General features: G+C 45.8%; 2 protein-coding genes across 3 annotated transcripts; one reads left to right on the top strand and one right to left on the bottom strand.

Annotated features, from left to right (window-relative positions):
• Positions 1-2,436: 2,436 nt before the first annotated feature.
• ankrd2 (ankyrin repeat domain 2 (stretch responsive muscle)) lies at positions 2,437-17,690 on the bottom strand. Its single transcript, XM_090211981.1, has 11 exons — positions 17,573-17,690; positions 14,466-14,484; positions 14,298-14,400; positions 12,740-12,859; positions 11,841-11,981; positions 11,558-11,663; positions 10,804-10,904; positions 10,418-10,516; positions 7,595-7,693; positions 5,087-5,185; positions 2,437-4,969 (listed from the first exon to the last, which is right to left on the bottom strand). The coding sequence occupies exons 1-11, from the start codon at positions 17,688-17,690 to the stop codon at positions 4,823-4,825; spliced, it is 1,152 nt and encodes a 383-aa protein (XP_090068107.1). The 3' UTR covers positions 2,437-4,822.
• A 3,378-nt stretch (positions 17,691-21,068) lies between these two features.
• On the top strand, positions 21,069-32,404 carry st3gal7 (ST3 beta-galactoside alpha-2,3-sialyltransferase 7). Of its 2 annotated transcripts, none has more exons than XM_036956207.2 (8): positions 21,069-21,368; positions 21,941-22,092; positions 22,270-22,390; positions 24,814-25,172; positions 27,119-27,305; positions 30,293-30,433; positions 31,665-31,814; positions 32,001-32,404. In XM_036956207.2, exons 2-8 carry the CDS (start codon positions 21,947-21,949, stop codon positions 32,085-32,087), a joined length of 1,191 nt encoding a protein of 396 aa, XP_036812102.1. In that variant the 5' UTR covers positions 21,069-21,368; positions 21,941-21,946; the 3' UTR covers positions 32,088-32,404. The 2 variants fall into 2 exon arrangements, 1 of the variants encoding a protein (XP_036812102.1); XR_016489501.1 differs by having other exon boundaries at positions 21,232-21,368; positions 27,119-28,829.
• The last annotated feature ends 28,544 nt before the right edge of the window (positions 32,405-60,948 follow it).

Here is a 60,948-nt window from a genome sequence, read left to right as displayed (position 1 = left end):
CTCTCCTGCATCTCAATAGTCTATAGTGGTCTCCTCTCCTGCATCTCAATAGTCTATAGTGGTCTCCTCTCCTGCATCTCAATAGTCTATAGTGGTCTCCTCTCCTTCATTTCAATAGTCTATAGTGGTCTCCTGTCCTGCATCTCAATAGTCTATAGTGGTCTCCTCTCCTGCATCTCAATAGTCTATAGTGGTCTCCTCTCCTGCATCTCAATAGTCTATAGTGGTCTCCTCTCCTGCATCTCAATAGTCTATAGTGGTCTCCTCTCCTGAATTTCAATAGTCTATAGTGGTCTCCTCTTCTGCATCTCAATAGTCTATAGTGGTCTCCTCTCCTGCATCTCAATAGTCTATAGTGGTCTCCTCTCCTGCATCTCAATAGTCTATAGTGGTCTCCTCTCCTGAATTTCAATAGTCTATAGTGGTCTCCTCCCCTGCATCTCAATAGTCTATAGTGGTCTCCTCTCCTGCATCTCAATAGTCTATAGTGGTCTCCTCTCCTGCATCTCAATAGTCTATAGTGGTCTCCTCTCCTGAATTTCAATAGTCTATAGTGGTCTCCTCTCCTGCATCTCAATAGTCTATAGTGGTTTCCTCTCCTACATCTCAATAGTCTATAGTGGTCTCCTCTCCTGCATCTCAATAGTCTATAGTGGTCTCCTCTCCTGCATCTCAATAGTCTATAGTGGTTTCCTCTCCTACATCTCAATAGTCTATAGTGGTCTCCTCTCCTGCATCTCAATAGTCTATAGTGGTCTCCTCTCCTGCATCTCAATAGTCTATAGTGGTCTCCTCTCCTGCATCTCAATAGTCTATAGTGGTCTCTTCTCCTCTCAAATTTCACTAACTGTAAATACAGTGTAGAAGAGAGAAATATGGTGGAGACCTAATTGGAAATAGTTTTGATCTGTGCCAATGCTGTTCTTTCATGTCAGAGCAGATGTGAGAAGAGAAGGCGACAGGAAACAACTGTGGATATGTAGTATCAAGTGTCATAGTTTTAGTGTGGGTTTTGTAAAGTTGATGTTTACTGATTGAGAACTATACAGGTTGAAAAATCCCTGTTAGGGGTATCATCTCATGCAAGACCAAGGGAGTAATCTATCTCATCACCTGTTCATGTGGAAAAGCCTACGTAGGACAAACGAAAATACAATTAAAACAACACATAGCTGAACACCGCAACTCAATCAGGTATACGATACGAACATTGACTATCCAGTAGCAGCTCACTTTGTTGAAGCTAACCATCCTATCTCCTCCCTCAAATACACAGGCATTGAGCATGTTGCTCTACCAAGGAGAGGAGGTAACATCGAGATCCCACTACGACAAAGGGAGGCTTACTGGATATCCTACTGAAATCTGCTGTTTATTTGATTTGGAATGAGCTTTATGTGTGGATGTCAGCAGGACACTACATGGTAAATTATATACAGAAATATGCAGTTGATTATAGGTTTTCTAAGCTAATATAAATAACATTGGCATACACATACATTCTCTGTTCAAAACCAACACGCTTGGATGCACCTTTTCTGTACAATACACAACATACTGTCACTATGGCAACAATGTCCCCCGATGACTCAGAAGTCAAAGTTGAACCAGTTTTATATATTTTTTATTTATTTTTGTTTACCTTTATTTAACTAGGCAGGAACATGTTCTGTAAAGTGAGGATTGCTACTAATATTAATAGCTTTATCTTTCAGGTGCTTTTTAGACATTGCACTCAAATCAATACCATTGTAGTGATTTATGGAGAACCTATGGAGTGGGGCTTGAACCAGCAACCCCACAGTTATCCAGACCTCTTGGCATAGGTACAGTGAACTCACATTCACAGGGCTTATACTATTGTTACTACTGCTTTAAGTCCTTCCACTATTCAGCGATATATTCAGCGATACAGTGTACATGTGTAGTCAAACCAAAATACATTCTGACAGGTTTATCCCTGAGCCAGAGATCATTTCCCCTCAGGCAGGACTGTACCTATGATGACAACAGGAAAATATTTCCACTGGACCCACGGAAGTATGTCCACACATTTCTAACCCAATCCGAGGTGTTTAACAAAGGAAAAACAGCCACCCCAACCATCCCATCCACCCCCGGGGCACCACAGAGACAATAGAGCCAGTTTTAACTAAACATTGTCTGTGACTCTAGCCTCTGTAAAATGAACAGTTTTCCAGTGACCTTTAAACGTGGAACAACTGCTGATGGACAGTCATTTGTTAATTACTGTAATAATGGTGGAGGATAAACCAAATGCAGTTTCAAATCAGAACCTAATGCTGATATAAAGCTATGGTGATGCAATCAACACATGGGCCTACTGCATTGGTCGTATTTTAAATCTGCTCACAAAGTACTGCTCTTAAAGACTTTTAACAACAAGAACAAAAATGCACTTCGACATACATTAGTAAATCATTTGTTGATTTAATATCACCATGGATGGTGTAATGTTGGAGAGCAACGCCAGCAGTGAATGTACTGGGAATCTTGGATTCTCATATGGATTATCTGCAATTTATATTGAATATATGGTGACAAGCCTACATGGCAAGATAGTGTCCCCACTAGGCACAGACTTCAACGTCTAATGATTCTAATGCAAGAACACAGCTTTTCAGGGGTTTTAAAGCTCTTCAGAAGAGAATCGCCAATGAGTTGCTTTAATAAGTCCAGTCACCAGCACCACACTGCTCAGCTGAAAGGACTTTTCTAAAAATGTATTTTCAGCAAAAGCAGATGACATGAAAGCAGCAGTCTCAACCTCACCGGTATAACGGCACACAGAACTAATCTTTGAACTTCAGCCTGTTGTGTCCTAGAAGGACACACTGCAGATAACACATGAATCAAATACCATGTACATGAGGGGTGTGAGTATGCAGGAAATATATAACAAATACAGTAAACGTGCTTATAACAAGTAAAAGTGCTTGGTTTATGTTCCTGAGAGCCATGCAGACACACACTAGGAGAGTAGAGCATATATTATCAGGCCACTACTGTAACAGTACGATCCTGTTACATCAAATATAACCAGAAAACAAGATGATGAGAGTTTGCCATGACTGTAGGTCTGCATTGAAATGACTTGATCAAATATGCAGTAGCCCACTGGGCACAAACCTCACTTCATCGTCTAGTTTTGATTTACACTTGTAGAAAAAAGGGTTACAAAATGTCCCCATTGGAGAACCGTTTTTGGTTCCAGATTGAAATCTTTTGGGTTCCATGTACAGCCCTCTGTGGAAAGGGTTCTACCTGGAACCAAATAGGATATGGGGACAGCCAAATAACCTTTTTAGGTTCAAGATAGCACTATTTTTTCTAAGAGGACTCAAAAGCCTGCACACGCTGTGCCTGTCCAGGATGGGAGTTGAAGTTAAGCCCTATGCACCCAGTCAGGGGCTGAAATGGTGGTGTCTGGTAAGGTATGTACCAGTGGGATAGGAGGTTTAGGGCTGATTTGGTAGTCTGGTTAGGTATGTACCAGTGGGATGTGGAGGTTTAGGGCTGATTTGGTGGTCTGGTTAGGTATGTACCAGTGGGATAGGAGGTTTAGGGCTGATTGGTGGTCTGGTTAGGTATGTACCAGTGGGATGTGGCGGTTTAGGGCTAATTTGGTGGTCTGGTTAGGTATGTACCAGTGGGATGTGGGGGTTTAGGGCTGATTTGGTGGTCTGGTTAGGTATGTACCAGTGGGATGTGGCGGTTTAGGGCTAATTTGGTGGTCTGGTTAGGTATGTACCAGTGGGATGTGGGGGTTTAGGGCTGATTTGGTGGTCTGGTTAGGTATGTACCAGTGGGATGTGGCGGTTTAGGGCTAATTTGGTGGTCTGGTTAGGTATGTACCAGTGGGATGTGGGATAGGAGGTTTAGGGCTGAAGGCTGATTTGGTGATCTGGTTAGGTATGTACCAGTGGGATGTGGAGGTGTAGGGCTGATTTGGTGGTCTGGTTAGGTATGTACCAGTGGGATGTGGAGGTTTAGGGCTGAAAGCTGATTTGGTGATCTGGTTACGTATGTACCAGTGGGATGTGGAGGTTTAGGGCTGATTTGGTGGTCTGGTTAGGTATGTACCAGTGGGATGTGGAGGTTTAGGGCTGAAGGCTGATTTGGTGGTCTGGTTAGGTATGTACCAGTGGGATGTGGAGGTTTAGGGCTGATTTGGTGGTCTGGTTAGGTATGTACCAGTGGGATGTGGAGGTTTAGGGCTGAAGGCTGATTTGGTTGTCTGGTTAGGTATGTACCAGTGGGATGTGGAGGTTTAGGGCTGAAGGCTGATTTGGTGATCTGGTTAGGTATGTACCAGTGGGATGTGGAGGTTTAGGGCTGAAGGCTGATTTGGTGGTCTGGTTAGGTATGTACCAGTGGGATGTGGATGTTTAGGGCTGAAGGCAGATTTGGTGATCTGGTTAGGTATGTACCAGTGGGATAGGAGGTTTAGAGCTGAAGGCTGATTTGGTGGTCTGGTAAGTTAGGTAACAGTGGGATGTGGAGGTTTAGGGCTGAAGGCTGATTTGGTGGTCTGGTAAGTTAGGTAAGAGTGGGATGTGGAGGTTTAGGACTGAAGGCTGATTTGGTGGTCTGGTTAGGTATGTACCAGTGGGATGTGGAGGTTTAGGACTGAAGGCTGATTTGGTGGTCTGGTAAGTTAGGTACCATTGGGATGTGGAGGTTTAGGGCTGAAGGCTGATTTGGTGACTCTGGTTAGGTATGTAGCAGTGGGATGTAGAGGTTTCGCGATGAAGGCTGATTTGGTGGTCTGGTTAGGTATGTACCAGTGGGATGTGTAGGTTTAGGGCTGAAGGCAGATTTGGTGGTCTGGTAAGTTAGGTAACAGTGGGGGTACCAGACCCACCTCCCTCAGCTGGTCCAGTTTCTCCAGAGTCTCCTTGGTGTCAAACTGCCACTCTTTCACCTGCTCCACTGCTGTAAAGCCCTCCTGAAACACACAGACACGTGATTGTACAAACAGTTACACACGGAAGCAAAAAGACACATTTGAATAGAAAATGTCTATGCCAACCTCAGGTTTTATTTGAGAAGATGTGATACTCACATGGTTTTTGAGCCTTGTATCAGCCCCTCCAACAATGAGCAGCTTGAGTATCTTATATCTGCCCAGACGCACAGCATCATGCAGAGGAGTGTCCCCCTCCTGGAATACAAAATTACAATACTACACTATGAAGACAACGAAGATAATGATGACAACGAGGACAACCAAGATAATGATGACAACGAGGACAACCAAGATAATGATGACAACAAAGACAACCAAGATAATGACAACAAAGACAACCAAGATAATGATGACAACGAGGACAACCAAGATAATGATGACAACGAGGACAACCAAGATAATGATGACAACAAAGACAACCAAGATAATGACAACAAAGACAACCAAGATAATGATGACAACTAGGACAACCAAGATAATGATGACAACGAGGACAACCAAGATAATGATGACAACGAGGACAACCAAGATAATGATGACAACGAGGACAACCAAGATAATGACACAAAGACAACCAAGATAATGATGACAACAAAGACAACCAAGATAATGACAACGAGGACAACCAAGATGATGAGCCACATTGTTACAATGATGATGTTTGTTTATTGTATTTCAAGAGGAAAGGAATGATAAAAGGCTTTTTAAGCACCAATACCACACAAAACTGGTAGAAAGAGGAGGAAGGGAAGCGCTACTAAGGTACACAATAGTACATTTTGGTAGACAGAAGGTGCTCTTTGGTAAAAGGGGTGAATTGGTCATCAAAAGAAAGGAGGACCAAGGCACTCTTCATATAATTAATTAAAATGCCTGTATTTGTATGACATGTTCAATAGAAACAACATTTTTAAAAATCAGAAGCGTTTTGGCTGCATGGCCTTTGTCAGGGAGGACAAAGAAATAATACAATGTCCTCTTTTGAACAGCTTTTTCAATTAGCCCTAATTTGAAGAGGGCATAGTTACAAAATTGATTGCACACACCTAGTAAGCAACACCATACACATTAAAAAGTGAAATACTGTAACTACTTTATAAAAAAAAATCAACTTCAAGCTAGACATATCAGAACGCCTAGAAAGGTAGTTCTAACCTTAAATATGACTGGGAGAAGTGTCAAGAATAAGAAAGCAATATATTCCCTAGTACACTAGAACACAGCAAAACATGAACAACAGTCTAAACATAGCTGAGGGCAATTGAGCAAAATGTCCACTAGATGACAGCAAATGGACCCATCACGACCCTACAGGAAGGGTGAGAAATCCATATCTTCATTTAAACCAGGGTACTTAGTGGCATGTAGTTTGTAAGTCCATATCTTCATTTAAACCAGGGTACTTAGTGGCCTGTAGTTTGTAAATCCATATCTTCATTTAAACCAGGGTACTTAGTGGCCTGTAGTTTGTAAATCCATATCTTCATTTAAACCAGGGTACTTAGTGGCCTGTAGTTTGTAAATCCATATCTTCATTTAAACTAGGGTACTTAGTGGCATGTAGTTGGTAAATCCATATCTTAATTTAAACCAGGGTACTTAGTGGCCTGTACTTTGTAAATCCATATCTTCATTTAAACCAGGGTACTTAGCGGTCTGTAGTTTGTAAATCCATATCTTCATTTAAACCAGGGTACTTAGTGGCATGTAGTTTGTAAATCCCAAAACTTTCCCTTTGGTTTAACTGTTTAAGACGGTCCACTTTTCTAATAGAGGCCGGAATATGATCAATACACATAGCTTGTAGGGAGGCAGGGTTGCCATGGTGTAGGGACTTGTAGTGCCTTGCCATGGTGTTAGGACTTGTAGTGCCTTGCCATGGTGTAAGGACTTGTAGTGCCTTGCCATGGTGTAGGGACTTGTAGTGCCTTGCCATGGTGTAGGGACTTGTAGTGCCTTGCCATGGTGTAGGGACTTGTAGTGCCTTGCCATGGGGTAGGGACTTGTAGTGCCTTGCCATGGTGTAGGGACTTGTAGTGCCTTGCCATGGGGTAGTCTCCATTGCCTACCCGTATGGCGTACTTGTGTTCCGCTAAGCGGTCTTGAAGGCGTCTCTTTGTCCGTCCAATGTAGAACACCTTGCACTGTGGACATTCCAATCTATAGATGACATGAGGGGTTTTGCAGTTAATGAAATGCTTGATGTACTACTCCATTTTAGATGCTGTGTCAACAAAATACTTCTTCTGGACAACCAAGATAATGATGACAACGAGGACAACCAAGATGATGATGACAACAAAGACAACCAAGATCATGATGACATCGAGGACAACCAAGATAATGATGACAACAAAGACAACCAAGATAATGATGACAACTAAGACAACCAAGATAATGATGACAACAAAGACAACCAAGATAATGATGACAATGAGGACAACCAAGATGATGAGCCACATTGCTACAATGATGATGTTTGTTTATTGTATTTCAAGAGGAAAGGAATGATAAAAGGCTTTTTAAGCACCAATACCACACAAAACTGGCTTACAAAATCATATTAGACCAGGTATGATGCAGTGAGAAAGCATGACGTCCTACCCTGTCTCTGGCGTTGATTTTGGCTCCACTGTTCAGCAGGTGTCCCACTACATCAGAATGGCCTGTCCTGGTGGCCACATGGAGAGGGCTGGCCATCAGCTAGGGATGGGAGAGAGAAAGAGAGAGAGAGAGCGCGAGAGAGAGAGAGAGAGAGAGAGAGAGAGAGAGAGAGAGAGAGAGAGAGAGAGTTACAGCCAACATGGGCGCATTTCTACTCATTTCCTCCTCTTCACCGGGATTGATGTGAAATACATTGTGAAAGATGCTGCAGATAACAATTCCTTGTAGCTGAAATCTTCCCAATTCTACATGTCAAAGGACAAAGAAACATGTATATTCTTAATATACACTGCTCAAAAAAATAAAGGGAACACTTAAACAACACAATGTAACTCCAAGTCAATCACACTTCTGTGAAATCAAACTGTCCACTTAGGAAGCAACACTGATTGACAATACATTTCACATGCTGTTGTGCAAATGGAATAGACAACAGGTGGAAATTATAGGCAATTAGCAAGGCAATAAAGGAGTGGTTCTGCAGGTGGGGACCACAGACCACTTCTCAGTTCCTATGCTTCCTGGCTGATGTGTTGGTCACTTTTGAATGCTGGCGGTGCTTTCACTCTAGTGATAGCATGAGACGGAGTCCACAACCTACACAAGTGGCTCAGGTAGTGCAGCTCATCCAGGATGGCACATCAATGCGAGCTGTGGCAAGAAGGTTTGCTGTGTCTGTCAGCGTAGTGTCCAGAGCACGGAGGCGCTACCAGGAGACAGGCCAGTACATCAGGAGACATGGAGGAGGCCGTAGGAGGGCAACAACCCAGCAGCAGGACCGCTACCTCCGCCTTTGTACAAGGAGGAGCAGGAGGAGCACTGCCAAAGCCCTGCAAAATGACCTCCAGTAGGCCACAAATGTGCATGTGTCTGCTCAAACGGTCAGAAACAGACTCCATGAGGGTGGTATGAGGGCCCGACATCCACAGGTGGGGGTTGTGCTTACAGCCCAACACCGTGCAGGACGTTTTTCATTTGCCAGAGAAAACCAAGATTGGCAAATTCGCCACTGGCGCCCTGTGCTCTTCACAGATGAAAGCAGGTTCACACTGAGCACGTGACAGACGTGACAGTCTGGAGATGCCGTGGAGAACGTTCTGCTGCCTGCAACATCCTCCAGCATAACTGGTTTGGCGGTGGATCAGTCATGGTGTGGGGTGGCATTTCTTTGGGGGGCTGCACAGCCCTCCATGTGCTCGCCAGAGGTAGCCTGACTGCTATTAGGTACCGAGATGAGATCCTCAGACCCCTTGTGAGACCATATGCTGGTGCGGTTGGCCCTGGGTTCCTCCTAATGCAAGACAATGCTAGACCTCATGTGGCGGAAGTGTGTCAGCAGTTCCTGCAAGAGGAAAGCATTGATGCTATGGACTGGCCTGCCCGTTCCCCAGACCTGAATCCAATTGAGCACATCTGGGACATCATGTCTCGCCCCATCCACCAACGCCACGTTTCACCACAGACTGTCCAGGAGTTGGCGGATGCTTTAGTCCAGGTCTGGGAGGAGATCCCTCAGGAGATCATCCGCTACCTCATCAGGAGCATGCCCAGGCATTGTAGGGAGGTCATACAGGCACGTGGAGGCCACACACACTACTGAGCCTAATTTTGACTTGTTTTAAGGACATTACATCAAAGTTGGATCAGCGTGTAGTGTGGTTTTCCACTTTAATTTAGAGTGTGACTCCAAATCCAGACCTCCATGGGTTGATAACTTTGATTTCCATTGATAATTTTTGTGTGACTTTGTTGTCAGCACATTCAACTCTGTAAAGAAAAAAGTATTTAATAAGAATTTCATTTCATTAATTCAGATCTAGGATGTGTTATTTTAGTGTTCCCTTTATTTTTTTGAGCAGTGTATCTTAACCCCACTGAGGACAAACCTGGACTGGTGAAATGATAAGGCCGTGGGTAGATGGCCATTCTGTTAGCTGGCTAACTCCATAATGAATGAAATGTCAGTAGCTATAGTCGCACAAAAGCATCATGACACACACACCCACGTCTCACCTTGTCCCTGATGTTGAGGTCTGCTCCATGTTTCTGGAGGACCTCGATCACAGCCAGGCTTCCTCCTCTACAGGCCCAGTGAACAGCTCTGGACTCCAGCTGGAACACACACACCCACGTCTCACCTTGTCCCTGATGTTGAGGTCTGCTCCATGTTTCTGGAGGACCTCGATCACAGCCAGGCTTCCTCCTCTACAGGCCCAGTGAACAGCTCTGGACTCCAGCTGGAACACACACACCCACGTCTCACCTTGTCCCTGATGTTGAGGTCTGCTCCATGTTTCTGGAGGACCTCGATCACAGCCAGGCTTCCTCCTCTACAGGCCCAGTGAACAGCTCTGGACTCCAGCTGGAACACACACACCCACGTCTCACCTTGTCCCTGATGTTGAGGTCTGCTCCATGTTTCTGGAGGACCTCGATCACAGCCAGGCTTCCTCCTCTACAGGCCCAGTGAACAGCTCTGGACTCCAGCTGGAACACACACACCCACGTCTCACCTTGTCCCTGATGTTGAGGTCTGCTCCATGTTTCTGGAGGACCTCGATCACAGCCAGGCTTCCTCCTCTACAGGCCCAGTGAACAGCTCTGGACTCCAGCTGGAACACACACACCCACGTCTCACCTTGTCCCTGATGTTGAGGTCTGCTCCATGTTTCTGGAGGACCTCGATCACAGCCAGGCTTCCTCCTCTACAGGCCCAGTGAACAGCTCTGGACTCCAGCTGGAACACACACACCCACGCCTCACCTTGTCCCTGATGTTGAGGTCTGCTCCATGTTTCTGGAGGACCTCGATCACAGCCAGGCTTCCTCCTCTACAGGCCCAGTGAACAGCTCTGGACTCCAGCTGGAACACACACATGGCCACCTTCACTGCACAATGTCTGAGACTTAACCACTGACTCATCACCAGCTTTCCATTCCACAGCCCTAACCTTATCAATTATCCAGTTATCAGCACAATACTTGAGGTTATATAGGTTACATACTGTATATATGATTAAAAGTTGTCCGTTTGTTCCCTAGTATTGGAGTTAAAAACACAATTATGTCAACTATGTAATTTCATAGCTTTTATCACAGCAACTTACATTGACTATAGAACATACTGTGTTAATGGCAAGAGTCTCTCACCCGGTCTTTAGAATTGATGTTAGCTCCTTTCTCTAGAAGCTTCTGGATGACGGTAGAGTGTCCCTCGATGGAGGCAAAGTGCAGTGCTGTCCTCCTTAACTGGAAAAATATTTAGTTATGTAAGATGTTGAACTGTTAAAATGATATCTGTCTCAGGTAAAAGGTACAATTGAGTTTTCAAAAAAATATTTTGTGCTATTGCTACAGTAGGGCCATTGCAGATCGCTGGGGCGGCAGGGTAGCCTAGTGGTTAGAGCGTTGGACTAGTAACCGGAAGGTTGCGAGTTCAAACCCCCGACCTGACAAGGTACAAATCTGTCGTTCTGCCCCTGAACAGGCAGTTAACCCACTGTTCCCAGGCCGTCATTGAAAATAAGAATTTGTTCTTAACTGACTTGCCTGGTTAAATAAAGGTAAAATAAATAAATAAATAAAATCGCTAGGCCACAATCATTTCAATTTACCTCTTGGACAATACAGTTGAACTTTGAACTATTGAGGCCAGATCTTTCAACAAGTAAATACGTATATTTTGTGAAGTGAAGTCACATGACTGTATTTTAACCTTTGTTTTAAGCCTTTTCCAGAAATGGGAATTTGACCAGAAATGAAAGCAATTGTCTGAGGAGGGTGCTGGACCTTCTGACATTAAAAGAAAAAGTGATCGTTCGGTGAAAGAAGCTTAATAAAGGTTGAAATTCAGATCATGTGACATGATAAGCTGACCATATACCATACAGACTACTACTTTCCTCATCACTGAAATTGGGGTCTCCTCCATCTTCCAGGTATTTCTCCACCACTTTGAGTTTACCCTGAGTCGCTGCCTTCATGAAGTCAAAAGTGTCTACAGGTCCTAACTGACAAACACAGAGACCCATAAAAAAACGTGTTTGTGTTACTCTCTGGGACTTGCAACTGATCCAGAATCAGCAAACCTTGGTCCCACTCTTCAAAATGACAAACAAGAGTATATCCTGCATTGTTCCAGTCATCAAAAATAAATATTGCTAAATGTGATATAAATGTTGCCTCACCACGGGTATGTCCATGGCCACCTTGGATGAGGACCCTGACTTCTTCAACTTCCTCCTCCGGCAGATCTCCTTTATGCTCTCTGGTCCTCCCTGATCAACTATCTTCCCCTCTGAAAATGAATTCCTCTCTCTCTCCTCTGGCTAGGGGAGACAAGATGGTGGTCAGAAGATTAGATTCTCCTCTCATACAGACTGACTCAGAATTGGTACCCCCCCCCCCCCCCCTCTCTCTCTACCTTAACATAATAACAACAATAAAGAATACGACTGCCAAAACACGACACGAGATAGATCACATTCATCGTGTAATTATATCTACTATTGTCTTAACTATTAAAAGTATTACTATAGGCTCATTCTTCATACACCAGCCCTGGTATGAGTGACTGGCCTCCCTTCCTTTGTTCTGTGTCTAGTGTAAACCAACAGCTGTCTGAACAGTAGCTAGCCTCCACCTGATTTACTACCGGGGATAGAAGGGGAGTTGGTGTGAGAGGGTCAGGTCAGTGCCTGTAAAAGCAGAGATGCCAGGGGCACATGTTGAAGTGGCTAATGGCCAGATACATTCATAGCATGGTAACCTCATAGCTTGTAAATGAGAACATGTTCTCAACAAAATATCTGGTAATAGAACAATGTTGTTGGCAGTAACCAACCTTGGGGAAATATAAACAGCCTCTTGAGGTAGATATAGGTGAATATAGATATAGGTGAATAGGTTGTGTGTTCTTCATAAAATACAGGTGAATAGAATCAAATATTGTCTCAATAACAAGCCTGGTAAAAGAGAGCTAAGTAGAATGTATTGACAGTAAACTGTTGCTGGATTTACAATGTGGGATTCACAGACTGTAATGTAACTGAGGGTGAATATATAACCAAATGTATCAGAAGTTTACTTCCTTTTCCTTTATCTGGATGCTTTCAACGTTGTGATTGGTGGGTTCACAGCCTGGTTCTTCCTGTTCAGGTGTGTCCCACTTCATACGTCCCAGCTTCACCGCTCGCGCTCTGCTACGCTGGTAAATAACAGAGAAATAATATTCAAATCATAACTCTATCTAAAGTGAAAAACACACCTTAATGTACTTTACAATTAACAGACATGCAAAAATAGAAAGACAAGCAAAACATTATTTTCCATTTGTAGAAAACCGGCGTAACCCTTCTGTGCCTGCAGTAAGAGTACTTATGTTTACAGTTTAAAAATAAAATAAAAGCTTTGGTACGTGATGAATTTTAAAAACTGTTAGTACAAAACTCCAAACTGACAACACTCGTTAAGCAGCCATTTTACAATCAAAACCGTTCATTACGCATTCATTTTGTTTGCAGACATCTTTCACCACACAACCATTGATCCAAAATCTAAGTTTACTGTGAAATATAATGAGTACATTGGTTTAATCACCAAAACACAACATAATGATATCTTCTCAATTTAGTTATTTGAACAACCAGCTAATCCAACAGTACTGTAAAGTGCAATACATTACACTCTGTTTTACATTAGGCAACACTTGCGCTACCCATTAAAATTGACTAAACATAAAATTTCCATCATTTCTATCCCATGTGTTATCAAAGGTGTGATCATTGGAAACATCTTTCACAATGTATTCAAATGAAAGAAATTAAGGAAACAATGTTTAGCAGCACTAGTATGCATCAAGCCTGTTTGAGCATTTCGCCCATAGAAAGAATTAACAGTAAATATGTTAATTGTTCATGCAGCTGGGGAAAAACCTTTTGGCATGGTGAATCCAAGCCTGACATAGGTCTGGCCTGATGCCATTGCATGCCTCATCCATGGCCCAAAGGAGGGTAGTGGAAATATACATCTTCCACCTGCATTGTAATCGTGTATTGTATTGTACAGCATTGTACTTATCTATTGTAGAGGTCCTGTACGTGACTCAGTTAGTAAGAGCATGGGCACCAGCAAGACCAGAGTTGTGGGTTTGATTCCCACTGGGTTCACATGCCAAAATATGTGGAATGTTGTCACTACGAATGCTACGTAAATGACATATATTACTGTATTACAGTGCTGTATTAGCCTGTATTAAAGTACTGTATTGGCCAATTATATTTTAGTAAAGCAGTATGAAATCTCCTGATCAAAAAGACCTCAGAAATGTCATTTTGCATACATGTTTACTGTATAGAGGATGTATTTCTTTCTTGTTTTGGAATTTCTGTATTATTTTCTTGTTGGTATTGTATTTATTTCTGCACTGCAGGAGCTAAAAAATACAAGCATTTCATTGCGCCTGCTGTAACATCTATTAATCGGTGTACGCGACTGTTAGGTGCCTCCTAAGAAGAGGTAGGTGCAGGAGAGCAAGGAATTGCCAGTGGCACAGTCGTTTATTATAAAGTCCCAGCCCAACAACAACAGGTGGGGAAACACACCCCAACGAAGTCGCCACACCTAGGGAAAATCACGAAACTCACCCCAACGAAGTCGCCACACCTAGGGAAAATCACGAAACACACCCCAACGAAGTCGCCACACCTAGACAAAATCACGAAACTCACCCCAACGAAGTCGCCACACCTAGGGAAAATCACGAAACACACCCCAACGAAGTCGCCACACTTAGAGAAAATCACGAAACTCACCCCAACGAAGTCGCCACACCTAGGGAAAATCACGAAACACACCCCAACGAAGTCGCCACACTTAGGGAAAATCACGAAACACACGAAGGAGAAACCTCTACTCCTAATACAGTACCAACGGTACAACGACCGTGAGAAACAAAAAATGAATAATCCCTCACAAAGACTAGCAGGCAGCGGAGGTTAATAAACCCACCGTAATGAACTAATATGACACTGGTGTAAACAAAACAGACAGACACAAACGAAAAGGAAAAATGGATCGGTGGCAGCTAGTATGCCGGCGCTGACGACTGCCGAGCCCCGCCCGAACAGGGAGAGGAGCCACCTTCTAGTAGGCCGGTGCTGACGACTGCCGAGAACCGCCCGAACAGGGAGAGGAACCACCTTCTAGTAGGCCGGCGCTGACGACTGCCGAGCACCGCCCGAACAGGGAGAGGAGCCACCTTCTAGTAGGCCGGCGACGACGACTGCCGAGCACCGCCCGAACAGGGAGAGGAGCCACCTTCTAGTAGGCCGGCGCTGACGACCCCCGAGCACCGCCCGAATAGGGAGAGGAGTCACCTTCTAGTAGGCCGGCGCTGACGACTGCCGAGCACCGCCCGAACAGGGAGAGGAGCCACCTTCTAGTAGGCCGGCGCTGATGACCCCCGAGCACCGCCCGAACAGGGAGAGGAGCCACCTTCTAGTAGGCCGGCGCTGACGACCCCCGAGCACCGCCCGAACAGGGAGAGGAGTCACCTTCTAGTAGGCCGGCGCTGACGACTGCCGAGCACCGCCTGAACAGGGAGAGGAGCCACCTTCTAGTAGGCCGGCGCTGACGACCCTCGAGCACCGCCCGAACAGGGAGAGGAGTCACCTTCTAGTAGGCCGGCGCTGACGACCTCCGAGCACCGCCCGAACAGGGAGAGGAGCCACCTTCTAGTAGGCCGGCGCTGACGACTGCTGAGCATCGCCCGAACAGGGAGAGGAGCCACCTTCTAGTAGGCCGGTGCTGACGACTGCCGAGCGCCGCCCGAACAGGGAGAGGAGCCACCTTCTAGTAGGCCGGTGCTGACGACTGCCGAGCGCCGCCCGAACAGGGAGAGGAGCCACCTTCTAGTAGGCTAGCGATGCCGACTGCCGAGCACCGCCCGAACAGGGAGAGGAACCACCTTCTAGTAGGCCGGCGCTGACGACTGCCGAGCACAGCCCGAACAGGGAGAGGAGCCACCTTCTAGTAGGCCGGCGCTGACGACTGCCGAGCACCGCCCGAACAGGGAGAGGAACCACCTTCTAGTAGGCCGGCGCTGACGACTGCCGAGCACCGCCCGAACAGGGAGAGGAACCACCTTCTAGTAGGCCGGCGCTGACGACTGCCGAGCACCGCCCGAACAGGGAGAGGAACCACCTTCGGTGGAAGTCGTGACAGTGACCAGTAAACTTTGATTCGTTACATACGGTATATATCTGATCTTGTCAATAACATATTTTTATTTTATTTACTGTGAAGTAAAATCATAATAGTCATCGTCATAGTAGTACATTCAAGAGTGGTGCAGCGGTCTAAGGCACTGCATCTCAGTGTTTGAGGCATCACTTCAGTGTCACTACAGACAGCCTGGTTCGATTCCACGCTGTATCACAACTGGCCATGATTGGGAGTCCCATACGGTAGGGCAGCGCACAATTTGCCCAGCGTCGTCCGGGTTTGGCAGGTGTAGGCTGTCATTGTAAATAATAATTTGTTCTTAACTGACTTGCCTAGTTAAATTTATGAAATTATAATAATTAAAATATATATAATACCTTTTATGTTTCTTATTTTCAGACATACATTTGAATGATGTAGTTCTCTAAATCTGTAGTAGACAAGCCAGTGTAAAATCTAGAGGTTTACCAGACAGTTAAGTGATTATCGATTAAGAGCAGTTGGATTAAGTAATAGTAAAATTTATTTTAGATTATGAGAAAATAATCATATCAAAAGTAATGTGAGCGTTGCATTATGAAAGGCAATTGCTTTATATGAACATGTATTGTCATGTGAAACATTTATTTCTAGATAAAACACTGATTACGGTTTGTGAAAAAGTGACTTAGGATTTTGTGTGTTGAATTGTCAATTGAAAATGTGCTTAAACTTTTGGAACAACTGCCTGTTTGATGATCTGTTTTCATTTTGTACTAAGAGTTGTGAAAATGAACCACATACTTGCACTAAATATTACACTAAAGAGATGAACAAAAGTGTAACATGAGATTAGTGGTAAATATAATGTATAACCAACACGCTAATTTCCCTCTAGTGCTGAACTGCGGGTGTAAGAAAGTATAAATGAAGTCATTCATTCAAATCTGTGAATCCCAAATCTGTCTGCTTGTAGAGGAAGGTGATATGGAACTCTGCTCTCTCCCTGGAGGCAGTATCAAACAATCTGTTGAGAGGCATGGATCATAGAGGAATCTACAAGAACACTTGTCCATGCAATATCATGTATTTTTGCACGGACTAGTCAAAGGAATCATTGCAAACTGAAATGATGATATTAGAAGGGTAAAAACATGAACAAATATAAACAAAAATCCTGAAGTAAAATCCTTGCAGACACCATGACATTCAAATGTCTATGAAAGTGTCTATGAAACAAAATAAATGTCTAATCAAGGACATTACTTTATTTATATTTCAGTAATTACTTGATTTCATGTATTAGTTGTAAAGATGTAGCAATGTATTATAGATAGCCTACTGTAGGTCAGAGGTCAGGCTGTTAAGTTAATAAGCTGTAAACTATTTCAGAAGCAGCAACGGGTCATGTGGTTACAGATACCTCAGATAACTATAGGTCACACCAGGGGGAGAACTGCCCCCTCTCATTGAAGCCATGAAGTTCATGGCCGACCAGAGAACTGCAGGCTGTTGTTTTCAGAAAGCAATATCCCCCTATGTACTGAATGGGAAAATGGCAATCTTCGTGGTCAATATTTGTGTGAATGAAATTAAAATCAGAAGACAGTCACAGTATCAATAATTGCTTCTATTACATCAGATGTACAGTATGTCCTTGAACGAATTATAAACAAATCTCACAAAGAACAAGTTAAAAGGATACATTTGTTTCTACCGGCAGCCTGCAGTCCCCGGTCGAACTTAAACTTGAAATACTCAATGAGAGTGGGCAGTCGTCCTCCCCACTTCCTGAAGTGGTCGCCATTCTCCCCACTTCCTGAAGTGGTCGCCATTCTCCCCACTTCCAAGAAACGGCATCTTAGCAAGCTAAAACCGACTTCCTGAGCTTTAAATGGTGTGATGTCATTGATGACTTTGTCCATTCTTATACAGTCAATGGGTCACACATAGTCACACAGTCACAGCAAAGGCTAGCTCAGGTCACTCAGCCTCACACACAGTTCACACCAGCTAATGCAAGTGCATGTACTGTATGTGTGGGTGTTTGTACACATGTTTGTGTCTATGTTAAAATGTACAGTAGGATACGTCATTGTTCTGAAGGCCCAGATATTTTCCTGTGTTTTATATAATTTCCACACTATGAGGTTGAAAAAATACTGTGAAATTGTGAAAATGATGACAATGCACTTTTAGTGTAAGAGCTGTTTGAAAAGATCTCCTGAAATTTCAGCCTGTTTTGGTGGGATGGAGTTTTGACCTTCCATGGTAACAGCACCAAGCTGTATATTAGTTAATAGACCAATTAGAAAGAGAGTTCCAAACCTCTCTGCCAATAACAGATCGTTTCCAGTTTTCCCCTCCTTACTCAGTTCTAACATAATTCTTTCTTGAGAAATTTGCTTCGAATTTGCTTTTTTGTTTATTTTTAACCATTTTAAATGAAAACAAACTGTTACCCAGAAATGATTTGATATTGAGATTTAAAAAAAGGCTGCATTGGACCTTTAAATACTCATCTGTGGCTAAATATGATGGCATTATTTGAGCTCTCAGGCAACTTTCCCAATGTAAAACATTTGTCTATTATGTCATGAATTGGATTCAGCCCTGATGCTCCCATCCATCTTCATTAGAGCCTTGGTGAGGAAAAGGTGTGAGGCACAGAAAGTATGCAGCCTCGCAGGTTAGTGTCCCACTAGCCATCTCAATAGAGTTCCCTTTCATTTATCTTCATGGATAGTCACCCGTTGAAGTGTTCTGGGGTAAGGAATGGGTTTTTTAATACACCGTTGTTGTTTATGATAACGCAATGACGTGTTACCTATTTACTACTAGAATGCATCTTGAGTTTAAAACGTGCTAAATAAGTGCTCATTTCCCCCTACCTCAGACTTCTTGAGGTCCTGTTCTGCTGTCACATTGGTAGCCCACTGCACATCCTCCTCCATACTGGGATGTCCGTTCAGGGTTGAAATGGAAACAAAACGACAGAAACACAACTTCACAATTCTCACTTCCAATTTACATATAACAGTTCTAACAGCTGAATAGCAAACAGATTGTCTGTCTAAACGTCAGTATAACCTGCTCAGGGGACCGGTTGGTTACCAGCTGGGATGTGGCAGTCCAGATGATCTTATACTTCCTGATTGGAATGTCAGGCTCACCAGGGGCATTGTGAAACCCTAGTAGACAGGTCTACTACTGTAGACCTGGAGCGTGTGTGTGTGTGCAAGTGTGTGACCCCCCCCCCCCCCTTACACACACACACACACACACACACACACACATACACACACACACACACTCTAGAGTCATGAGCACAGGGTGCATTCGTTCCACAAGTTCTTAGTTTTACCCTGCCCTGTGCCAGCCCTGTTAGCTGTCGTTTTACAAGGCCTCCAGACTCCAGGCCTGTAAACTCACAGTTTTGGACGATTACGTTATTTATAAGTGCGTCAAGTGATACCTTGTAAATATCGGCAAGGCTCATACCGTGAAGCAACCAATCAGAGACCGGCGTCGAGGACCGTCCTTTAAGGATACAGTTTGACACAATTATCAGTCGGTTTATCAGTCTGTAACAAAAGACCTTGTATGTTACAAATGTTGTTCACAGCCCACCCCCCTCCCACACGCACACACACACACACACACACACACACACACACACACACACACACACACACACACACACACACACACACACACACACACACACACACACACACACAACACACACACACACACACACACACACACACACACACACACACACACACACACACACACACACACACACACACACACACACACAGCACACCACCCTTTCACATGCACACGATTGAAAAGCAGTTGATAGCAAAGGTCAGGCTAACATACTGAGCAGCCCACCACCAGAGCATGCTACTTATCTGAGCTGTAATAAATGTGTGATCCAGCAGGATGAGTCATGGTGATTGATATAAATCTCAGGTTAAGAGGACATTAGAGAGCAGTAAATAAATATAGTTATTACTTAGGCTGTGTGTGTGTGAGACATCACCAGAACACTTGGACCGAGAGCAGTGCACAGAACAAGCCTCAATATGAGTGCTCAGACAGATCAATGTAAAAAGGCATACACTAAAGTTATTACATTTGTACAGATGGTCCCGTATTTCTCTGCATACACTACCATTCAAAAGTTTGGGGTCACTTACAAATGTCCTTGTTTTTTAAAGAAAAGCACAGCGCAAACGGGCCCTAACCAGAATAGAAAGAGGAGTGGGAGGTCCCGGTGCACAACTGAGCAAGAGGACAAGTACATTACACTGTCTAGTTTGAGAAACAGATGCCTCACAAATCCTCAACTGGCAGCTTCATTAAATAGTACCTGCAAAACACCAGTCTCAACGTCAACAGTGAAGAGGCGACTCCGGGATGCTGGCCTTCTAGGCAGAGTTGCAAAGAAAAAGCCATATCTCAGACTGGCCAAAAAAAGAGATGATTAAGATGGGCAGAAGAACACAGACACTGGACAGAGGAACTCTGCCTAGAAGGTCAGCATCCCGGAGTCGCCTCTTCACTGTTGACGTTGAGACTGGTGTTTTGTGGGTACTATTTAATGAAGCTAGATACTCAACTAGTCTAAAGAAGGCCAGTTTTATTGCTTCTTTATTTAGAACAACAGTTTTCAGCTGTGCTAACATTATTGCAAAAGTTTTTTCTAATGATCAATTTGTCTTTTAAAATGATAAGCTAACACAACGTGCCATTGGAACACAGGAGTGATGGTTGCTGATAATGGGCCTCTGTAGATATTCCATAAAAAATCAGCCGTTTCTAGATACACTAGTAATTTACAACATTAATAATGTCTACACTGTATTTCTGAGCAATTTTATGTTATTTTAACAGACAAAAAATGTGCTTTTCTTTAAAAAACAAGGACATTTCTAAGTGACCCCAAACGTTTGAACGGTAGTGTACGTTAGCATACACACACACACACAAACACACACACACACACACACACACACACACACACACACACACACACACACACACACACACACACACACACACACACACACACACACACACACACACACACACACACACACACACACACAGGTGCACATCCTCAATTTTCCAACACACACTGGCTGTTGTTCCTGTGAGCCTGACCGTCTTACTGTGTAACAGTAGGTCAATTATTAATTTTCAGTTAGGAAGGAGGAGGCAGAGTTCACTGGTGCATAAACAGCATTACACGCTCTCTGACACAGATGTAGAATCAGCTCACCCTCACCTTAATCTAAACGTTTACCACAAGTAGTACAAACGCAAAACTGACCTTAGATCAGCGGTTAGGGACATCTTCAGTTTAGTGTGGCAGCCATTTTAGCTGATTATAGTAATTTGCCTTCTTGTTCGTCCCCAGAGCATGGAGGACAGAAGAAGAACACCACAGACGACTGCTGTCTACAGACTTTCTCTAACATCTCTGAGCCCCTAGTCTTTAGGTAGGTATTTTTGCTTAGTTTTTCTTATATGAAATATTTTGAATTGTTCAACCTTAATTTAGACAAGTTTGTCACTGAGATATGTCGTTGTTGAGTTTACTAGTGGCTGTGTGGAGTTAGCTAGCAACAGCACCCTTCAGTAAATATTGTCAATGTCTTGGTGGGGACAGTTTTAATGGATTTCAGGACAAGCACAGAAAAATAGGATCTCATCCCTAACCTTTCCTGGTGTGACACTAACCCTATAATAATTTGAAGGGTGTTTATTTTTGCACTGTAATGGAAATGCATGTATTGAATAGCCCAACTCTCACTGAGACACCCGCTGGGAATGGGGACACAGACAGAAACATCATCGTCCAGCAGCCCTGGAGCAGTTGGTGACAAGAGCACAGCAACAGCTTTTTTCACAATGTCAGCACCAGGACTCGAACCAAAAACTTGCGGTTACTGGCCCAACGCTTTAACCTCAAGGCTACCTGCCTCCCCTGCTGAATGGCCACAATCTGGCTGAACCCTAACCCTAGCCACAACCACAATCGTGATCCTACCTTTCCCTGGTCTGACCCCAGGTTAGCATGGTGACTCTGAAACACCTTAGTGTGGAGGATCCAGATGACTACAGCTCTCCTCCGGTGCCTGATGCTGACTTCACTGAGATAACAGCTGTTACAGTTACACACAGGAGACCTACACCTGACACCAGGGAGATGCTACTCAGCAGGTATGGCTCTGTGTGTGTGTGTGTGTGTGTGTGTGTGTGTGTGTGTGTGTGTGTGTGTGTGTGTGTGTGTGTGTGTGTGTGTGTGTGTGTGTGTGTGTGTGTGTGTGTGTGTGTGTGTGTGTGTGTGTGTGTGTGTGTGTGTGTGTGTGTCATTCACGTATATCCTTTCTATTCCAGGACTAACAACCTAGCCTTGAGTCTAGTACTGCTGGTGGGATGCTACTCTGCTATCCTGGTCCCTGCTCTTATACCTTCAGACCCTCTGTCAGGGGCTAACGACAACCAACACACTGACATGGTACTGAACACACACAAAAGCACATGAATACATGAATACAGTTGAAGTTGGACGTTTACATACACCTTAGCCAAATTAATTTTAACTCAGTTTGTCACCATTCCTGACATTTAGTCCTAGTAAAAATTCCCTGTTTTAGGTCATTTAGGATCAACACTTTATTTTTAGAATGTGAAATGTCAGAATTATAGTAGAGAGAGTGATTTATTGCAGCTTTTATTTCTTTCATCACATTCCCAGTGGGTCAGAAGTTTACATACACTCAAATTAGTATTCGGTAGCATTGCCATTAAATTGCTTAATGTGGGACAAATGTTTGGGTAGCCTTCCACAAGCTTCCCACAATAAGTTGGGGAATTTTGGTCCATTTCTCCTCACAGAGCTGCTGTAACTGAGTCAGGTTTGTAGGCCTCCTTGCACGCACATGCTTTTTCAGTTCTGCCTATTTTCTATAGTATTGAGGTCAGGACTTTGTGATGGTCACTCCAATACCTTGACTTTGTTGTCCTTAAGTCCTTAAATTTTTTTGCCATAAATTTGGAAGTATGCTTGGGGTCATTGTCTATTTGGAAGACCCATTTGCAACCAAGCTTTATCTTCCTGACTGATGTCTTGAGATGTTGCTTCAATATGTCCACATAATTTTCCGTCCTCATGATGCCATCTATTTTGTGAAGTGCACCAGTTCCTCCTGCAGCACCCACACAACATGATGCTGCCACTCCCTTGCTTCCCGGATGGGATGGTGTTCTTCGGCTTGCATGCCTCCCCCTTTTTCCTCCAAACATAACGATGGCTATTATGGTCACACAGTTCTATTTTTGTTTCATCAGACCAGAGAACATTTCTCCAAAAAGTATGATCTTTGTCCCCATGTGCAGTTGCAAACCGTAGTCTGGCTTTTTTATGGCGGTTGTGGAGCAGTGGCTTCTTCCTTGCTGAGTGGCCTTTTAGGTTATGTCGATATAGGACTTGTTTTACTGTGGATATAGATACTTTTGTACCTGTTTCCTCCAGCATCTTCACAAGGTCCTTTGCTGTTGTTCTGGGATTGATTTTCACTTTTTGCACCAAAGTACGTTCATCTCTAAGAGACAAAATGCGTCTCCTTCCTGAGCTGTATGACGGCTGTGTGTTTCCATGCTGTTTATACTTGTGTACTATTGTTTGTACAGATTAACGTGGTACCTTCAGGCATTTGGAAATTGTTCCCAAGGATAAACCAGACTTGTGGAGGTCTACAGTTGTTTTGGCTGATTTCTTTTGATTTTCCCATGATGTCAAAGAGGCACTGAGTTTGAAGGTAGGCCTTGAAATACAGGTACACCTCCAATTGACTCAAATGATGTCAATTAGCCTATCAGAAGCTTCTAATGCCATGACATAATTTTCTGGAATTTTCCAAGCTGTTTAAAGGCACAGTCACTTAGTGTATGTAAACTTCTGACCCACTGGAATTGGGATTAAGTGAATTATAAGTGAAATAATCTTTCTCTAAACAATTGTTGGAAGAATTACTTGTGTCATGCATAAAGTAGATGTCCTAACCGACTTGCCAAAACTATAGTTTGTTAACAAGAAATTTGTGGAGTGGTTGAAAAACGAGTTTTAATGACTCCAACCTAAGTGTATGTAAACTTCCGACTTCAACTATATATTTGGGTGCGTGTTATGTGTATTAAACTTCTTTCTTGTGATGAACTGATTTCTCTTACTCTAGTCTGTGCTGTAGGACTTATTGAACTCCCACTCCCTCTCCCCTCTCCTCTCTCCTACACGTCTTACTAAATTCCCTGACTCTCTCCCCTCTCCCCTCTCTTTCAGGTCATACTAAACTCCCTGTCCCTCTCCCTTCTCCCCTCTCCCCTCTCCTCCAGGTCATACTAAACTCCCGGACCCTCTCCCCTCTCCCCTCTCACCTCTCCTCTCTCCTCCAGGTCATACTAAACTCACCGTCCCTCTCCCCTCTTCCCTCTCACCTCTCCTCTCTCCTCCAGGTCATACTAAACTCACCGTCCCTCTCCCCTCTCCCCTCTTCCCTCTCACCTCTCCTCTCTCCTCCAGGTCATACTAAACTCACCGTCCCTCTCCCCTCTCCCCTCTCCCCTCTCCTCTCTCCTCCAGGTCATACTAAACTCACCGTCCCTCTCCCCTCTTCCCTCTCACCTCTCCTCTCTCCTCCAGGTCATACTAAACTCACCGTCCCTCTCCCCTCTTCCCTCTCACCTCTCCTCTCTCCTCCAGGTCATACTAAACTCACCGTCCCTCTCCCCTCTCCCCTCTCCCCTCTCCCCTCTCCTCCAGGTCATACTAAACTCACCGTCCCTCTCCCCTCTCCCCTCTCCCCTCTCACCTCTCCTCTCTCCTCCAGGTCTTACTAAACTCCCGTCCCTCTCCCCTCTCACCTCTCCTCTCTCCTCCAGGTATTACTAAACCGCTCTGCCTCCCTGCTTGTGCAGCCCTGCCATCCGGGCTGGTGTGTGTCTCGTCTCCTCTCCCTGGACTCCTCCTCAGACCTTCAGAACATCCCTGTGTTCCTCCAGTCGGGGATTGCAGCAGACAGGCCTATTCCCTGGGACTTGGCTCCTCCCCTGGGCCTCCAGGGCTGTGACGAGAGGGTGGCTAGGGCCCTGGCCTCTCTAACTCATCCAGGCCTGCCCCCATCCCTGGGGGGGAGAGGTAGGGGTGGGGGCTGTAGGAGGTGTGTGGTGGTGGGCAGTGGAGGGGTGCTACATGGCAGCCACCTGGGATCCCATATTGACCAGTATGATGTCATCATCAGGTGAATGACCAATCAAACATACAATCAATGTACAGTGCCTTGCGAAAGTATTCGGCCCCCTTGAACTTTGCGACCTTTTGCCACATTTCAGGCTTCAAACATAAAGATATAAAACTGTATTTTTTTGTGAAGAATCAACAACAAGTGGGACACAATCATGAAGTGGAACGACATTTATTGGATATTTCAAACTTTTTTAACAAATCAAAAACTGAAAAATTGGGCGTGCAAAATTATTCAGCCCCTTTACTTTCAGTGCAGCAAACTCTCTCCAGAAGTTCAGTGAGGATCTCTGAATATTCCAATGTTGACCTAAATGACTAATGATGATAAATACAATCCACCTGTGTGTAATCAAGTCTCCGTATAAATGCACCTGCACTGTGATAGTCTCAGAGGTCCGTTAAAAGCGCAGAGAGCATCATGAAGAACAAGGAACACACCAGGCAGGTCCGAAATACTGTTGTGAAGAAGTTTAAAGCCGGATTCGGATACAAAAATATTTCCCAAGCTTTAAACATCCCAAGGAGCACTGTGCAAGCGATAATATTGAAATGGAAGGAGTATCAGACCACTGCAAATCTACCAAGACCTGGCCGTCCCTCTAAACTTTCAGCTCATACAAGGAGAAGACTGATCAGAGATGCAGCCAAGAGGCCCATGATCACTGGATGAACTGCAGAGATCTACAGCTGAGGTGGGAGACTCTGTCCATAGGACAACAATCAGTCGTATATTGCACAAATCTGGCCTTTATGGAAGAGTGGCAAGAAGAAAGCCATTTCTTAAAGATATCCATAAAAAGTGTTGTTTAAAGTTTGCCACAAGCCACCTGGGAGACACACCAAACATGTGGAAGAAGGTGCTCTGGTCAGATGAAACCAAAATTGAACTTTTTGGCAACAATGCAAAACGTTATGTTTGGCGTAAAAGCAACACAGCTGAACACACCATCCCCACTGTCAAACATGGGGGTGGCAGCATCATGGTTTGGGTCTGCTTTTCTTCAGCAGGGACAGGGAAGATGGTTAAAATTGATGGGAAGATGGATGGAGCCAAATACAGGACCATTCTGGAAGAAAACCTGATGGAGTCTGCAAAAGACCTGAGACTGGGACGGAGATTTGTCTTCCAACAAGACAATGATCCAAAACATAAAGCAAAATCTACAATGGAATGGTTCAAAAATAAACATATCCTGGTGTTAGAATGGCCAAGTCAAAGTCCAGACCTGAATCCAATCGAGAATCTGTGGAAAGAACTGAAAACTGCTGTTCACAAATGCTCTCCATCCAACCTCACTGAGCTCGAGCTGTTTTGCAAGGAGGAATGGGAAAAAATTTCAGTCTCTCGATGTGCAAAACTGATAGACACATACCCCAAGCGACTTACAGCTGTAATCACAGCAAAAGGTGGTGCTACAAAGTATTAACTTAAGGGGGCTGAATAATTTTGCACGCCCAATTTTTCAGTTTTTGATTTGTTAAAAAAGTTTGAAATATCCAATAAATGTCGTTCAACTTCATGATTGTGTCCCACTTGTTGTTGATTCTTCACAAAAAAATACAGTTTTATATCTTTATGTTTGAAGCCTGAAATGTGGCAAAAGGTCGCAAAGTTCAAGGGGGCCGAATACTTTCGCAAGGCACTGTAATTGTAAAAGAAGCACAATCTTTTAAAATCAGATAATATTTTCCATGCCCCCTTACTGTACCTCCTAAGTGACAATCTGTTTCTGATATTATAACCAATCCCGTCTTTAGTTTTCCAGACTGCTAAAATAAATACATCTCAGGAACCAAACTAACCTCTACCACTCCTGGTCACTAAGGGGATATACTGGATTAGATTTGTATTTTCTGAAGCTGTGGTATCCATCTTCTCCTCTCTCGCCTCCTTCCCCTCCTCTTTCTCCTTCCCCTTCACACTCTTCTTTGTCCTCTCAGGATGAACAATGCCCCAGTGTCAGGGTTTGAGAGGGACGCAGGCTCCAGGACCACTGTCCGTTTGATGTACCCAGAGGGAGCTCCCCTTTCCCCCAGCGAGTACAGACACACCTCCCTGGTTACCCTGGTGGTCTACAAGTGCCTGGACCTGGACTGGCTCACCTCTGTCATCACCAAGCAGCCTCTGGTGGGAAAGTGTTTACTACCTGTTTGTTTCCCTGTTTACCTGTTTGTTTCCCTGTTTACCTGTTTGTTTCCCTGTTTACCTGTTTGTTTCCCTGTTTACCTGTTTGTTTCCCTGTCAGAGACACAGTGGCTTGAGGAATTTTAGTGCAGATTTGCAGACAGAAAAGGACTTCTAAAGTAGCTTCTATACGTTCTGCTGTCCATGGACAGGCTTGGGTAGCTTACTTTACGTTACATTACTACTTACCTGTCCAAGATTTCTATCAGTCACGTAACTTTTGGATTACCCTAACATAATCTGCACTTTCAGTTACTGCATTTGGTATGCTGTCATAGTGGTCTCTGACTTGTTGTCAGATTCACTCAGGTGGAATAAACTTAAAGGTCAATTGCACTTCCTGATTTGGCCTTGTTTTTCATCAATGTCCATTAAGAAATGCTAGCGGCCATGAGCGAAGGCAAACGAGAGTTGTGTTGGGGGTGTGGTTTGATGTGGGTGTTTCATGGGTCTGTCTTTGCCATTCAATCAAAACCTACAAGGACAGTAGCTAGCCAGTTTGAGTTTAAACATTATTGAAAGAAAGCTGGCGAAATGCATCAAACATGTCAGGTTTGCTTGATTATGAGCTAGCTAGCTAACGTTAGCTAACGTTAGCTAGCAGGGATCAAATCTTCCTCTCCCGTTATTTGTTTTCTTTATTTTCCGCCAACTAGGTTACCACCAGGGCAAAGCGAACTAGCCCAGTCTTTTCCCAGAAAACACGGTGCCTCCACGTGTTAATAGGCAAACGGGGGTATGAATTTTTGACATAATTGTAAACTAACCTTCATTTTCTCGTTGTGACACATTCAGACTCTAAACTCCGTTTTAGACGAGACTGACTTTATGACCAAAATTATCCTATTTGCACTTTGCACTCAATTTTCATAAACATCCTTTCTGAATTTAAAAGTAATCCAAGAAGTAATAACCTAGTTTTTCAAAAGTATCTGTAATCAGATTACAATATTTGTAATGCCCTGACCATAGTAAGCTGTTTATTCTCTGTGTTGGTTGGGGCGTGATAGTGACTTGCGTGGGTCATCTAGGGGAATTTGTAATTCTATGGTGGCCTGATATGGTTCCCAATCAGAGGCAGCTGTTTATCGTTGTCTCTGATTGGGGATCATATTTAGGTAGCCATTTCCTCATATGGTATTTGTGGGATCTTGTCTACAGTTAGTTGCCTTTGTGCAATCCAGTAGCTTCATGTTTCGTTTGGTAGTTTGTTGTTTTTGTTCGGTGTTAATTTATTAAAGGAATATGTACGCCTACCACACTGTACCTTGGTCCAATCATTATAACGATCGTGACAGAAGATCCCACCAAAAAAGGACCAAGCAGCGTGGCCAGGAGGAGTGGACATGGGAGGACATCCTGATGGAGAAGGACCCTGGACGAAGGCCGGAGAGTATCGCCGTCCAAGGGAGCAGATGGAGGCAGCGAGAGAGGAACGGCGACGATACGAGGAGTTAAGTCGGGGAGGTAGGCCACAAATTTGGGGGGGGGGGGGGTGAACCAGAGCCAGTCTGGGAGAAGAAGGAGTATTCGGAGGAGAGAGAAATGGGAGAGTTGTTGAGTTGGTGGCGGATGCACAGATTTGGAATAAAGGAACGTGTTGTCAGTTTGGTGCCACCTGAGTCAGCTCCCCGTACTTGTCCTGCAACATGTGTTAAAGTTCCGAAACAATTGATGCCGGCTATACACACCAGGTCTCCAGTGTACCTTTCTAACACAGTGCGTCCCGTGCCAACTCCTCGCACTCTCCCTCAAGTGCGCTTTCCCAGTCAGGTGTGTCCTGTTCCTGCTCCTCGCACTCGCCCTGAGGTGCGTGTCACCAGCCCGGTGCCACCTGTACCGGTCCTGTGCATCAGGCCTCCAGTGCGCCTCCACAGTCCAGTACGTCCTGTGCTTCCTCCCGACACTTGCCCTGAGGTACGTGTCACCAGCCCGGTACCTCTTGTGCCGGCACCACGCATCAGGCCTCCAGTGCGCCTCCACAGTCCAGAGCTTCCGGCGACAGTTTCCAGTCCAGAACTTCCGGCGACAGTTTCCAGTCCAGAGCTTCCGGCGACAGTTTCCAGTCCGGAACCTCCAACGACGGTCCACAGTCCGGAACCTCCAACGACGGTCCACAGTCCGGAACCACCAGCGAAGGTTGGCGGTCCAGAGCCTAAAGCGACGGTCGGCGGTGCAGAGCCTTCAGCAGGGGTTCTCAGTCCAGAGCCTTCAGCAGGGGTTCTCAGTCCAGAGCCTCCTACGACGATCTACGGTCCGGAGCCTCGGGCGATGATCTCTGCACCAGAGCCGCCATGGTGGAAGACGTATCTGCGAGCGGAGTGGGTACTTTGCCCCGCACCGGAGCCGCCGCCGACGCCCTGTGTCATTCATCATAGATGCCCACCCGGACCCTCCCCTATTGAGTCAGGTTTTGCAGTCAGAGTCTGCACCTTTGGGGGGGGGGGGGGGGGGGGGGGTACTGTAACGCCCTGATCATAGTAAGCTGTTTATTCTCTCTGTTGGTTGGGGCGTGATAGTAGTGACTTGGACGTGTCATCTAGTTGAATTTGTATTTCTATGGTGGCCTGATATGGTTCCCAATCAGAGGCAGCTGTTTATCGTTGTCTCTGATTGGGTAGCCATTTCCTCATTTGGTATTTGTGGGATCTTACAGTTAGTTGCCTGTGTGCACAGCAGTAGCTTCAAGTTTCGTTTGGTAGTTGTTTTTGTTTGGTCTTCATTTATTAAATGAATATGTAGACGTACCACGCTGCAACTTGGTCCAATCATTATAACGATTGTGACAATATTTTTGCATATAACGTAACTAATTACAGTTAGTTTTTTTCTAATCAGATTACATGCAACTGATTACTCCCCAAACCTGTCTGTTTGTGTTCTAGAGCTGTTTCTGAACTGGTTCTGCTTCCTGTGGTTGTGTTGTCTAGAGCTGGTGGTCCAAGCTGTGGTTCTGGAGAGACATAGTGGAGAACATTCCTCTGAAGCCGGAGAACATCCAGATACTCAACCCAGAGATCATGCACAAGACAGGCATAGCACTGCAGAGATACACACAGCAACAGAGGAAGGTTAGTACTGATACACACAGCAACAGAGGAAGGTTACTACTACTGATAAACACAGCAACAGAGGAAGGTTAGTACTGATACACACAGCAACAGAGGAAGGTTACTACTACTGATACACACAGCAACAGAGGAAGGTTACTACTACTGATACACACAGCAACAGAGGAAGGTTACTACTACTGATAAACACAGCAACAGAGGAAGGTTAGTACTGATACACACAGCAACAGAGGAAGGTTACTACTACTGATACACACAGCAACAGAGGAAGGTTACTACTACTGATACACACAGCAACAGAGAAGGTTACTACTACTGATACACACAGCAACAGAGGAAGGTTACTACTACTGATACACACAGCAACAGAGGAAGGTTACTACTACTGATACACACAGCAACAGAGGAAGGTTACTACTACTGATACACACAGCAACAGAGGAAGGTTACTACTACTGATACACACAGCAACAGAGGAAGGTTACTACTACTGATACACACAGCAACAGAGGAAGGTTACTACTACTGATACACACAGCAACAGAATCATTTTAAAGGACATACAGGTAACTGCCAAAATAATGGAAACACCTGAGTAAATGAGGGATACAAAGTATATTGAAAGCAGGTGCTTCCACACAGGTGTGGTTCCTGAGTTAAATAAGCAATTAGCATCCCATCATGCTTAGGGTCATGTATAAAAACGCTGTGCAGGCCATTGTTTTTTTCCATTATTTTGGCTACCATGGCTATGCCCCTATAAGATGACAATGAATGGTTTGATGAGCATGAAAACGATGTAAACCATATGCCATGGCCATCTTAGTCATCAGATCTCAACCCAACTGAACACTTATGGGAGATTCTGCAGCGGCACCATAGACAGTGTTTTCCACCACCATCAACAAATGAACGAATTTCTGTGTCTTATCCCTCCAAAAGAGTTCCAGACACTTGTAGAATGTATGCCCAGGTGCATTGAAGCTGTTATGGCTTGTGGTGGCACAATGCCCTACTAAGACACTATGTTGGTGTTTCCTTTATTTTGTCAGTTTCATGTACATGTACAGTATAAATGCATACCCAATGGATGAATGTTGCAATCATTGAATGGCTCTCTCCACATGGTTTGCTTTAACATTTGGGTGGAAGTGTTTCTTGTTAGATTGATGTAGTCTGAACACGAGTTAGCCTTAATAAACACTTAATTACCATCCTCTCTTCTCTCCAGTTAGTTCCTACGTTAGGTGCCAGTGCGGTGGTGATGGCCCTACAGCTGTGTGATGAGGTGAGCCTGGCAGGGTTTGGTTATGACCTGCAGCATCCCGGTGCCAGACTACACTACTATGAGAGTCTAAGTATGGACGCCATCAAGGCCCAGGTACACTACAGTATATAAGAGCAGTGGAGAGAGAATGACAAACACTGATTGTTTGCTGCTCCCATCAAAACATTTGTTAGCTTGTGCTACTCGTAAGGTCCAGGTCAGAGAAGCACTTTTGAATTATAAATATTTTTCAAATGAAAGTCTCTTAAGTATCTTCCTGTATTGATTGTCTTTGTCCAGGTAGTACATGATGTGAACGCTGAGAAGCTCTTCCTCAGAGAGCTAGTGGCTGCAGGAGTCTTGACTGACCTCACAGGGGCGCTGTGACAAAGAGACAGTACCAGGGATGGACCCTGTTCTACCAGTTGTGGTTGGAGGTTAACTGCCTTGCTCAAGGACAGAACGGCAGATTTTTCCACCTTGCCGGCTCGGGGATTCGAACCAGCGACCTTTCTTAACAACCCCTGGTTCCTTTTCCTAGCATGATGATTCAACCAATCAAGGCTTAGTTGAAATATGTACTATTATTATATACTATATTATGCACTATAAAAATGTATGCACCCATTACTGTAAGTCGCTTTGGATAAAGGTGTCTGCTAAATGTCATATGTAATTATTATATATTAAATGCCCAAAGCAGCCGTTTGTATATCGATATCAAATCATTTCTGGGTAACAGTTAAGTACCTTACTGTGATAGATTTAAATACAAATGTGCCAAAAAATATTTCTCAAGTAAGAATTTAGCTAGGACTGTCTGGGAGTGGTCTGAGTGGGGAGGGAAAACTGAAAACTATCTGTTATTGGAAGAGGTTTGGAACTCTCTTTGTTATTGGTCTATTAAATAATTTACTGCATGGGGACGCCACCATGGAAAGCAGAAACACCCTCCCGTGCAAACCTGCTCATTAGAAGGTCATGTATAGATTGTATTTTCAACCAACAACTATCAGGAAATAACAATGAACTCATTTGTACACTTTTACAGTGTTAGATTAATCAGCAAAATGATACAAAACCCTGGGAAAACAGAATTTTGACTACACTGGGCCTTTAAGAACAAAAGATTGACCACCTCTGCACGACTTACCACAACCTGCCCCAACCTCAACACGTTGTAGTACCTTCCACAACCTGCCCCAACCTCAACACGTTGTAGTACCTTACACAACCTGCCCCAACCTCAACACGTTGTAGTACCTTACACAACCTGCCCCTACCTCAACACGTTGTAGTACCTTCCACAACCTGCCCCAACCTCAACACGTTGTAGTACAGTACCTTCCACAACCTGCCCCTACCTCAACACGTTGTAGTACCTTCCACAACCTGCCCCAACCTCAACACGTTGTAGTACAGTACCTTCCACAACCTGCCCCTACCTCAACACGTTGTAGTACCTTCCACAACCTGCCCCTACCTCAACACGTTGTAGTACCTTCCACAACCTGCCCCTACCTCAACACGTTGTAGTACAGTACCTTCCACAACCTGCCCCTACCTCAACACGTTGTAGTACATTACACAACCTGCCCCAACCTCAACACGTTGTAGTACCTTCCACAACCTGCCCCTACCTCAACACGTTGTAGTACCTTACACAACCTGCCCCAACCTCAACACGTTGTAGTACCTTACACAACCTGCCCCAACCTCAACACGTTGTAGTACCTTCCACAACCTGCCCCTACCTCAACACGTTGTAGTACCTTACACAACCTGCCCCAACCTCAACACGTTGTAGTACCTTCCACAACCTGCCCCAACCTCAACACGTTGTAGTACAGTACCTTACACAACCTGCCCCTACCTCAACACGTTGTAGTACCTTACACAACCTGCCCCAACCTCAACACGTTGTAGTACCTTACACAACCTGCCCCTACCTCAACACGTTGTAGTACCTTCCACAACCTGCCCCTACCTCAACACGTTGTAGTACCTTCCACAACCTGCCCCTACCTCAACACGTTGTAGTACCTTCCACAACCTGCCCCAACCTCAACACGTTGTAGTACCTTCCACAACCTGCCCCAACCTCAACACGTTGTAGTACCTTACACAACCTGCCCCAACCTCAACACGTTGTAGTACCTTACACAACCTGCCCCTACCTCAACACGTTGTAGTACCTTCCACAACCTGCCCCAACCTCAACACATTGTAGTACCTTACACAACCTGCCCCAACCTCAACACGTTGTAGTACCTTCCACAACCTGCCCCAACCTCAACACGTTGTAGTACCTTACACAACCTGCCCCTACCTCAACACGTTGTAGTACCTTCCACAACCTGCCCCTACCTCAACACGTTGTAGTACCTTCCACAACCTGCCCCTACCTCAACACGTTGTAGTACCTTACACAACCTGCCCCAACCTCAACACGTTGTAGTACCTTCCACAACCTGCCCCAACCTCAACACGTTGTAGTACAGTACCTTCCACAACCTGCCCCTACCTCAACATGTTGTAGTACCTTACACAACCTGCCCCAACCTCAACACGTTGTAGTACCTTGCACAACCTGCACCTACCTCAACACGTTGTAGTACCTTACACAACCTGCCCCAACCTCAACACGTTGTAGTACAGTACCTTACACAACCTGCCCCTACCTCAACATGTTGTAGTACCTTACACAACCTGCCCCAACCTCAACACGTTGTAGTACCTTCCACAACCTGCCCCTACCTCAACACGTTGTAGTACCTTACACAACCTGCCCCAACCTCAACACGTTGTAGTACCTTACACAACCTGCCCCTACCTCAACACGTTGTAGTACCTTACACAACCTGCCCCTACCTCAACACGTTGTAGTACCTTACACAACCTGCCCCTACCTCAACACGTTGTAGTACCTTACACAACCTGCCCCTACCACAACACGTTGTAGTACCTTACACAACCTGCCCCTACCTCAACACGTTGTAGTACCTTCCACAACCTGCCCCAACCTCAACACGTTGTAGTACAGTACCTTCCACAACCTGCCCCTACCTCAACACGTTGTAGTACCTTCCACAACCTGCCCCAACCTCAACACGTTGTAGTACAGTACCTTCCACAACCTGCCCCTACCTCAACACGTTGTAGTACCTTCCACAACCTGCCCCTACCTCAACACGTTGTAGTACCTTCCACAACCTGCCCCTACCTCAACACGTTGTAGTACAGTACCTTCCACAACCTGCCCCTACCTCAACACGTTGTAGTACATTACACAACCTGCCCCAACCTCAACACGTTGTAGTACCTTCCACAACCTGCCCCTACCTCAACACGTTGTAGTACCTTCCACAACCTGCCCCAACCTCAACACGTTGTAGTACCTTACACAACCTGCCCCAACCTCAACACGTTGTAGTACCTTCCACAACCTGCCCCTACCTCAACACGTTGTAGTACCTTACACAACCTGCCCCAACCTCAACACGTTGTAGTACCTTCCACAACCTGCCCCAACCTCAACACGTTGTAGTACAGTACCTTACACAACCTGCCCCTACCTCAACACGTTGTAGTACAGTACCTTACACAACCTGCCCCAACCTCAACACGTTGTAGTACCTTCCACAACCTGCCCCTACCTCAACACGTTGTAGTACCTTACACAACCTGCCCCAACCTCAACACGTTGTAGTACCTTACACAACCTGCCCCTACCTCAACACGTTGTAGTACCTTCCACAACCTGCCCCTACCTCAACACGTTGTAGTACCTTCCACAACCTGCCCCTACCTCAACACGTTGTAGTACCTTCCACAACCTGCCCCAACCTCAACACGTTGTAGTACCTTCCACAACCTGCCCCAACCTCAACACGTTGTAGTACCTTACACAACCTGCCCCAACCTCAACACGTTGTAGTACCTTACACAACCTGCCCCTACCTCAACACGTTGTAGTACCTTCCACAACCTGCCCCAACCTCAACACATTGTAGTACCTTACACAACCTGCCCCAACCTCAACACGTTGTAGTACCTTCCACAACCTGCCCCAACCTCAACACGTTGTAGTACCTTACACAACCTGCCCCTACCTCAACACGTTGTAGTACCTTCCACAACCTGCCCCTACCTCAACACGTTGTAGTACCTTACACAACCTGCCCCTACCTCAACACGTTGTAGTACCTTACACAACCTGCCCCAACCTCAACACGTTGTAGTACCTTCCACAACCTGCCCCAACCTCAACACGTTGTAGTACAGTACCTTCCACAACCTGCCCCTACCTCAACATGTTGTAGTACCTTACACAACCTGCCCCAACCTCAACACGTTGTAGTACCTTGCACAACCTGCACCTACCTCAACACGTTGTAGTACCTTACACAACCTGCCCCAACCTCAACACGTTGTAGTACAGTACCTTACACAACCTGCCCCTACCTCAACATGTTGTAGTACCTTACACAACCTGCCCCAACCTCAACACGTTGTAGTACCTTCCACAACCTGCCCCTACCTCAACACGTTGTAGTACCTTACACAACCTGCCCCAACCTCAACACGTTGTAGTACCTTACACAACCTGCCCCTACCTCAACACGTTGTAGTACCTTACACAACCTGCCCCTACCTCAACACGTTGTAGTACCTTACACAACCTGCCCCTACCTCAACACGTTGTAGTACCTTACACAACCTGCCCCTACCACAACACGTTGTAGTACCTTACACAACCTGCCCCTACCTCAACACGTTGTAGTACCTTACACAACCTGCCCCTACCTCAACACGTTGTAGTACCTTACACAACCTGCCCCTACCTCAACACGTTGTAGTACCTTACACAACCTGCCCCTACCTCAACACGTTGTAGTACCTTACACAACCTGCCCCTACCTCAACACGTTGTAGTACCTTACACAACATGCCCCAACCTCAACACGTTGTAGTACCTTCCACAACCTGCCCCAACCTCAACACGTTGTAGTACCTTACACAACCTGCCCCTACCTCAACACGTTGTAGTACCTTACACAACCTGCCCCAACCTCAACACGTGGTAGTACCTTACACAACCTGCCCCAACCTCAACACGTTGTAGTACCTTCCACAACCTGCCCCTACCTCAACACGTTGTAGTACCTTACACAACCTGCCCCAACCTCAACACGTTGTAGTACCTTCCACAACCTGCCCCTACCTCAACACGTTGTAGTACCTTCCACAACCTGCCCCAACCTCAACACGTTGTAGTACCTTCCACAACCTGCCCCTACCTCAACATGTTGTAGTACCTTACACAACCTGCCCCTACCTCAACACGTTGTAGTACCTTACACAACCTGCCCCAACCTCAACACGTTGTAGTACCTTCCACAACCTGCCCCTACCTCAACATGTTGTAGTACCTTCCACAACCTGCCCCAACCTCAACACGTTGTAGTACCTTACACAACCTGCCCCTACCTCAACACGTTGTAGTACCTTCCACAACCTGCCCCATCCTCAACACGTTGTAGTACCTTCCACAACCTGCCCCTACCTCAACACGTTGTAGTACCTTACACAACCTGCCCCAACCTCAACACGTTGTAGTACCTTCCACAACCTGCCCCTACCTCAACACGTTGTAGTACCTTACACAACCTGCCCCAACCTCAACACGTTGTAGTACCTTCCACAACCTGCCCCTACCTCAACACGTTGTAGTACCTTCCACAACCTGCCCCAACCTCAACACGTTGTAGTACCTTCCACAACCTGCCCCTACCTCAACATGTTGTAGTACCTTACACAACCTGCCCCTACCTCAACACGTTGTAGTACCTTACACAACCTGCCCCAACCTCAACACGTTGTAGTACCTTCCACAACCTGCCCCTACCTCAACATGTTGTAGTACCTTCCACAACCTGCCCCAACCTCAACACGTTGTAGTACCTTACACAACCTGCCCCTACCTCAACACGTTGTAGTACCTTCCACAACCTGCCCCAACCTCAACACGTTGTAGTACAGTACCTTCCACAACCTGCCCCTACCTCAACACGTTGTAGTACCTTCCACAACCTGCCCCAACCTCAACACGTTGTAGTACAGTACCTTCCACAACCTGCCCCTACCTCAACACGTTGTAGTACCTTCCACAACCTGCCCCTACCTCAACACGTTGTAGTACCTTCCACAACCTGCCCCTACCTCAACACGTTGTAGTACAGTACCTTCCACAACCTGCCCCTACCTCAACACGTTGTAGTACATTACACAACCTGCCCCAACCTCAACACGTTGTAGTACCTTCCACAACCTGCCCCTACCTCAACACGTTGTAGTACCTTACACAACCTGCCCCAACCTCAACACGTTGTAGTACCTTACACAACCTGCCCCAACCTCAACACGTTGTAGTACCTTCCACAACCTGCCCCTACCTCAACACGTTGTAGTACCTTACACAACCTGCCCCAACCTCAACACGTTGTAGTACCTTCCACAACCTGCCCCAACCTCAACACGTTGTAGTACAGTACCTTACACAACCTGCCCCTACCTCAACACGTTGTAGTACCTTACACAACCTGCCCCAACCTCAACACGTTGTAGTACCTTCCACAACCTGCCCCTACCTCAACACGTTGTAGTACCTTACACAACCTGCCCCAACCTCAACACGTTGTAGTACCTTCCACAACCTGCCCCTACCTCAACACGTTGTAGTACCTTCCACAACCTGCCCCAACCTCAACACGTTGTAGTACCTTCCACAACCTGCCCCTACCTCAACATGTTGTAGTACCTTACACAACCTGCCCCTACCTCAACACGTTGTAGTACCTTACACAACCTGCCCCAACCTCAACACGTTGTAGTACCTTCCACAACCTGCCCCTACCTCAACATGTTGTAGTACCTTCCACAACCTGCCCCAACCTCAACACGTTGTAGTACCTTACACAACCTGCCCCTACCTCAACACGTTGTAGTACCTTCCACAACCTGCCCCAACCTCAACACGTTGTAGTACAGTACCTTCCACAACCTGCCCCTACCTCAACACGTTGTAGTACCTTCCACAACCTGCCCCAACCTCAACACGTTGTAGTACAGTACCTTCCACAACCTGCCCCTACCTCAACACGTTGTAGTACCTTCCACAACCTGCCCCTACCTCAACACGTTGTAGTACCTTCCACAACCTGCCCCTACCTCAACACGTTGTAGTACAGTACCTTCCACAACCTGCCCCTACCTCAACACGTTGTAGTACATTACACAACCTGCCCCAACCTCAACACGTTGTAGTACCTTCCACAACCTGCCCCTACCTCAACACGTTGTAGTACCTTACACAACCTGCCCCAACCTCAACACGTTGTAGTACCTTACACAACCTGCCCCAACATCAACACGTTGTAGTACCTTCCACAACCTGCCCCTACCTCAACACGTTGTAGTACCTTACACAACCTGCCCCAACCTCAACACGTTGTAGTACCTTCCACAACCTGCCCCAACCTCAACACGTTGTAGTACAGTACCTTACACAACCTGCCCCTACCTCAACACGTTGTAGTACCTTACACAACCTGCCCCAACCTCAACACGTTGTAGTACCTTACACAACCTGCCCCTACCTCAACACGTTGTAGTACCTTCCACAACCTGCCCCAACCTCAACACGTTGTAGTACAGTACCTTCCACAACCTGCCCCTACCTCAACACGTTGTAGTACCTTCCACAACCTGCCCCAACCTCAACACGTTGTAGTACAGTACCTTCCACAACCTGCCCCTACCTCAACACGTTGTAGTACCTTCCACAACCTGCCCCTACCTCAACACGTTGTAGTACCTTCCACAACCTGCCCCTACCTCAACACGTTGTAGTACAGTACCTTCCACAACCTGCCCCTACCTCAACACGTTGTAGTACATTACACAACCTGCCCCAACCTCAACACGTTGTAGTACCTTCCACAACCTGCCCCTACCTCAACACGTTGTAGTACCTTACACAACCTGCCCCAACCTCAACACGTTGTAGTACCTTACACAACCTGCCCCAACCTCAACACGTTGTAGTACCTTCCACAACCTGCCCCTACCTCAACACGTTGTAGTACCTTACACAACCTGCCCCAACCTCAACACGTTGTAGTACCTTCCACAACCTGCCCCAACCTCAACACGTTGTAGTACAGTACCTTACACAACCTGCCCCTACCTCAACACGTTGTAGTACCTTACACAACCTGCCCCAACCTCAACACGTTGTAGTACCTTACACAACCTGCCCCTACCTCAACACGTTGTAGTACCTTCCACAACCTGCCCCTACCTCAACACGTTGTAGTACCTTCCACAACCTGCCCCTACCTCAACACGTTGTAGTACCTTCCACAACCTGCCCCAACCTCAACACGTTGTAGTACCTTCCACAACCTGCCCCAACCTCAACACGTTGTAGTACCTTACACAACCTGCCCCAACCTCAACACGTTGTAGTACCTTACACAACCTGCCCCTACCTCAACACGTTGTAGTACCTTCCACAACCTGCCCCAACCTCAACACATTGTAGTACCTTACACAACCTGCCCCAACCTCAACACGTTGTAGTACCTTCCACAACCTGCCCCAACCTCAACACGTTGTAGTACCTTACACAACCTGCCCCTACCTCAACACGTTGTAGTACCTTCCACAACCTGCCCCTACCTCAACACGTTGTAGTACCTTCCACAACCTGCCCCTACCTCAACACGTTGTAGTACCTTACACAACCTGCCCCAACCTCAACACGTTGTAGTACCTTCCACAACCTGCCCCAACCTCAACACGTTGTAGTACAGTACCTTCCACAACCTGCCCCTACCTCAACATGTTGTAGTACCTTACACAACCTGCCCCAACCTCAACACGTTGTAGTACCTTGCACAACCTGCACCTACCTCAACACGTTGTAGTACCTTACACAACCTGCCCCAACCTCAACACGTTGTAGTACAGTACCTTACACAACCTGCCCCTACCTCAACATGTTGTAGTACCTTACACAACCTGCCCCAACCTCAACACGTTGTAGTACCTTCCACAACCTGCCCCTACCTCAACATGTTGTAGTACCTTACACAACCTGCCCCAATCTCAACACGTTGTAGTACCTTACACAACCTGCCCCTACCTCAACACGTTGTAGTACCTTACACAACCTGCCCCTACCTCAACACGTTGTAGTACCTTACACAACCTGCCCCTACCTCAACACGTTGTAGTACCTTACACAACCTGCCCCTACCACAACACGTTGTAGTACCTTACACAACCTGCCCCTACCTCAACACGTTGTAGTACCTTCCACAACCTGCCCCAACCTCAACACGTTGTAGTACAGTACCTTCCACAACCTGCCCCTACCTCAACACGTTGTAGTACCTTCCACAACCTGCCCCAACCTCAACACGTTGTAGTACAGTACCTTCCACAACCTGCCCCTACCTCAACACGTTGTAGTACCTTCCACAACCTGCCCCTACCTCAACACGTTGTAGTACCTTCCACAACCTGCCCCTACCTCAACACGTTGTAGTACAGTACCTTCCACAACCTGCCCCTACCTCAACACGTTGTAGTACATTACACAACCTGCCCCAACCTCAACACGTTGTAGTACCTTCCACAACCTGCCCCTACCTCAACACGTTGTAGTACCTTCCACAACCTGCCCCAACCTCAACACGTTGTAGTACCTTACACAACCTGCCCCAACCTCAACACGTTGTAGTACCTTCCACAACCTGCCCCTACCTCAACACGTTGTAGTACCTTACACAACCTGCCCCAACCTCAACACATTGTAGTACCTTCCACAACCTGCCCCAACCTCAACACGTTGTAGTACAGTACCTTACACAACCTGCCCCTACCTCAACACGTTGTAGTACAGTACCTTACACAACCTGCCCCAACCTCAACACGTTGTAGTACCTTCCACAACCTGCCCCTACCTCAACACGTTGTAGTACCTTACACAACCTGCCCCAACCTCAACACGTTGTAGTACCTTACACAACCTGCCCCTACCTCAACACGTTGTAGTACCTTCCACAACCTGCCCCTACCTCAACACGTTGTAGTACCTTCCACAACCTGCCCCTACCTCAACACGTTGTAGTACCTTCCACAACCTGCCCCTACCTCAACACGTTGTAGTACCTTCCACAACCTGCCCCAACCTCAACACGTTGTAGTACCTTACACAACCTGCCCCAACCTCAACACGTTGTAGTACCTTACACAACCTGCCCCTACCTCAACACGTTGTAGTACCTTCCACAACCTGCCCCAACCTCAACACATTGTAGTACCTTACACAACCTGCCCCAACCTCAACACGTTGTAGTACATTCCACAACCTGCCCCAACCTCAACACGTTGTAGTACCTTACACAACCTGCCCCTACCTCAACACGTTGTAGTACCTTCCACAACCTGCCCCTACCTCAACACGTTGTAGTACCTTACACAACCTGCCCCTACCTCAACACGTTGTAGTACCTTACACAACCTGCCCCAACCTCAACACGTTGTAGTACCTTCCACAACCTGCCCCAACCTCAACACGTTGTAGTACAGTACCTTCCACAACCTGCCCCTACCTCAACATGTTGTAGTACCTTACACAACCTGCCCCAACCTCAACACGTTGTAGTACCTTGCACAACCTGCACCTACCTCAACACGTTGTAGTACCTTACACAACCTGCCCCAACCTCAACACGTTGTAGTACAGTACCTTACACAACCTGCCCCTACCTCAACATGTTGTAGTACCTTACACAACCTGCCCCAACCTCAACACGTTGTAGTACCTTCCACAACCTGCCCCTACCTCAACACGTTGTAGTACCTTACACAACCTGCCCCAACCTCAACACGTTGTAGTACCTTACACAACCTGCCCCTACCTCAACACGTTGTAGTACCTTACACAACCTGCCCCTACCTCAACACGTTGTAGTACCTTACACAACCTGCCCCTACCTCAACACGTTGTAGTACCTTACACAACCTGCCCCTACCACAACACGTTGTAGTACCTTACACAACCTGCCCCTACCTCAACACGTTGTAGTACCTTACACAACCTGCCCCTACCTCAACACGTTGTAGTACCTTACACAACCTGCCCCTACCTCAACACGTTGTAGTACTTTACACAACCTGCCCCTACCTCAACACGTTGTAGTACCTTACACAACCTGCCCCTACCTCAACACGTTGTAGTACCTTACACAACATGCCCCAACCTCAACACGTTGTAGTACCTTCCACAACCTGCCCCAACCTCAACACGTTGTAGTACCTTACACAACCTGCCCCTACCTCAACACGTTGTAGTACCTTACACAACCTGCCCCAACCTCAACACGTGGTAGTACCTTACACAACCTGCCCCAACCTCAACACGTTGTAGTACCTTCCACAACCTGCCCCTACCTCAACACGTTGTAGTACCTTACACAACCTGCCCCAACCTCAACACGTTGTAGTACCTTCCACAACCTGCCCCTACCTCAACACGTTGTAGTACCTTCCACAACCTGCCCCAACCTCAACACGTTGTAGTACCTTCCACAACCTGCCCCTACCTCAACATGTTGTAGTACCTTACACAACCTGCCCCTACCTCAACACGTTGTAGTACCTTACACAACCTGCCCCAACCTCAACACGTTGTAGTACCTTCCACAACCTGCCCCTACCTCAACATGTTGTAGTACCTTCCACAACCTGCCCCAACCTCAACACGTTGTAGTACCTTACACAACCTGCCCCTACCTCAACACGTTGTAGTACCTTCCACAACCTGCCCCATCCTCAACACGTTGTAGTACCTTCCACAACCTGCCCCTACCTCAACACGTTGTAGTACCTTACACAACCTGCCCCAACCTCAACACGTTGTAGTACCTTCCACAACCTGCCCCTACCTCAACACGTTGTAGTACCTTACACAACCTGCCCCAACCTCAACACGTTGTAGTACCTTCCACAACCTGCCCCTACCTCAACACGTTGTAGTACCTTCCACAACCTGCCCCAACCTCAACACGTTGTAGTACCTTCCACAACCTGCCCCTACCTCAACATGTTGTAGTACCTTACACAACCTGCCCCTACCTCAACACGTTGTAGTACCTTACACAACCTGCCCCAACCTCAACACGTTGTAGTACCTTCCACAACCTGCCCCTACCTCAACATGTTGTAGTACCTTCCACAACCTGCCCCAACCTCAACACGTTGTAGTACCTTACACAACCTGCCCCTACCTCAACACGTTGTAGTACCTTCCACAACCTGCCCCATCCTCAACACGTTGTAGTACCTTCCACAACCTGCCCCTACCTCAACACGTTGTAGTACCTTACACAACCTGCCCCAACCTCAACACGTTGTAGTACAGTACCTTCCACAACCTGCCCCTACCTCAACACGTTGTAGTACCTTCCACAACCTGCCCCTACCTCAACACGTTGTAGTACCTTCCACAACCTGCCCCAACCTCAACACGTTGTAGTACCTTCCACAACCTGCCCCTACCTCAACACGTTGTAGTACCTTACACAACCTGCCCCAACCTCAACACGTTGTAGTACCTTCCACAACCTGCCCCTACCTCAACATGTTGTAGTACCTTACACAACCTGCCCCAACCTCAACACGTTGTAGTACAGTACCTTACACAACCTGCCCCTACCTCAACATGTTGTAGTACCTTACACAACCTGCCCCAACCTCAACACGTTGTAGTACCTTCCACAACCTGCCCCTACCTCAACACGTTGTAGTACCTTACACAACCTGCCCCAACCTCAACACGTTGTAGTACCTTACACAACCTGCCCCTACCTCAACACGTTGTAGTACCTTACACAACCTGCCCCTACCTCAACACGTTGTAGTACCTTACACAACCTGCCCCTACCTCAACACGTTGTAGTACCTTACACAACCTGCCCCTACCACAACACGTTGTAGTACCTTACACAACCTGCCCCTACCTCAACACGTTGTAGTACCTTACACAACCTGCCCCTACCTCAACACGTTGTAGTACCTTACACAACCTGCCCCTACCTCAACACGTTGTAGTACTTTACACAACCTGCCCCTACCTCAACACGTTGTAGTACCTTACACAACCTGCCCCTACCTCAACACGTTGTAGTACCTTACACAACATGCCCCAACCTCAACACGTTGTAGTACCTTCCACAACCTGCCCCAACCTCAACACGTTGTAGTACCTTACACAACCTGCCCCTACCTCAACACGTTGTAGTACCTTACACAACCTGCCCCAACCTCAACACGTGGTAGTACCTTACACAACCTGCCCCAACCTCAACACGTTGTAGTACCTTCCACAACCTGCCCCTACCTCAACACGTTGTAGTACCTTACACAACCTGCCCCAACCTCAACACGTTGTAGTACCTTCCACAACCTGCCCCTACCTCAACACGTTGTAGTACCTTCCACAACCTGCCCCAACCTCAACACGTTGTAGTACCTTCCACAACCTGCCCCTACCTCAACATGTTGTAGTACCTTACACAACCTGCCCCTACCTCAACACGTTGTAGTACCTTACACAACCTGCCCCAACCTCAACACGTTGTAGTACCTTCCACAACCTGCCCCTACCTCAACATGTTGTAGTACCTTCCACAACCTGCCCCAACCTCAACACGTTGTAGTACCTTACACAACCTGCCCCTACCTCAACACGTTGTAGTACCTTCCACAACCTGCCCCATCCTCAACACGTTGTAGTACCTTCCACAACCTGCCCCTACCTCAACACGTTGTAGTACCTTACACAACCTGCCCCAACCTCAACACGTTGTAGTACCTTCCACAACCTGCCCCTACCTCAACACGTTGTAGTACCTTACACAACCTGCCCCAACCTCAACACGTTGTAGTACCTTCCACAACCTGCCCCTACCTCAACACGTTGTAGTACCTTCCACAACCTGCCCCAACCTCAACACGTTGTAGTACCTTCCACAACCTGCCCCTACCTCAACATGTTGTAGTACCTTACACAACCTGCCCCTACCTCAACACGTTGTAGTACCTTACACAACCTGCCCCAACCTCAACACGTTGTAGTACCTTCCACAACCTGCCCCTACCTCAACATGTTGTAGTACCTTCCACAACCTGCCCCAACCTCAACACGTTGTAGTACCTTACACAACCTGCCCCTACCTCAACACGTTGTTCTACCTTCCACAACCTGCCCCATCCTCAACACGTTGTAGTACCTTCCACAACCTGCCCCTACCTCAACACGTTGTAGTACCTTACACAACCTGCCCCAACCTCAACACGTTGTAGTACAGTACCTTCCACAACCTGCCCCTACCTCAACACGTTGTAGTACCTTCCACAACCTGCCCCTACCTCAACACGTTGTAGTACCTTCCACAACCTGCCCCAACCTCAACACGTTGTAGTACCTTCCACAACCTGCCCCTACCTCAACACGTTGTAGTACCTTACACAACCTGCCCCAACCTCAACACGTTGTAGTACCTTCCACAACCTGCCCCTACCTCAACATGTTGTAGTACCTTACACAACCTGCCCCTACCTCAACACGTTGTAGTACCTTACACAACCTGCCCCTACCTCAACATGTTGTAGTACATTGTAGTACATTACACAACCTGCCCCTACCTCAACATGTTGTAGTACATTGTAGTACCTTACACAACCTGCCCCTACCTCAACATGTTGTAGTACATTGTAGTACCTTCCACAACCTGCCCCTACCTCAACATGTTGTAGTACATTGTAGTACCTTACACAACCTGCCCCTACCTCAACACATTATAGTACATTGTAGTACCTTACACAACCTGCCCCTACCTCAACATGTTGTAGTACATTGTAGTACATTACACAACCTGCCCCTACCTCAACATGTTGTAGTACATTGTAGTACCTTACACAACCTGCCCCTACCTCAACATGTTGTAGTACATTGTAGTACCTTACACAACCTGCCCCTACCTCAACACGTTGTAGTACCTTACACAACCTGCCCCTACCTCAACACGTTGTAGTACCTTCCACAACCTGCCCCTACCTCAACACGTTGTAGTACAGTACCTTCCACAACCTGCCCCTACCTCAACACATTGTAGTACCTTACACAACCTGCCCCTACCTCAACACGTTGTAGTACCTTACACAACCTGCCCCTACCTCAACATGTTGTAGTACCTTACACAACCTGCCCCTACCTCAACACATTATAGTACATTGTAGTACATTACACAACCTGCCCCTACCTCAACACATTATAGTACATTGTAGTACATTACACAACCTGCCCCTACCTCAACACGTTGTAGTACCTTACACAACCTGCCCCTACCTCAACACGTTGTAGTACCTTACACAACCTGCCCCTACCTCAACATGTTGTAGTACATTGTAGTACATTACACAACCTGCCCCTACCTCAACATGTTGTAGTACATTGTAGTACCTTACACAACCTGCCCCTACCTCAACATGTTGTAGTACATTGTAGTACCTTCCACAACCTGCCCCTACCTCAACACATTATAGTACATTGTAGTACATTACACAACCTGCCCCTACCTCAACACATTATAGTACATTGTAGTACCTTCCACAACATGCCCCTATCTCAACACATTATAATACATTGTAGTACATTACACAACCTGCCCCTACCACAACACGTTGTAGTACCTTACACAACCTGCCCCTACCTCAACACATTATAGTACCTTACACAACCTGCCCCTACCTCAACACATTATAGTACATTGTAGTACCTTACACAACCTGCCCCTACCTCAACATGTAGTACATTACACAACCTGCCCCTATATCAACACATATACCCCTACTGACACATACATGCTGACATTTTCCCACTCCTCTACACAAGTTACATTTAACCTGCCTACATATTACAAGGTTATGTACTCTACAGTGCCTATGATTTTTCTGCGTTACAAAGTGGCATTGAAATGTATTTAATTTAGTGAGTTCTTTTGTCACTGATCTACAGAAAAGTGAAAAGAAATTCCCCAAACAATGACAGATAACAATGACAGCTAAATCAGGGACAATCAAGGTGGAACAACATGGTTGTGGACGGAATTGCAGAATCTCCACATGAGACGTAGACGGAGTCTGAGGACAAAGTGAGGGAAATTATCTCTGAGAAATTGAAGATGGACCACAGGAAGTTAGAGGTGGAGCGCTCCCACAGGACTGGAAAACCCACCACCGGCCCGGGTGACAGGCCCAGGCCGATAGTGGTCAAGTTCCTGATGTTCAAGGACAAGGTAGCTTGAGAGGAACATATATCTTCCTCAACGAGGACTATCTTGAAGCTGTGCGCCAGAAGAGGAAAGAACTGATCCCAGCCATGAAAGCTGCCAGAGCGCATGGGGGCATTGCTTACATCCGCTATGACAGGCTCATTGTCCACCCTCCCTCCCAGAAGCCTGGAAGGGATGAGAGAGCCAAGCCTATGGGTTCGTAGCTTCAACCCCACAGCACACACACACACACACACACACACACACCAATTGATTAATGGACTGTTGAATCTATATATTTTTATCTTGCTTTGTTTGCTCTTTTCAGTATTATGTCTTTCTCTGATAAGCTACCCAGGAAAGGGCTGAAAATAACCCATATTATTATATGTAGACTTAGAAATAAGGTTCATGAAATCAATAACTTGCAACATCAGATAACATTAATATATTAGCCATTTCTGAGACTCACTTAGATAATTAATTTGATGATACAGCAGTAGCAATACAAGGATATAACATCTATAGAAGAGACATACATGCTTATGGGGGAGGTGTTGCTTTATATATTCAGAGCCGTATCCCTGTAATGCTTAGAGAAGATCTTATGTCAAGTGTTATTGAAGTGTTATTGAAGTGTTGTGGTTGCAGGTTCACTTGGCACATCTAAATTATTTTATTTTGGGGTGTTGCTATAGGCCACTAAGTGCTAACAGTCTATCTAAATAATATGTGTGAAATGCTTGATAGTGTATGTGATGTAAACAGAGGTATACTTTCTTGGGGACCTGAATATTGACAGGTTTTCATCAAGCTGTCAGCTCAAGAGGAAGCTTCTTACTGTAACCAGTGCCCGTTTTTATGTATTTATTTCACCTTTATTTAACCAGGTAGGCTAGTTGAGAACACCTTTATTTAACCAGGTAGGCTAGTTGAGAACACCTTTATTTAACCAGGTAGGCTAGTTGAGAACAAGCTCTCATTTACAACTGTGACCTGGCCAAGATAAAGCAAAGCAGTGTGACACAGACAACACAAAGTTACACATGGAGTAAACAATAAACAAGCCAATAACACAATAAACAAATCAATGACACAGTAGAAAAAATAAAGTCTAAAGGCATGAGGAGGTAGGCAATAAATAGGCCATAGGAGCGAATAGTTACAATTGAGCAGATTAACACTGGAGTGATAAATGAGCAGATGATGATGTGCAAGTAGAGATACTGGTGTGCAAAAGAGCAGAAAAATAAATAAAATAAAAACAGTATGGGAATGAGGTAGGTAGATTGGATGGGCTATTTACAGATGGACTATGTACAGCTGCAGCGATCGGTTAGCTGCTCAGATAGTTGATGTTTAGAGTTGGTGAGGGAAATAAAAGTGTCCAACTTCAGCGATTTTTGCAATTCGTTCCAGTCACTGGCAGCAGAGAACTGGAAGGAAAGGCGGCCAAATGTGGTGTTGGCTTTGGGGATGATCAGTGAGATATACCTGCTGGAACGTGTGCTACGGGTGGGTGTTGTTATCGTGACCAGTGAACTGAGATAAAGCGGAGCTTTGCCTAGTATAGACTTATGGATGACCTGGAGCCAGTGGGTCTGGCGACGAATATGTAGCGAGGGCCAGCCGACTAGAGCGTATAGGTCGCAGTGGTGGGTGGTATAAGGTGATTTGGTAACAAAACGGATCATGGGCTGGTGCCACCAACTGAAAAATGTTTGTCTGGAGCCCCGTATAGCTTAAGCCTATCTAATCCTTTCAGGTATACACTAGAACATGGGGAGCAGGGACTAGGGGCCTCATATCTACTGTAGAACATAGGGAGCAGGGGCTAGGGGCCTCATATCTACTATAGAACATAGGGAGCAGGGGCTAGGGGCCTCATATCTACTGTAAAACATAGGGAGCAGGGGCCAGGGGCCTCATATCTACTGTAGAACATAGGGAGCAGGGGCTCGGGGCCTCACATCTACTGTAGAACATAGGGAGCAGGGGCTAGGGGCCTCATATCTACTGTAAAACATAGGGAGCAGGGGCCAGGGGCCTCATATCTACTGTAGAACATAGGGGGCAGGGGCTAGGGGCCTCATATCTACTGTAGAACATAGGGAGCAGGGGCTAGGGGCCTCATATCTACTGTAGAACATAGGGGGCAGGGGCTAGGGGCCTCATATCTACTGTAGAACATAGGGAGCAGGGGCTAGGGGCCTCATATCTACTGTAGAACATAGGGAGCAGGGGCTAGGGGCCTCATATCTACTGTAGAACATAGGGAGCAGGGGCCAGGGGCCTCATATCTACTGTAGAACATAGGGAGCAGGGGCTCGGGGCCTCACATCTACTGTAGAACATAGGGAGCAGGGGCTAGGGGTCTCATATTTACTGTAGAACATAGGGAGCAGGGGCTAGGGGCCTCATATCTACTGTAGAACATAGGGGGCAGGGGCTAGGGGCCTCATATCTACTGTAGAACATAGGGAGCAGGGGCTAGGGGCCTCATATCTACTGTAGAACATTGGGAGCAGGGTATAGGGGCCTCATATCTACTGTAGAACATAGGGAGCAGGGGCTAGGGGCCTCATATCTACTGTAGAACATAGGGAGCAGGGACTAGGGGCCTCATATGTACTGTAGAACATAGGGAGCAGGGACTAGGGGCCTCATATCTACTGTAGAACATAGGGAGCAGGGACTAGGGGCCTCATATCTACTGTAGAACATAGGGAGCAGGGGTTAGAGGCCTCATATCTACTGTAGAACATAGGGAGCAGGGACTAGGGGCCTCATATTTACTGCAGAACATAGGGAGCAGGGACTAGGGGCCTCATATCTACTGTAGAACATAGGGAGCAGGGACTAGGGGCCTCATATCTACTGTAGAACATAGGGAGCAGGGACTAGGGGCCTCATATTTACTGTAGAACATAGGGAGCAGGGACTAGGGGCCTCATATCTACTGTAGAACATAGGGAGCAGGGGCTAGGGGCCTCATATCTACTGTAGAACATAGGGAGCAGGGGTTAGAGGCCTCATATCTACTGTAGAACATAGGGAGCAGGGGTTAGAGGCCTCATATCATACATGAACATAAAACACTGGTGTAGGGGCGGGTCTAGATGGAAAAGCACCATTAGACAAGACACTCACTCCCTGCTGAAGCCAGGTCCTCCTCTGGTGAACGCCTGGCCCTTAAACTCTGTCCACACACTCTGTAGATGGGATGACTGAGGGTGAGGAGACAGAAATGCTTTATAAATACTTTATCAATGTTTTGAATATTTTAAACCTGGTACTCGGAGGATATGTTTTTTTTTTTAAGTAAATGGCATGAAGCTTCTCTATACAGCTAGGACTTTATACACTACACCTGTATGAACTTCTCCAGTTTGTTGCAGAGGTCCTGCATGGGGGTCTGGCCTCGGGCTGCTGAGCCCACCAGACCTTCACTCAGATGCTTCTCTAACATAACAAATGCCTCCAGGAACACATAGACCAATGGCCAGTTTACTGTTAGAGAGAGAGAGAGAGAGAGGAGAGAGTGAGAGAGAAGTTCTCATAGTGACACATCACTGCCCTCTTCTGGCTTGATCTAAAAAAAACATCCCATGTTGTGAGATCAATGCACTGTTTGTAATTTTTATTTATTTAAATTGAACCTTTATTTAACTAGGCAAGTCAGTTAAGAACAAATAGTTTTTTGCAATGACGGCCTACTCCGGCCATACCCGGACAACGCTTGGCCAATTGTGCGCCGTCCTATGGGACTCCCAATCACAGCCTGGATTCAAACCAGGGACTGTAGTGGCACCTCTTGTATGGAGATGCAGTGCCTTAGATTGCTGCACCACTCGGGAGACCACACCACTTTCTAACCCATGTGTGTGTGTGTTTATACAGTCCTTAGTGAGCAGCACCAGAGTGATTCCAGGCCAGAGTGGCAGACATTTTAAATAGAGTGAGGCATCATGGGATGGCAGCCAATATTCAGTGTGACCTATAGGAAAAAAGCTAGATACCTAGTCAGTTGTCCAACTGAATATATTTAACTGAAATGTGTCTTCCACATTTAACCCTGAATCAGAGAGGTGAAGGGGGCTGACATAATCAACATCTACGTATTCGGCACCCAGGGAACAGTAGGTTAACTGCCTTGATTTGATTTGAGTCAGCTCGGGGATTCGATCTAGCAACCTTCCGGTTATTGGCCCAAAGCTCTAATCACTAGGCTAACTGCCGCCCTCTGCTAGGGGTTGAGAGGTCAGGGGGAGGAGCTTCCAGGGTTCGGACACTGTCCTCTGCCATCTGAAGACAGAATGGCATTTATATGCATTTAATCTCATGAGAAGTTATACAGAATCCAAATAACATGCAGATCCTTTAGCTTTGAGCAGGTGCTAAAGATCAAAATAAATGCAAACATAGACATCGATGACAGAGCATGACACAGACTGCTACTGCACCTGTACTAACAACGTCTCTGTCACTCCCTGAGTCCCTATTAGCAAGGGAAGGCTCTGGAGTTTAAAAACATTAGAGGCTGAGACTTTCTCCACATCCTAAACGCACACAACGTTGCTATTCAAGTTCAGAAGCATTCAGACAGAGTAGAATGATCTTCTTCTTTCACTCAGTGTTCCTACCGTGGAAACTGTATCCTACAGGTTGATGTTGCTAAGATACCTGTTCTGCACCATGACGGTCAGACGAGGTGAGGGTACTGGCATTACGACTGTGGGGGAGAGGAGAGGTGGATAGCAGGTCAGACGAGGTGAGGGTACTGGCATTACGACTGTGGGGGAGAGGAGAGGTGGATAGCAGGTCAGACGAGGTGAGGGTACTGGCATTACGACTGTGGGGGAGAGGAGATGTGGATAGCAGGTCAGACGAGGTGAGGGTACTGGCATTACGACTGTGGGGGAGAGGAGAGGTGGATAGAAAGGTATTCAGAGCAGGGTTGAGGTCAATTAGAATTGAAGTTACTAATTTCAGGAAGTGATTTTAAATGTAAATAGAAACATGTAAAAACAGTTGAAATAAATAGCTTCTCCTTATCAGTTCATTCAGAAAGGGTTGAAAATGTATGTATTTTTTTCTGAAAATTAATTGGGTTCGGTTTATTTCCTGAATTGACCAAATTAAATTTCAATTGATACCAACCCTGATTCAGAGTAACCTTCCTCTATATGTGATTTGCTGTATGTGCAACGGCGTACTGTATTGTGTCAAACTGTCCCTTATTGTGTGAAAAAGGGAAGATACAGGGGCCAGTGTATCTGGAGTAGAAAGCTATTAGTTTGGTGTTAATATAGTAACGTGTAGTTTACCTGGAGTAGAAAGCTAGTAGTTTGGTGTTAATATAGTAACGTGTAGTTTACCTGGAGTAGAAATCTATTAGTTTGGTGTTAATATAGTAACGTGTAGTTTACCTGGAGTAGAAAGCTAGTAGTTTGGTGTTAATATAGTAACGTGTAGTTTACCTGGAGTAGAAAGCTATTCGTTTGGTGTTAATATAGTAACGTGTAGTTTACCTGGAGTAGAAAGCTAGTAGTTTGGTGTTAATATAGTAACGTGTAGTTTACCTGGAGTAGAAAGCTATTAGTTTGGTGTTAATATAGTAACGTGTAGTTTACCTGGAGTAGAAAGCTAGTAGTTTGGTGTTAATATAGTAATGTGTAGTTTACCTGGAGTAGAAAGCTAGTAGTTTGGTGTTAATATAGTAACGTGTAGTTTACCTGGAGTAGAAAGCTAGTAGTTTGGTGTTAATATAGTAATGTGTAGTTTACCTGGAGTAGAAAGCTAATAGTTTGGTGTTAATATAGTAACGTGTAGTTTACCTGGAGTAGAAAGCTAGTAGTTTGGTGTTAATATAGTAATGTGTAGTTTACCTGGAGTAGAAAGCTAATAGTTTGGTGTTAATATAGTAATGTGTAGTTTACCTGGAGTAGAAAGCTAATAGTTTGGTGTTAATATAGTAACGTGTAGTTTACCTGGAGTAGGAGGCTAGTATTTTGGCTCCTTGTCTGAAAACCATGCTATATCAGACTGCATACCATGGGCATGACAAATCATGTATTTTCACTCTTCTAATTATGTTGGTAACCAGTTTATAGTTGCAATAAGGCACCTCATGGGTTTGTGGTACATGTTTTACTATTCATAAAATACATACAGTAGGACATCACTACACATATATATTTCTCTGATGAAGCATAAAATAACAAAATCACTACACATTGAGTTTCAAAGGTTAAAGTACCTAAAATGAAATAAATAAAACTGTGTTGATGTAGTTTGCCAGACGCTGAAGGGTCATCCTTTCATTAGGGTAGTAATTGAGGCGAGTTAAAGTCATGTGCTGAAGACTAGACGGACAAGATTCTGACAGTTTTACAATGATCTGCTATTCCTGGAATACATTATGCTAGTGTGTGTGTGTGTGTGTGTGTGTGTGTGTGTGTGTGTGTGTGTGTGTGTGTGTGTGTGTGTGTGTGTGTGTGTGTGTGTGTGTGTGTGTGTGTGTGTGTGTGTGTTAGTGTGTGTTAGTGTGTGTTAGTGTGTGTGTGTGTGTGGAGAGATTCCATGTGTTATTAATTTACTTCCTTGTGCAAGTATTAGGCCTACGGTACTAAATCACATGAGATGCAGCCTAGCCAACACATGGAGCAGAATCATTAGTTTCATTGTCAAGAGACAATGAAAGGATGTTCAGAGTTATACAAATGTAACCTTGATTATGCAACTATCCTTGAGCAAAGTCAAAAGAAATGCAAATTAAGGCTGTGTAGAATATCAGAATGTTCCTTGTTTCTTAGAACAAATCGCTGGGGACATTCTATAATAATCAGAGTTTGGAATCTGGCACACCATTCATATCTCTGGGTCTACCAACCAGAGAGAAGGAAAGCATTTAGTGATTCTAGCTGCATTTTAACATGAATATTTATGCTTTATCTGCCTTGCATTGGTCACACTGTCCACGCCAGCCAGGGGTTCCAACGTTGTTAGTGCACAGCCTAATCTGTACCATCAATTTCCAGCGGCTGGACATTCATGGAAGTATTATTTAAGCTGACAACTGTTTAGACAGAGTAAACACAGCAAAGTCCTGCATGTTGGCTTGCAGAAGAAAGACAGCCTCGCATGTTTCCAAATGGATCACAGAGTATAAACAGAGTTAGCCAGGGTTTGGTTACAGCTACCTCTGCTAAAGAGCCTCTGTCACGCAAAAGTATTCAGGACTCCGGTGCAGTGTACTAAACCATGTCACCATTAGATTGGGTCAAAGGGCGCAAAGGTTATGATCACAACGTACTGGTTTAGAAGAAGTTGAGATTTCCAAACAGAGTTTCCCACAATGGCCCGATAAGAGCGGGTTAGAGGGACCATCTCTGGATAGTGGAAACACAATGAGCTATAGGTTGAGTGTTCACTTCAGCATAATACAGGTAATCTGACTCTGTGAAATACTCTGTTTCCTTATTTATCCAACTAATTCAGCCATGACACATACAAGTTGTAGTACTTTGAAAAGTCCTGTTCTCGTCAGAAATAGTTTGTGTCAGTTCATCTGTGTATGTACGTCTTGGGAGTTGTAATCAAATGAACCGTGGCATCCCTCTGATGTTGGTTTCCTGACAAATGCCAGTCCAGTTTACACTTTGAACATGTGTCCTGAGATCAGTGTACCTTGGCTATTTTTCTCTTGTTTGTGTGTGTTTGCATGTCTCTCTCTCTCTCTCTCTCTCTCTCTCTCTCTCTCTCTCTGTTTAAAAAATATATATATTTTTAAATTGCACCTTTATTTAACCAGGTAGACTAGTTGAGAACAAGTTCTCATTTGCAACTGCGACCTGGCCAAGATAAAGCGTAGCAATTCGACACACAACAACACAGAGTTACACATGGAATAAGCAAAACATACATTCAATAATACAGTAGAACAAAAGAAAACAAAAAGTCTATATACAGTGAGTGCAAATGAGGTAAGTTAAGGGAGTTAAGGCAATAAATATGCCATGGTGACGAAGTAATTACAATATAGAAATTAAACACTGGAATGGTAGATCGGTAGAATATGAATGTGCAGGTAGAGATACTGCAAAGGAGCAAAATAAATGAATACCAGTATGGGGATGAGGTAGGTAGATAGATGGGCTGTTTACAGATAGGCTATGTACAGGTGCAGTGATCTGTAAACTGCTCTGACAGCTGGTGCTTAAAGCTAGTGAGGGAGATGTGAGTCTCCAGCTTCAGAGATTTTTGGAATTAGTTCCAGTCATGGGCAGCAGAGAACTGGAAGGAATGACGACCAAAGGAGGAATTGGCTTTGGGGGTGACCAGTGAGATATACTGTACCTGCTGGAGCGCGTGCTACGAGTGGGTGCCGCTATGGTGACCAGTGAGCTGAGATAAGGCGGGGCTTTACCTAGCAGAGACTTGTAGATAACCTGTAGCCAGTGGGTTTGGCGACGAGTATGAAGCGAGGACCAACCAACGAGATCATACAGGTCGCAATGGTGGGTAGTGTATGGGGGGTGACAAAACGGATGGCACTGTGATGGACTGCATCCAGTTTGTTGAGTAGAGTGTTGGAGGCTATTTTATAGATGACATCGCCAAAGTCGAGGATCGGTAGGATGGTCAGTTTTACGAGGGTATGCTTGGCAGCATGAGTGAAGGATGCTTTGTTGCGAAATAGGAAGCCGATTCTAGATGTAATTTTTGATTGGAGATGTTTAATATGAGTCTGGAAGGAGAGTTTACAGTCTAACCAGACACCCAGGTATTTGTAGTTGTCCACGTATTCTAAGTCAGAGCCGTCCAGAGTAGTGATGCTGGACAGGGGAGCAGGTGCGGGCAGTGATCGATTGAAAAGCATGCATTTAGTTTTACTTGCGTTTAAGAGCAGTTGGAGGCCACAGAAGGAGAGTTGTATGGCATTGAAGCTCGTCTGAAGGTTAGTTAACACAGTGTCCAAGGAGGGGCCAGAAGTATACAGAATGGTGTCGTCTGCGTTGAGGTGGATCAGAGAATCACCAGCAGCAAGAGCAACATCATTGATGTATACAAAAAAGAGAGTCGGCCCGAGAATTTAACCCTGTGGCACACCCATAGAGACTGTCAGAGGTACGGACAACAGTCCCTCCGATTTGACACACTGAACTCTATCAGAGAAGTAGTTGGTAAACCAGGCGAGGCAATCATTTGAGAAACCAAGGCTGTCGAGTCTGCCAATAAGAATGTTGTGATTGACAGAGTCGAAAGCCTTGGCCAGGTCAATGAATACAGCTGCACAGTAATGTCTCTTATCGATGGCGGTTATGATGTCGTTTAGAACCTTGAGCGTGGCTGAGGTGCACCCATGACCAGCTCTGAAACCAGATTGCATAGCGGAGAAGGTATGGTGGGATTCGAAATGGTCAGTAATCTGTTTGTTAACTAGGCTTTCGAAGACCTTAGAAAGACAGGGTAGGATATATATAGGTCTGTAGCAGTTTGGGTCTAGAGTGTCACCCCCATTGAAGAGGGGGATGACCGCGGCAGCTTTCCAATCTTTGGGAATCTCAGACGATATGAAAGAGAGGTTGAACAGGCTAGTAATAGAGGTTGCAACAATTTCGGCAGATAATTTTAGAAAGAGAGGGTCCAGATTATCTAGCCCGGCTGATTTGTAGGGGTCCAGATTTTGCAGCTCTTTCAGAACATCAGCTATCTGGATTTGGGTAAAGGAGAAATGGTGTGGGCTTTGGCGGGTTGCTATGGAGGGTGCCGGGCAGTTGACCGGGGTAGGGGTGCCATGTGGAAAGCATGGCCAGCCGTAGAGAAATGCTTATTGAAATTCTCAATTATAGTGGATTTATCGGTGGTGACAGTGTTTCCTAGCCTCAGAGCAGTGGGCAGCTGGGAGGAGGTGCTCTTATTCTCCATGGACTTTACAGTGTCCCAGAACTTTTTTGAGTTAGTACTACAGGATGCAAAGCTTGCCTTAGCTTTTCTAACTGCCTGTGTATATTTGTTCCTAACTTCCCTGAAAAGTTGCATATCACGGGGGCTATTCGATGCTAATGCAGAACGCCACAGGATGTTTTTGTGCTGGTGAAGGGAAGACAGGTCTGGCATGAACCAAGGACTATATCTATTCCTAGATATAAGCATGAGAGGGGCATGCTTATTTAAGATGGTGAGGAAGGCACTTTTAAAGAATAGCCAGGCATCATCTACTGATGGGATGAGGTCAATGTCATTCCAGGATACCCCGGCCAGGTTGATTAGAAAGGCCTGCTCGCAGAAGTGTTTCAGGGAGCGTTTGACAGTGATGAGGGATGGTCGTTTGGTCGCAGACCCATTATGGAGGCAGGCAATGAAGCAGTGATCGCTGAGATCTTGATTGAAAACAGCTGTATTTGGAGGGCGAATTAGTTAGGATGAGATCTATGAGGGTCCCCGTGTTTACTGATTTGGGGTTGTACCTGGTATGTTCATTGATCATTTGTGTGAGATTGAGGGCATCAAGCTTAGTTTGTAGGATGGCCGGGGTGTTAAGCATGTCCCAGTTTAGGTCACCTAGTAGCACAAAAACAGAAGATAGATGGGGGCCAATCAGTTCACATATGATATCGAGGGCACAGCTGGGGGCAGAGGGAGGTCTATAGCAAGCGGCAACAGTGAGAGACTTTTTAGAAGTAGAAGCTCAAATTGTTTGGGTACAGACTTAGATAGTAATACAGAACTCTCTCTCTCTCAGTGAAAAACAGTAGCGAGGCTATATACAGTAGCGAGGCTATAAAAGTAGCAAGGCTACATACAGACATCGGTTAGTCAGGCTGATGAGGTAGTATGTACATGTAGATATGGTTAAAGTGATTATGCATATATGATGAACAGAGAGTAGCAGTAGCAATGCAAATAATCCGGGTAGCCATTTGATTAGATGTTCAGGAGTCTTATGGCTTAGGGGTAAAAACTGTTGAGAAGCCTTTTCTGTCCTAGACTTGGGCACTCCGGTACCGCTTGCCATGCAGTAGTAGGGAGCACAGTCTATGACACATTTTTAGGGCCTTCCTCTGACACCGCCTGGTGTAGAGGTCCTGGATGGCAAGCAGCTTTGCCACAGTGATGTACTACCCTCTGTAGTGCCTTGTGTTCGGAGGCCGAGCAATTGCTGTACCAGGCAGTGATGCAACCAGTGCTCTCAATGTTGCAGCTGTGGAACCTTTTGAGGATCTCAGGACACATGCCACATCTGAATGAATTGAATCTGAATTTCCTGAATGAGGTTCACAATTCTGTGCATGCCGCAGTTCAGTGATCAGGTTCATGACTCTTGAAAGACTGCCAACACATATCTTAAAATGTTCAATGAAAAATGACAGTACTATCACATGAATGCCACATGCTGTTGTACTTAAACCCAACTCTGACAATCTTGACTTGGTGGAAATCCAGTCACCTAGAAGAAAATATATACATTATTTTCACAGCAGCGTAAACTCTCAACATTACTGTGTCTGGTTTATGGTCCACTGCTAGCCCACCACAGCCCATACTAACTTTCTCGTCTCCTGTCCTCCTCTATTCTCCTCCTCCCCCCCTCACAGCCAAATAGTACAACTGATTGCATTAATAAAGGGCTTGGTAATTAGTTGAGTGGTTGTATCAGGTGTGCTGGTACAAGACTGGAACAAAAAACGTGCAAGGACCAAAGTAGCGAAACACTAACCTAACCTGGTTCTGAAGCATTGGGGACTGACCCAGCCTGGCAGGACCGAGCCTAGCCTGGCCGAGCCTGGCCGAGCCTGGCAGGGCCGAGCCTAGCATGGCAAATGTTTCCCATCAACCACTCGCTCTCCACCTCTCTCTGACAGGACAGAGCAAGGCAGGGCCCTCCTTCCCCACAACAAAGCCCGATTCCAGCTGCCTTTACATCTGCTGGAGGCTGTGTGTGTGTGTGTGTGTGTGTGTGTGTGTGTGTGTGTGTGTGTGTGTGTGTGTGTGTGTGTGTGTGTGTGTGTGTGTGTGTGTTTGTTTGTAAGTGTGTGCATTTGTGTGTGTGTCTGTGTCTGTGTGTGACCCCTGGCTCTCTTCGTGAGCTCTCTCTTTGTGTGTGTGTGTGTGTCAGTGCATTCTGATTGCTTCCTACTGTCACTGTGAGTACTCTCTCTGCTTTAATTCTAACTCGTATAGATCCTTTCATCCTCTCTCTTTTGCCTCACCAACATGTGGTCCTGTGTGCTCCTTTTTCCTCTCCTCTCCTCTTCTCCTCCCTTCTCTCCACAATCATTTACACTACGTCTCCTTGCTGAGATCACGGAATATTTATTTATTCTATGGCATTTTATTTATTTATTCAGTAGTACTACACAATCTGCTTTCACATAGTTTAAGCCATACAGTAGCAGTATGTGAGACAAGTACAGTTGTGTGCCAATACAATTCGTGTTAATGTCCCGATTCAATCAGATCAGCTTTAGCTGACATCCGCATAGCTGATAATGTGATGGTGTCGGAGGTGGAAGTGTGTTAGGGTTGTCAAATCCACAAGCACCTAAATCGGACATCACCATTGGCTGCCCTGAGTCGTATTAAGAGAAATCCCATGCAGCCTTGCAAGTTGGAACACTGGAACGTGAGATTTGATCTACACCTCCATTAGGCTGATAGATGTCATCTACACCTCCATTTGGCTGATAGATGTAATCTACACCTCCATTAGGCTGATAGATGTCATCTACACCTCCATTAGGCTGATAGATGTCATCTACACCTCCATTAGGCTGATAGATGTAATCTACACCTCCATTAGGCTGATAGATGTCATCTACACCTCCATTAGGCTGATA

The sequence above is a fragment of the Oncorhynchus mykiss genome, chromosome 20, assembly GCF_057628025.1.
Source record: "Oncorhynchus mykiss isolate SJ-2025 chromosome 20, ASM5762802v1, whole genome shotgun sequence".
Classification (NCBI taxonomy): Eukaryota; Metazoa; Chordata; class Actinopteri; order Salmoniformes; family Salmonidae; genus Oncorhynchus; species Oncorhynchus mykiss.
Note: the sequence above shows the minus strand (reverse complement) of the source record. Positions and strands in the feature narration are given on the sequence as shown.

What these genes read in the sequence shown, in the direction of transcription:
- ankrd2 (XM_090211981.1), bottom strand. Translation starts at nt 17,690, where the DNA reads ATGGCGACCACTTCAGGAAGTGGGGAGAATGGCGACCACTTCAGGAAG. An exon ending in ACCTCAACATCAGGGACAAG is followed by an intron (nt 7,694 to 10,417) that starts GTGAGGCGTGGG and finishes TCCCATCCCTAG; the next exon opens with CTGATGGCCAGCCCTCTCCA. An exon ending in ATACAAGGCTCAAAAACCAT is followed by an intron (nt 4,970 to 5,086) that starts GTGAGTATCACA and finishes TGTGTGTTTCAG; the next exon opens with GAGGGCTTTACAGCAGTGGA.
- st3gal7 (XM_036956207.2), top strand. Translation starts at nt 21,947, where the DNA reads ATGGTGACTCTGAAACACCTTAGTGTGGAGGATCCAGATGACTACAGC. An exon ending in AGGGAGATGCTACTCAGCAG is followed by an intron (nt 22,093 to 22,269) that starts GTATGGCTCTGT and finishes TTTCTATTCCAG; the next exon opens with GACTAACAACCTAGCCTTGA. An exon ending in TGGACGCCATCAAGGCCCAG is followed by an intron (nt 31,815 to 32,000) that starts GTACACTACAGT and finishes GTCTTTGTCCAG; the next exon opens with GTAGTACATGATGTGAACGC.